Raw genomic sequence first — 69,054 nt, forward strand, 5'->3', positions numbered from 1 at the left:
AGGTCAATATTTAAAAAAAAAAATCAACAAAAATAATTCACTATAAATTACTGTTATAATCTACAATGTAAGAATAGTAATTCACCCCTACCATCTATTATAAATATAGCCATCATAGTTAATCAATGATATAAAATCAATTTCCCTATCAATAATACATCTTTATTTTATGACAAAAGTCAAAGATATGAGTGTATAAATATTCTTTATTACCGTGCAAAATCAAGATTCCATATTTGACTACAAGATAACCATACAAGGGTTCCAAGCTATAGCCACACAAAAAACATAGCTTGACTTAGCCATTGAAAACTTGACAACACACACAATCCCATCTGAGGTCGTACAAAGGCAGCCTTGTAAGACGATTTCAATCTAGGCCATTAAAGTCAGCTATGCAAGTTCATGTCATTCTAGGCCATGTAAAGCCATATACTCTTTTATCTTCGTATTTATTTATTTATTTATTTTAATACAGAACACTCCTTTTCTATACTTGTTGACTTGAGTGCCAGAGAATTCTCCATTTGAACATGGAAAAACTTGTTGACTCACGATAAAGCCTAGAACCCTGGACGTTAGTGAAAGGAAAACCAATTTCTTTTTCGAGTTTTTTTAAAAACTTCATCATCATGATTCTTATGCTTGCATCATTGATGAGTTGAATGAGGTAGAAATGGACAATCATTGAGATGTGTGGTAGTTACTATGTAATGTGGGGGTTAGTGGTGGAGAGAGTATTCGTTGTCAAGGGGTGAAGATGGACCAGGAGAGACTAGTGGCTTTTGTTTGTTTCAACGTGGTTAATTAATGTGGGGTTTTCAAATTCTTATTATTTCTTAGTTTTGTTTTGTTTTGTTTTTTTCTTACTTTCTTAAATATATCGAAAGTTAAGAAAACTCGTTTTATTTAGGTTTTTTTCCCTTTAATGTTGGAGACGTGTGACACAAGTATTGTGTTAACATATTAATGTCGAAGCTGTTAAACATGGACGGTTTTAACGGTTAACAAAAATATATAATAAAAATGGTGAAAAGATCTAACTAATAATACCCGACACCAGAAAGATGTGATGTGATAAGCAATTTTCTCCCCCGTAATTTTCTGGTTGATATGATCTTTATTTTGTAAATTCGACTCCCATTCCAAACCTGTGGCCATAAGCCTCTGTCGTCCTCTCCCATCTTTTCCTTGAGATGTCCTCAGGGGCCGCCCTCATCATGAATGCACCGCAAAAACGACGGAAGAGGGCGGCTAGTAAAAGCGGGCACCACATGACGTGAAGCGGAACCCCATTTGTCAATGAAGGGAGTGGAAATACGTCATCAAGCATATAGTCTTGCAGAGTAGTTTTCCCCGCATCTAATCCAAAAATCATTTCACACTATAAAAATATAGCACTAGCAGTGGCATTCTATTATTGAAGACCTTTCCTTTCTGTCGCTACCACCAAAACAAACAAGCCCCGCCCTCTTGTCTAAGGTATTCTTGTTTTATACTGGGTAGTTGAAAATGAACCAACTTGTTTTGTATATATTCCCCTTCTTCTACGCTGCTAAATTTATGTTTTAGTTGTGGTGGTCAGACAGGAAGGCAGATAGTTTTTTAATTTGCTGGTAATTAGAAGAAAGTAATTAGTGTTTTCATTTGATTAATTTGTGAGTAAAGCTGATGTGTGCATGTATATAATATACAGGAAACCATAATCATTCATTTGTATGAATTTCCATTTAGTTTATGTGTGTACTTGCCCACAAAGGTGGAAACATGAATCTATGTTTGGTTGGGTGCGGTTTTCGTGATCATTGTCGTGTTCAACATCTTTTTTTCTTGGCTGTGTTTGCGTAGGATTTTTGTAATTTCGTTGAACTGGGATGTGAAATAACTGTTGTTGGGTACATATTAAGCTTTTTTTATTGTTGTTTATTTCAGCTATGGTTGGATCCATGACAGTTTCAGTGAATTCCACACCGCCGGTTGATTTGTATGCAAATGGCACTGTTCATCATGCTGAATTACTTCCTGCATCTGATGATGATCATGGTGGTATCATTGTGGACATGAAGGAGCCTATGGACCCGGATATTTTTCATGCCAGGCTCAGAGCTTCATTATCGTTGTGGGGGCAACAGGTGTTTATTTTAACACAGCTTCCTTCAGAATTTGATTTGCCTTTTAATTTCAATGATGGAAAATTTTTTCCACAATTTGATTATATATATGGTGCATAATCACTATTGAAATGCTCGTATATTTCCTGAAATTAACATCTGGTTGAAAGAATGCAAGTTGAGTAACTAAGGTCTGAGTAAAGCACGGAGCAGAATATGTTCTTGCTAACCACTAACTACTATGAGCTGTTGCTGAAAAATCTTTTTTTTTTTCATTTATCTCTTACTATTATGAATCTTGCGAGTAAACAATTGAAGTCTGTACAGAGTGGTGATCGGTAATATGCAATTCTTCAAGACTTTAAGTGAGAATTCATTGATATGAGGATTGCAGATGGATCTATAAATTGATGAGTAAACACACCCAACTAAAGTCATCTACAAATAATATGATCCTGTGGGTTGAACCACCTTTGATGAGATGCATGGCATCTGATGAATGTAATTGGTCATGTTTTTTTCTCAGCGTAATAATAGTGAACTACCTCTCTGGACGCTTTGTAACATGGCTTGTTTAAAAGATCTTGGAGATTGTCTAACACTTAGTCACAAACTCTTTAGTTATACAGCAGTGATACTCTTTATTTTCATCTTAATCCTTTTTCCCCTGAACATATTGAGTTGGTGGCTAGTTTATCTTTTATTTTATCTTTGCAGGGGAAGAAGGGAATTTGGATCAAGTTGCCAATCGCACTGGTAAATCTTGTAGAAACTGCGGTTAAGGTAAAGACAGCAATAGACATTAATCATCTAACAACCTATAACCATGCTTCCTTAAACTGAATTCATCTTGTGAATTCAGGTTTATGAATGGAACCTTGTCACATGATTATTCACCAAACCATCTCGATTATTGGATCTTTGTGTATTATATGTTATATTTTCCGCAATCAATTGGAGGCAGCTGAGATATAATCATCCCAGCTTCAGAATAGAAAATCGTTTTGATCTTTTTATTGCTGTGGCAACATAGATGCCGATCCCTCTTTTCATAATAGAGCACCAGCCAGGAAGATGGACTTGCCTTATAATCTTTCACAAATTCTCTTATTGTACTTCATATATACTACATATTTTTCTTATATGGCGACATTAAATCCTGTCCCTATGTAGGAACAAGATGAGTGCAAATATGAGCCTGTGAAGTGATAAGATAATTAGGTTTTGATTCTCAGAACCTGGTGCTCAATCAGCCTTTTGGCATGATTCAAGTCCCAACTCTTAAAAACCAATTCTGAACATAAAATCCTAATTTTTGTTTTCATGAAGATAGAATACTAATGGTATATTCATGAAATGTTGATCTCACCTGTTTTCTTCATTAATTTTAAGAGATTTGTTGTATACAGTTATCTCCCTTTGCTCCAAAAACTTTTATGCGAGTAAAAGATGAAAAATGACCTCTCTTTGTACCTCTGTTGTCCTGATAACAGAAAGGATTCCGGTACCACCATGCAGAGCCAAATTACCTCATGCTTGTTTACTGGATTCCTGACACCCCAAGCACTATTCCTGCAAATGCTTCCCATAGAGTATGTGTTGGTGCTATTGTCTTGAATGATAAAAGAGAGGTATTCACTATTTCTGCATCAACTTCTCTTGCTGATTCTGCTTACCCTAATTCTACTTTCATCTTCAGTTTATATTTGCTTTTTTTTTTTTTAATTTTATTTCTTGTTTGTCAAATTATTAGCATCATTCTCCCCCTCCAAAAGTTTAATTATACATCTATGTTACTGTTTTGAATACCCAAAATCCCTTTATAGGTACTTGTGGTCCAGGAAAAGAGTGGCAAACTTCAAGGAACAGGCGTGTGGAAAATCCCTACTGGAGGAGTTGATGAGGTACATGCCTAGAGCTAGGAATTTTTATTGTTTAACATTTAATGGATCTCCTTGATCATTTAAATGAGATTTTCAACATGCAGGGTGAGGAGATCTTTATGGCAGCTGTAAGAGAAGTAAAAGAAGAGACGGCAGTAAGTAATTAACTGTATACCAATATACGTTCCTTCTTTTTAATTTCAAATCACATCTTTCTAAAAGCACATGTTTTTGTTGCTCAGATTGACACGGAATTTCTGGAAATTCTAGCATTCAGGTGTGAAGTTTTTGTTGCTGCTGATGGTTTTTTCCCTGTGACTCAAACTATTGATTATGCTTAATTTTTTAGTTATGGAGAATGGATGGTAGTTTGAACACCAATTATATTCTTACTTTCGACTTTTAGACTTGTTCTTGAAGATGGTCTATAATGGATAAACCAAGATATGGATTCAGGGTGATTTTCTTTGCGTAGAGAAAGCAGCATCTAGAGTTTCTCCTTGTAGATTCCCCATGTAATGGCTAAACCTGTTCCGCGTTAAAAAGAAGCCATTCATTCTTGGGAAAATCAGGTTGTCTGATTTTTTTATTCTCTCATGAAGAGATCACTTGCATCTGTCCAAATTGAATATCATGAATCCCTTTGCCAGATTTCTTTGAAATACATCCAGTCCAAAAACTCAGATTTCCTGACTCTGCATTTAATGCATGGATTGGATACGCACTGCCATGCTCTATACATGATCTGATGACGATGTCTCTCTCTATATTCTTATCTAAACTTAAGCGTGCATAAAGTTTTCTATTTTCTTCCTGTGATTTTTCTGGCTACCTGGTGTATTAAATGAAGTTCATTGACTTCAGTCAGTTTGGTGCCTTGACATTTTCCTCCCATGTTTTGGCTATGACTTGCAGGCAATGGCACAAATCATTCTTTGAGAAGTCAGATTTAGTCTTCCTCTGCATGCTGCGTCCATTATCTTTTGACATCAAGAAGCAAGAATTAGAGATTGAAGCGGCTAAGGTAATCCCAGGCAGTGTAATGTGGCAACACCTGATACATGACAACGTTCTAACCTTCAAAATTCTCGTTTCTAGTATTATTGCTTTCCTTAAACTGGTCTTTAAAGTAAAACAAGGCAAACTCATGCAGTCTATTTTCTTCGCTTTGTCTCTGAGTCAATCTGTTATATTCAAAATAATAAATTTGGAAGAGAGAGAAAGCAGCACTCCATGTGCCCAATACAATCAATATATAGCATGTTTTGGTGTTAAGATCTGCCATTTGTTCCTTATCTTTGGTGTTTAAGTCCTGCCTTATCTTCTAAACAAGAAGATCCTTGAACGGTTTAAGAAATAATAAATTGAGTCAAATGGTTCTGCCTGATTGCTCTTCATCTTAGTTTACTTTAGGGCCATATGACAGACTCGACATTTATCTTCCTGCTAAGAAAATTCAGAACTGGGGCATAATCTTCTGTCACTCTGTATACATACAACATGCAGTTAACTGATGCATGCTCCTTGCGTTCTGTTGTGTTTTAGTTCTTTATCACGTTTTTTGCTTGAAGAAACTGGCTTTAGGAGTGAAGGATGCGATAGCTGATTAAATTTCCTCACGTGGTTGCCATTTTTCTCCCCAGTGGATGCCATTTGAGGAATATGCAGCTCAACCTGTAGCCCAGAACCATGAGCTTTTCACCTATATCATTGATTTATGCTTGGCAAAGGCAGACCGGGATTACATTGGATTTTCTCCACAACCATTAAGATCAACGCTTAATGACCAGATAAGTTACTTATATTCAAACGTCAGAGATTTGAACCAGTCAAGTTCTGCTGATCGCCAATAGAAATCAAGCTTATGCTGTCTATTTGCTGTGTAACCAAATTCATTTATTTACATCTCCACTGTCCTCTTCCATGACTCTAGTAAGTGAAAGTGCATTCCTTCAAGTCACAAATTCATATATAAATAGCGCTTGTGCATGGAAGAAAATATCCTGAAAATGCAGACACTACTATATGGGAAATCTGTAGGAGTTGCTGCCTGAATAGATCCTCTTTATTCAAAGCTAGCCACAAAGAGCAATTCCTGAAGGTAAGCTTGTCATCTAGTGCACTGGGGATGGGTCCATGGCATGCTTCATCGATCATTGCCCTTGGAGTTGCCAAACGTTGTCATGGCGTGAAAGCAGACTGAAATTGTATTTTGCCGTACAGGCTCTTAACACCCATGTGCTCCTGCAATATTTTGCAGTAACTGTATCTGATAGCATTTTACCACTTGCAGCAAGTTGTTCTCCCCTAATGAGTCATAAAAGTGCCATCCTTTAGTATCAATCTTGTTTTCATATATATATATATATATATATATATATGCACATAAAGACATGTTCAATGTGTATGTATATGCTTACATTTGAGACTACATCCCCTCCCTTTGTCTATCCCAGTGGACCACCTCTACGAAACATGACAGGTGGTCTGCCATGCGGCACAAAAACCGGAATACAGAAGAAAAGGGTATGAAAAATCCAAACTACATTAGATTAGATAGCTTATGGTTACATGTCTCAGCAGAGCTGTAGAGCTTTCTTCATTTCTTGTAGAAAACCACCACATTTCTCGCACCCAATAGTTCATCGAACTGGGAAATGCGGTTTATAGTGGCAAAAGATATGTTGCAGACAAGTTTTGCTTTACTTCTAGCACTGTGGCTGTTGGTCTCCAATCTAGATTATGCGGAAACAAGAAAAGTGCACACTATATCCATATCCATGCCAACCTCTCGCTCCGCCACCTCCCCCACCAGTTCCAGATTATCCCTCATATGCGACTCCACCTCCTCCACTTGCTGCCCCCCCCCCCCCCCCCCCCCCCAATGCTTATGGATATCAACCTCAAGAGAACGGTTCCACGTCATGTTCGCCTTTTAAATTCATTTCATTTCAGTCGTAGTTTTGCTCAGATCCATTGCTATTTTGTTCCAGGTTTACGTGTTTTGTTTCAGGTTTCATTATACTGAAACAGTACCGACATATATATAGTCTTGCTCAGATCCATCTGCTACCATTTACATCTATGTTCAGCAGATGGGTTCACGGGCGATTTTCTTCAAGTGCCATTAAATGGAAGTAAGAGCATTGTCCTTTACTTTCTCACATGTTTACTTCTCGAGTGTGTGTATGTGAAGTGGGGGAGAGAGATCAGATGGGTACTGTCTGTTTTTTTTTTAAAAGAAATGTATTAAAATGAAATTTTTATTATTTTTAAAATTTATTTTTATATTAAAAACATTAAAAAAATTAATTTTCAACAAAAATAATTAATTTTTTTTCAAAGACAGTACACAAACAAATGGGTGAAAAGTAGCAGAAACTTAATTTTAATGTTCTTTCATCTGATTGCTACTTCAACATCAGAACCAAGTCCACCTTCACTGGAACACGCACAAGCCAACATGGGATGGAATTCACATCATTGCTGAGAATTTTAGATAGTATTTAATATTGTCGTAATGATTATTTTTTTTTAATGTTTATGGTTATTTTTTCAAAGTATTTTTTTTTTAAATATATCAAAATAATTTTTTTATTTTTAAAATTTATTTTTAATATTAACACATTAAAATAATTTAAAAACACAAAAAAAATTAACAACGCCACACCCACAGAAAAACAGCCCAATGAAATATGACAATGTTAAGATGTCACAATTTTCTAATAAAACCTAAATTGACATGGCAAGAACATGAACCGAAACTTGCACACAAGAATTCTATTTTACTAGGCCAAAATCTTCTGGTCGATGACAATAACAACGTTTTTCCATGGATCTACAGTATCTACCACAAAATACAGATCACAAACCGTATATAAAAAAGCAAGAAAGAAAGAAATAACACAGGCTAAAACAATAAGACATGAAAAAACAAATAAAACATACTCTAAAGTGATAACTTAGCCATTGAAGCCTGACTTATTCCCCACTGTGAGTAGAAAAAAGAACAATTTGAAAGGACTTACACGCTACTACAGCAGCAAAAGCCCTAAGCACAAACTCAATACCATGGCAACAAGCCTTCCACCATCAAGTCTCACACTAGCATTGTCATCAGCTGTTTGGTCTGCTGCATCGCCATCAGGTGAATCAGCTGGTGAGTCTGATGGCGCATCATCGGCGGAGGGCTTCTTATGCTTGCTAGATTTTGGTGCATCTGCCGCCTCCTCCGGGGCAGGTGCTGGAGCTGGGGTCAGTGCTGCTTTAAACAATTCCTTGGGCAACAAGACCTTATCAATGGAGTATATAGCAAGTGGCTGCTCATCGATCAAAGTCCCAACTATTTTTGCAGTGGTACCCCTTGTCTTGAGGGTCACATCCTCGCCATCATTTTGCACTGTGAAATCAAACTTCTTATCCCCATTTGTAGCTAAGGTGTTCATGATTCCATTGTTGGATTTTAACATTGCTAATGACTGATAAACAGGAACACCGAAGAATTGAAGGAGTGACTCTTTGCCAGAAGCTGTTAAATTCTTGAATTTTGGTAAAAAGGCCTTAAATGGATCGTCAAGAGGGCAAAACACTGTTAATCCTCCATCAATAGTGTCCTGAAACCAAACATAGCCACGAGGCCCATGACATTCAAAATTGTTACTAATAACCTTGAAAAAATAAACTAGAAGAAATCAAGTCTATGTTGCAATTACATTTGATGGTTTTCAACTTGAGACAGAGAATAACAATGCAAGCAATTCGATGGAAAGTTGTTTAAACTTTTTAAAGTTTGCTTTAAAATAATTTTTATTTATTTTTGACATTATCATATCAAAACGATTTAAAAAGGCTAAAATAATAATCATTTAAAACAAAAAAAAATCAATTTTTAATAAAAAACAAGAACACTTGAAAAAAAAAGAAGAAGATAAAAGTGGATGCTGAGAAGAAACATTGAAAAAGAGCAAAGAAGAGTCAAAACTCAAAAGTTCACAGTTTGGTCACAGTGTGTCCCCCATCTGCACGTGCGAGTTGTTGAATCTCACTTGTCCTAATTGATTGCTTTTTTGAATTATTGGGGTCATAGCTCACTCTGTAAGGCATTTTCTACATAAAAACTGTTTTTCCGAATCAATCATACAAAGTTTTTCAAAGATAGATAGTGGAAAAAACCCAGATCGTGTTTTTGCAAAAACTTGATTTTTTAAAATTATTTTCTTTTATTTTTAAAATTATACCTTGCCAGCAAGTCCATATCTAACTAGAATATTTAAAATCACAAAGGAATTGGCCCAATCTATCTAGTTTTTCCAAAGAAAACATTTAAACATCAATATCTTTTATTTACACCCAAGATCTAGAGGAAAAGGCAGCGATTAATAATTCATTGAATCCCATTCACCAATTAATTAATCAAATCAATTGCTCCGCCTGATAAAATAGAAATAAAAGAAAGGTCAACATTATAGTAATTCCTTCGAATTTAATTTGAGATTAATGTATATATGGGGATTTTTCCTATTATAATTTCAATTATCCTAAAAACTATAAATCAGTATATCTTTTTTATTCCACCAATTTGAGATTAATGTATATTCATTATTAAGAATATTAAATCATAGTTGAGTAATAATTTCTCTTTAAAAGCAGTTAACTAGATCTCAAGAAAAAAAAAAAGAGGAATTGAAAAGCAATATAGAGTACCTGATATGTCTTTGAAGCATCAGGGTTTGCAATCAAAGTATCAGCAAAAACCTTACACCCATGAGCTGACATTATATCCGTTATATTCATAGCACTTGGCTCTGGTGTGGGCGCCGCCGCCACATCCGATGGCAACAATTTACTGATCTGTATAACTGAAATGTTGTAGGGTATCTCCTCTACAGACTTGACATAAAACACATCAAGGTTCCCTCCATTATCTTTCGGTCCAAAAGCCACTTTCCCTCCCTTAACATCCGTTATGTTAACGAACCCGGTAGACCCAGGAGCTGACCCGGTGGCCTGGAACATGGTGGCTGCCAACGCGGTGCCGTCTCTTATCTGGTGGAGCTTCTTGGTACCGAAGTAATCCAAGAGGACGTGGAGGGAAAGGATGTTTTTGATGGTGGAGATTGATGGCTTTTTTGAAAGGATTTCAGACATAGCGGCGTTGTCGACGGCACAGACTGTGATGGTTGTACGCCGATTTATTTCTCCGGCGAGGTGGGTTAGGGTGAGGTAGTGATTGAAAGTGGAGAGAGATGGGTGCTGGCCTAGTATGGAAGTAATGTTGTGGCCATAAGTGATGGTGGTGGCGGTGGAGAGGAGAAAAAGTAGAGAAAGGAGTACAGTAAGCTGCATTGTGAGAGAGAGAGAGAGAGAGAGAGAGAGAGAGAAGGAGACGGTGAAGTGAGTTGGAGGAGGAGGATGAGGAGGAGAAGTTTGTATAGATCCTGGAGGAGTGCTATATGAATATGGGTTTGGTTTTTGATTAATTTACTTGTCAAGCCACTGTATGTTATCTTTTGTCGTAGAGCGAGATATAAAGATTTCGCTGCGAGAGAGGCTGGTGTCTTTCAGCCTGGGTATTATTGTAGTCGGTTTTTTATTTTAAAATATATTAAAATAATAATTTTTATTTATTTTAAAATTATTTTTTATATTAGTAATTTTAAAATACTAAAAAAAATTAGTTCAAAATAAAAAATAAAAAAAATTATTTTAAAAAAAAACACTTATAAAATATAAAAACAAATAAATTTTTAAAACATATAAATTTTAGTACGAGCTTAATTAGTAACATTTTATATATTATAGGTTGATTTTGTTAATTAATATATCATATTATTTTGTTAATTTTTATGTGTAGATAAAAAAAAATAAGTTTTATATAAAAGTCAAATCATTTTTTAGTTTTGACGTATAAAAAACAAAGTTTTATTTAGGTAGTTAAATCTTATTCTAATTTTGATCAGATTATATAAAAAGAAAAAAAAAAGTTTAATATAGATAATCAGTAGCTCCTATAAGTTACCATTATAATTGGTAACATCTTAGAAATTACAGCGGTGATTAATAGTATCATATAAATTACAACTTAATTTTATTAATTAAATGTTATATCATTTTCCAGTTTTGACGTTGATGATTAGAAAATAAAAGCTTTATATGAGTAGTCAAATCATCTTTTAGTTTTGATGGATAAAAACAAGATTTATATGAATAGTCCAATTTTATTCTAGTTTTGATGTGGATTATAAAATAAAATAAAATTAATATAGATAATTGGAAGCATCATATAAGTTATAGTTATAACTAATAGCATTTTATAAGTTATAATATAGTTTTGAAACCCAGCCCGGTTAGGCAGGTTAACCCGGGATCCGGCAGATCCGGGGCTAGAACCTGGTTAGGTTGAAGAAAAAATAGGAGAAGGAAAAACCTGGTGTGGTGTGACCTGGCAAGATCAGGTCAAAAACCCGGTTGCGACTCGTTGATCTTTATTTTTTTTTTTACTAAAATGATGTTATTTTGATTTAAAAAAAAAATTAATCCGGATGATCCAGTTAAAATCTGGTAACCTGATCAAAATTTAAAATTCAAATTTTGAATCAGATCCGATCTAAAAATTATGAGTTATAACTTGGTTTCTTCCACTAATATACCATATTATTTTTTAGTATGAGAGAGAGAGTTTAACATGGGTAATTAGTAGCTTCCTAAAAGTTACAACTGTAATTATCAGCATCCTATAATTTACAGGGTGGTCTCATTAACTAATATGTCTAATGACGTGGATGATTAAAAAAACAAGGCTTTATATGAGTAGCTAAATAATCTTTTAATTTTGACGGATCAAAAAAAGAGCTTTATTTGGGTAGTCAAATCTTATTATATAGTTTAAATATGGATGATAAAAAAAGAAAGCTTAGTATGGGCAGCCAAATTTTAATTTAGAAAAGGATTAAAAAAATCAAAAAAGAATAAAAAATTAAGAAAATCATGGAAATTTATTATGCTTTCCAAAGAATATAATTATTATTAATAAGAAATCAGGATCACTCGTAAAAAAAAATCCTAGTTTCAAAAACAAATTACCTTTAAAAAACATAATTGTAAAATCCCCATTGATCATATTCTTGGACTTATGTCTAGTATATACACACAAAAAAAAAGAGAAGGTTTTCTTCATTTTAAACCCCTTGTAAATGCAAAAGGAATTGAATTGATGCATACATCCCATAGCTCTAGCTTCCTCTTCATCCTCTTAACACCCCCATAAACTTTTCATTCTCTATCAATCACCAAACTCTACAATACAATAAACACAAGATCTAGTTGTAAACTTATATGGAAGTTTAAGAATATGATTCATAGGTTTTTTATAATTCTTTTTTTAGCAACTTTTTTTTTTAGAAAAAAGTTTTTTTTACATGGGTGATTTTGATTGTTTGTTGGTTATAATTACATTTTTTTAAATAGCACAATAAATTTTGATTCCATGATTTTCTATTTTTTTTATCTCTTTTGATTATTTCAATATTCTTTCTAAATTAAGGTTTGACTACACATGTTAAGCCTTCCTTTTCTATGATCATCCGCATTAAAACTAGAAGATAATGTGGCATATTAGCTAATAGATTTAAGTTGTAACTTATAAGATGTTACTAATTATATCTTGGGCACCATAAAATTTATTTTTAAAACTAAACATAAAAGCTAAATAATAATAGAAACATCCTTTATTTTATTTGATTTGATAGAAAAAAGAAAGATAATTCAAAATAATGAGAATCGAGAAGGGAGGTTTGTTTATACAGACAAGTCATGTTTCAGTTTAGGTGTATTTAGATATAGAGAATATCTATATATGTTTTTTTTTAGAAAATCAACTAAAATAGAAAATCAAATATTATGCTAAAATAAGTTTTTTTTTTTCATAGTATCAAATATTATGCTAAAATAAGTTTTTTTTTCATAGATGGATCTTTATAATTTATGTGGTTTTTCATGTAAATACACATTCCATCTTTTTGAATGTTTTTTAAAATATTAATGAGATAACCATTGAACCATTTTTTTTGTTTGTTCACTAAAAATATTATCACAAATAAATATTTTGGTGCTTTAATTGATATTGGTAGCACATATTGAATTGGACAACAAAATAATACAAATGTTATGAATAGTATCAATCCTCTGTAATAAAATAAAGTCATAAAAATTAATATAAAAAAATTAAACAAGTAATTGTATATATGAAACACTTAAAAAATATTTAGAGGATAAATTTAATTTTAAACATACTTTTTATTTCTAAGGGTTGATTAGCTTTTGCAAAATATCAAAAGAACACATTATTTCATTACTCTATAGATATTTGAAATTAAAGATAAAAAAGAACAAAAAAAGGAAAAAAATACCTTTAACATCTTGTAGTTTGATCCATTTTACACTTACCCATTATATTTTAAAAAATTACAGTTTACATCATAGGCTAACAAAAAAGTTTAAATCTGACAAAATAACTAAAGTATCCTCATATATATTATATTGGAAATTGACCTTAATGATAAATCATTTCTTTTTTATCATCGACTGACAATATTCTCTTTTTGAAAAGTAAATTTCTTTATCCTCCTAAACCCAAATCAAACAAAAAAAATGTTTTTTATAATTGGGTTATCGCATGATTTCATGGTTTAGTGTAGTTGTCTCTTCTTGTACAGCGCTATTCAAATCTCGCATGAGTTTCATTCTAAAACCAGCAACAAACATGTTTTGAAGAAAAAAATTAATCAAGACTTTGAAAATAATTGGTTGTTTATTTTGTTGTTATTAATATAATTTATTCATTTGTTTATAGGTTGTTTTTTTTTTTACTCAAAGTAACTAAAAACACAAAAATTTATAAATACAACACATCAATATCGAAGCTCAAAAAACCCTAAAAAACAATTACTCTTATTTAATCAACAATAATAAATATCACAAACATAATTTTGCTAGTGGAAAGCTTTTAGTTTTATTTATTTGAACACCTAAAAAAACCTCTAATTTGAATGTCACGGGGTAAAGTTCCCTAAACCATAATTTTTCATCTCTATTAAAATGTGTTTAATTAAGCACTAAACCCTTATTTTAAATATGTTTACCCATGATTGAATCTAATTATTAAATTTTTTTGGTAGCTCTAAAAAAACCCTAAACTTTACCTCATAATTGACTATTCACATAACCTTACTTTTGTAATATTTGCTTAAACATGTGTTTGATTAATGTAATAAAACTTTTATTAAATATGATTAATCATTATTTAAACTAATAGTAATGTTTTTTTTTTGGAAGAACATTACTAATGGTTAGGCATTGGAGATAAATCAGTTGTTAAATATTATAATAGGTGGCGTTTTTGGTATTTTAAAGGAAATTAAAAAGTGGTTAGCTTTTTTTTTTTAAGTAAGCAACAATCAAATTTGTGGTATTTTTGTTATTTTAACGCAATATGGGTTTTTTAGTCATTAAATAGAAAATAATAGTAATTCTATAAATAATTAGACATTCTTTTAACTCTTTTTGGGCGTGCTAAAATGTAAAATATTACACACACTTCAAAGTTCAGGATGTAAATTATAATTTTTCAAAATATAGCAAGTAAGTGTAAAATGGAACAAATTACAAGATGTTAGGGGTAATTTTCCCAAAAGAAAAATAGAAAACAAAAGATTATTTCTTACAACTAAAGATTTCATTAGGTATTTTATGAATATCTACAATTTGGTATTTCGATCTATTTAGATTATGTCTTTACAACACAATGGACCAAAAATTTCAATTGTTGCACGAAAACCGAGAAAAGAGAGGAGAAAAGAGGGGAATAAAGAAATGGTCGTCGAAGCAACGTTGAGACTTCAATGATGACATGTACTGATTTAGGAGGAAGAACTCAACAAGAAGATTTTGGTGACATTAAGAAAAGCCACCATCGAAGCTTAAAGGAGACCGCACGCACCACCCTAACATTATTCGTAAAATTTATAGGTTAACATGGGTCAATGCGATATGTCATCATCTTTTCATTTCACTCCCTAAATTTTTCATGACTTAATCCTTGGACAGTCCATTGTTTCATGTATAATCATGATAAGTTTAGGCAGAAGTTAAAACAACGATGGTGCGAATTTTGTTTTAGCTAGATCGTCATTTGAATGGGGTAACTAATTTGTCTTTTGGCCTTCTAGATCGAACGAGTCATACAAACTTTTTTTTTACATTTATTAATGCATATAGTGGTCAATTGCTGTTATTTGACACATGGGTCAAGTTTTCAATTTATGTTTTACATTTTTCCATCGTATGCAGAAAAAATTAACTGAAACCTATATTTTTACGTAATAATTGATTTTTTATTCGAGCCGCAGCAAAGTGCTAGCACGAGACCTAGTCATATAAAATACTAAAGGGGATGGTGTTTTCACTGTGAACACACCATTGTTTACCTTCTCATGTTTTACTATAGATCCACTATTCAATTTTATTTTTAATTTGGTCTTTAAACTTTGTTTTTGTGCAATTCCATCCTTTTATGAGCCAAAATCAAGGGAAATTGAATCAAATTTGTTGATTAAGGATAGAATTAAAAGAAATAGAACTAAAGTAGAAAATGTGCCATAAATGGATGATGATTTCAAAGTTCACACTAAAAAATTAATTTAGTCCTCACACTTAGAGAGAGATCGCTGAATTCTAGCGATAAATAAATAATAATATCATTGGCACCAATTTCAACCACTAAAATGATCAATCTTTGTGTTAAATGGTCTCACTTGATAATGAGAGCTCATATTATATGCTTTTTTTTTTTGTTTTTACATTGCAAGTTTCTAAAAAAAATAGATTTGAGCTCAATAAAAGTTTTTGTTTCGAGTTGAATTTAGGTTTTTGGATAACTTTTTAGGTTTTTTAAAGCCATATATATATATATATATATATCATGGTTCTGGTGTGTTTTATAAATCTTTTAGGACAAAATAAGTTGAAAATTGAGTTTTTAGGTAAAACAATCTTTAGCTATGATTTTCCAGTCACCATAGTTGTGTAATCTAGGCAAAATCAAATACCGTGTTATTTACCTTAGCATGCATCACATAGTGCAATTTAATTTTTTCCAAAAGCATTAGGGCAGATGACATGTTGCAACAAAAAAAGACCCAAATGCACGAGCTCTAACAAAATGGGCTAGGCAAGCTGGCCTAACGTTAGGCCTAACAATGCCTGATCTTTTTTTATTTTTTAAATTAATTACTTTTTTTTATTTTTTCAAAATTATTTTTATTTATATTTAAATTAATATCTCCTCTCTTTTATTTATTTATATAGCCTCTTTCAAATGACTATTATTTTTTTAGTTATCATGTATATATTAAATTTTTAAAGAGATTATTCTAATTGATTTATAATATTTTTTTATATTTTATATAAATAAAAAATATTTTATTTGGATAATATTTCTACTATGTGTAACCTTACATAATATTTTTTTTCTCCCTTTTATTTTATTCAATTAATTTCACGTGTATTTGTTTATACTATCATTTAATTGAATGAAAATTTGATTTTGATAAACAAAGTCATTTAACACAACCGGGTGAAATGCCCGTGTTATAATGTCAAATATCTTAATCTATACATGTTTTTTAAATTTATATTTTTGTCTTTATTTATTGTTAATGATTGTATATACGTATAAGCTTTTTGATTTATACCTATAATTTTTTATGTAAAAATACGTGTGGAAAAACTTGCATGCATATTTTTTTATAGGAAAAAGAAATACTTGACCCATGATGTAATGCAGGTCAAATAGTTACCATAGACTCATTGTTATAGCAAATTAAAATTGATATGTTATTACTTTTATCCTTATAGATCATTTAAATTGTAATAAGAACATATATAAGGTGAACTCAATAATTGAGTTTTGCTTCCTTCAATGGACTTTTGGTACAATAAACGATGGTGCTATAATTTTTGTTGGGCTATTATCATGTTTGGTCGTGTTTTGGTTTCCTTAAACCTGCCAACTGAACTCAAAACCATGGTTTATGGCCATGAAGAAATCTCCAAATTCTGAAACTTTTCACTGACCACAATATAGAGGCCATGGAAAATAACAGTCCCTCTAATAGTTAGGGTTGGTGACTTTAAGTAATTTTTTTTGTACAAGATCCAAAAGGTAAGTCAATGATTAACAGAAGATGATAGATCAGCTAAAGAGACACCCTAAAGTCAAAACCAATTAATGCTTAGCATGAAATTAAATCATTAGAATAAAAGGCCTCTCCGATGATGGCCAAAACATGTTCTAGGATCTAGAGTCTTATGTTATAGTAGAATAACTCTTCTATGACATCATGTTTATGTTTTACTCGACTCTCTATGATCATTATTGTTGAATTGTTGAACGTGTTTAGAAGTATTTTTATGGTATAAAAAAAATATTTGGTTAGTATTTCAAGCTTTTCAAGATAAAAAAAGGATAGATAATTAGATGAAGGATACAAAACATAACAAGAGATAAAAACAAAAACATGTTTGGTATTGATATATAAGACAAACTGATTATCTCTGCATCATGTTTGATTAATAGGGAATATGACAAAATAAAATATAAAAAATATTTATTTTACTTGGATATTTTAAAAAATAGTTGAACATTATTTTTATTTTACTTCACATTTTCTAATGGTTTTCAACCATATCCGACTATTTAGTTTACCAATAAATTGAAAACCCTCGAGCAATATGTTGAATCATGTCATGAAAAATTGAATTATAAACATAATAAAGAAAGTGTGACTTAACATACCTTTAAAGACCTTTCTTCATATGTCATAGATGAATGATTTGCTAGCTTAGCTTACCAAAATTTAAGGGAAAATGGTTCAATTAGTAATTAATACAAAAATTAAGAAGGAAAGATAGAAAAAAATCAATGCTAAATAAATATGTAGCTATATTGGTCAATTAAAATCATCTAGTAGAATATCTTCTGTTGTATCATGAACAATCACAATTACACCTATTTTAATTAAGAATAAAAAAAATCATAAGCAAACCTCAAGCAAAAGGACAAGTTACTAAATTTATCAACTTTACAAATAAAATCTAATCATTGTCTCCTTTCCACTAAAGAAAATCTAATCTTTCAAGATTTATTTTTTATAAAAAAAACCCTCACATAAACTTATTAAAAGTCACAAAAATTTAAAACCCCCAAATAAGTTTATCTCCTAATCTCTCATAAGCCCCTGCACCTCTCTACCCTAATTAATTGTTGGCCACCAGCCACCATGTTAGATTTTATCACCCTTCATACTAAAAATTATCCTCTCATTGTCTCCTCATTTATTTTTGTTGTGCAAAACCCTAACAAGAATGCACAATATTTTATATGTTTTAGTCTATAACTTGTTAATTGACTTGCTTTTTTAATACAAAAAAGATTGTCCATGCATTATCAATGCGTTTTCTAGCTTCAAAAATTATTTTAACCGTTAACTAAAAACTTGATACTTTCATTTAATAAATCAAAACATGAATTATATGCATTGGTAAATGTAAAAACAATATTTTATGCTAATTAAAGAATAAGTTGGGAAGTTGAGAGATATATGCAGATTAAAAAATTTGATCTTGTGGAGTGAGAAACCCTTTAGTTTTTTTTATTTAATTATATGGAAATTAATTATTTTTTGTAAGAAGAGTAATAATTTAAATCTCATTGAAACAAATTGATTTGCAAATATAATTCCTCCTTTCTTGATTTTTTTATGCCAAGGAACATAATTCTTTTGTTCTATGTTCTTTCTTTAATAAAAAGGGAAAATTACATCGAGTCTTCTATAGTTTGATCGATTTTTTTTTTATTTTTCCTTCGTATTTTGATAAATTACACTTTACATCCTCAACTTTAATAACTCTATAATACTTTACATCCTCCAACTTTGATATAAAAAAAATCAACAAAAAATATTGGAATTAGGTTTGTCATTATTTTCAATTTAATGACTAAAAAGCCCCTAATGCTAAAAATAATAAAATTGCCATTGTATGTCCGTTGTCAATTGTTTTTGAAACAATAGTCATTAAACAATGGCTTTATATTTACAAAAATATCATTATGTTCATGTTTATAACAAATTCAATTCCCCTTCCAGCTCTCTTACTACCTATGTCAGCTCTCTCACCACCTTTACCAATACTACCACCACTGGAATATTTGTCACCATTGCTAAAGCCCCTGCCAAAACTATTTGAATTGTCAGCACATCTAAAACCCTTGACAAAACCACCACTTGAACTTCCAGGCTTGGTATCAACGAATCCTCTAAGTTATGTTGCACCATCACTTTAGTATGTCCTTGAATTGTGATCATTTTACTTGCAGATATTGTACCTAAGTGTACATACCCTTTTCCTCATATTCCAGGTTGATCCTTTTTTTTTTATCGTTTGTCTATTATTTCTTATCCTACCAACACTTCTTTTCAGGTTAGGAAACAAAACAATGACATATTTTCTTAAGGATATAGATCTGGTTTTGGTAATGGGTGCACAACCTTAGTGTATGTCTTTTTAAAAGTCTTAATTGTGTAATATACACCACATATGTCTTCAATATCAAGTGTCTTATGATACATATAAAGAACTATATGTCTGCAAGGAATGCATGTCTTTATTCACTCACCATATTAACACTCCATTTGATCCAAATCAACATAAAATATTGATTGTCCTTAAAAAACTTAATATTCATTTGGACCGGCTAGAATCACCCTAAGATGTCTAGACTTCTCATCATACATATCCAGTAACTTCCTAACATAAAATGTTGTATATATTTTCTAACTTGCAACTTAAGCATATCTCACATGAAACCTAGATATAAGCTTCAACCTATGCTTTTTCTAGAAAAATAATAATTGACATACTCTTATATTTTCCAACCCAACTATTTAATGACTTAACCAAATTATTTGTTACATTTTCCACCTCAACCTGATTATCAAACAAATATATATCCCATGTTTTAGCATTGATATTATTCAACGAACCTAGAGTTGCTATATCTATATCTCCGATATCCTTCAAATAAGACTTGAATTGAAGATTTATAAAAGCTTTCGCTACACCTTAAAATCCAATTTTCATCTTCAAACCATGAAAACCTTTGTTTTCTAGATTAACATAGATATGTCTTGCACGTGTTTTAAGTATCATCCTAAGACATTTCATTTATTGACTCTAACATACAAGAAACCAATTTATAAATTACATAAAAGAAGAAGAAAATACAATTTGGATAATAAATTTAAATATTGTTGATAGTATAATTTTTTCCTATCAGAAATAATGCAAAAAAGTCTCTGATGTACTACATTTTTTATGGATTCATATAATGCATATACAAACCATTGTCATGTCTTGTCGTTTTCGACTTTCATAATAACATATGCAATGGGAAAAGGTCTATTATTGGCATCCAACCTAATTATGGATAACAAGACACCTCTATATGGACCTTTAAAATGACATTCATTTATGCCGATGAAAAATCTACATCCATTCACTAACCCTGCCTTCATAGCTTTTAAACACACATACACTTTTTGAAACTTAATTGGTGAATGACCATATGAATTATCTGATCGTGGGTTATATTACTTTAATAACTATATATATCTAGGAAATATTTGAAATGACTCCTTATAAATTTCTTCCACAAACTTTTTCACCTTTGTCATAGTTCTTCAAAATGATATCGGGTATAGTTTGATCCTAAACTTGTCATCCAAAATTATCATTAAATATGTTTGGATCAACACTTATCATTGATGCTAGCTTTTTTGATATCAAAGTTGAACTTACAACTTTAATTGTTGCAAGTCTAATAAAACTATGCTTATCTTTCAAAGTTTTATCATGAAAGTCTTACCATCAAGAACAAGAGAAGCATAAATCCTTCACTTATAACTAATAATAGTATATGTAACTTTAACATTATTTTTTCTTATTAATGTATCTCTTTATATGATATCCATGCTTCACTTTATATTCTCTCAAAACATTTCTAAAACAATTGACATTCCTAAAATTTTAGCATTCCTTGAACTTTATTGATCCATTAACTTTCGCTTTAAATATCTTGCATTTAAAATAAGATGCGGGATTAACTTTCTGCTCCTTTTTCTTATTCATAACCTTTTCACTCTTATTTTTATCTTTCTCAGAACTACTATATGATTTTGAACTACCTTCAACATCAAAATAACCTCGTCACTGTTTATCTTCCACTCATTCTCTAATTCTGAACCACCATCCAAACTTTCACCAAAACATAAATAGTCTTCTAAGCTATCAATCTATTCATCTTTTGTTCCATTAACAAATTCAAATATTTCCTCATCATAAGGAATATAATCATCATCTTCCTCATATTCTGTATATTCATTATCAGCCTCATCATGCATGCTTTAAGTGCCAACATTAACCCTTTCATTACCTAAATTGCTATTATTTACATTCCTATTAATATTATCAATATCTACATTGTTGCCAATAATAACATCATCACCATCAAGATTCAAATCATCAACATCAAAATCAAGTATGACTTATTACTGATATCAACATCCTTGAAGTATTTTACTCCAGTTTGCTTATTGCCATTGAGCTTAATTATGAAACACCTTGGCATCCTAATTGTTGGAGGACCAACAACATGATCAATATCAATATAGATATGAATCTAGTCTTTGCCTTCATGCAAACTCAACATCTTTAACAAATGTTATCTAATGGTCAAATATCAATTAATCACATTTTAAGTCAATATCTTGAAATTAGGGTCTGATGAATAATGACTTGCTAGCCTAAATCTTAGGTTTTTTTTTTTTTAATGATTTCTAAGATCACATGATAAATTATTTTAAACAATGACTAAAACGTGTTTGGTTTTATCAATATTGTCATTGTCTAAGAAAAAAAGGTAGCTTGGCTTGACTGGTAGTAAGCCATATTATTTCTCTTGTTAGTTCTAAGTGTGGCTTCTATTGGCTTTGGGGTAGTTTATTTAATGTTATTTTTCATAGGAGCTTGTTCCCATTTTGGTTTAGGGTATCTGTTGCCCCCCTAGCTGTATATATTTTGTGTTTGCTACTTTTATGGCATTGTTATTTTTTATCTTACTAAATATTCTTACATTTGATAAAAAAAAAAAGTTAAATTGATTGGGGTTTATTCAAGATTCAATGTATACTAGTCAAATCCCTAGACATGTTTGGTTTAGATGTTAAATTGTGAGAATAACACATAATTTAAACAAAATTAACAATATTTAAAATAATTTGGGTGGGAGCTGATCCAATGTGATTTGACCTACTAACAGGTCCAAATAAAACCCAATTTGATTTTAAGAAATTTTTTTTCATGATGATGTCTTTTTAACCCTTTCTTTTTATATATTGAGATGATGTCGTTTTGAATTGACTCGGGTCAATTAGGTTTAACCTACTAAATCAGTGAATTAGATCATGGATTTAGTTGAGTTTAATAACTTTTTTAAGAATCTATTTTTTATTTAATTATACAACAATCCTAATTGATATGCATAGGAAAGTCATCAAATACAATTTTAGAAAAACATTATTATGAAGGGGCTTTACTAAAAGAATGTTTACTAATGTTATATATATATAAAATACTATATTCTTATTTGAAAACAATTCAAAATAAAATGCTATATAATCAAATAATATCTAAAAAGACTCTTGATTAATAATTTATCCTAAGAAACGAGAAAATATGTTACTCCCTTTTAAATATACAAGTTTCGTTTTACAAAAAAAAAAAATCAATTGTGGTATTAAAATTAATGATGTGCCAGATAAATATGAACTCATCTCTCATTTACTACCTTTTCTAAATAAAATTATTTGTATCAAATATTTTTTTTAAAATTATCTATTTTTTTAATCAATTCTCTATTAGACAAACACGAATCAAAACACAATCCCTACATTTTCTAATCAACTAATGTACTAAAATATCATTTTATTCTTCAAATTTTATTTATAATTATTAATTAACACACTAAGTTAAGAATCCTATGAAAATATCAATGGACTAAAGGTAACCTATTAAGAAATCCTAATCCAAATTTATGAATAAAATTTAATGCAAAGATAAAATTAGTAATTAAATATATATTTTTTTCAATATATAAAAATATTCTTATAATTTTTGGGAGGACTAGTGAGAGAGGAAATTAAATAAAATAATTTTTAAATAAGAAATATATTTTTATTATTTTTAATATGACTAAATATGATTTCTTTCGTGCTCGTTGTATTTTTAAGAGTTTTTATTATGAATTCTTTGATTTTAGAATTTGAAGGTTGCATGTGAATTTTTAAGTAAGAGTATCTATTTTGTATATTTTTTTACAAGATTGATAAAAAAAAAGCTGCTCTATTTAAAGATTAATATTTTTTTCTTTCCAAAAATACCTTTTTTACATGAAATATACCCATTTTATCCATATATCTTTTCTTTATTCTATTTTTGTTGAACCCATTAATGGTTGAAAGAAATAAAATAAAATAAATTGAAAAGGAACATGAAATTAAAAAAATATTAAATTAGAAATAAACTTGAAAATATAGAAAGTAAATATATAATTCCTAAGACTATGAGGATTACCTAAATGATTTTGTTAAACTACAAAGACTAAGTTATAATTTACTCTTAAATCAAGAGGGTACCTTCATTAGTCAATGAAAAATGGACAATTTGCCCTGTTGGCAGTGTGTCGGCGCAGCAAGAAAAAAGGCAACAAAAAATGTTTTAACCTTGGGGCATTCTCGTAGTTTAATTGAATTAAGAGGGCGAAATCAAGGAGAAGCTTCAAAAGTTGAAACAGCTTGTGTTTAGTTAGCACCGTGGGGGCCTTTCCTTTTGTTCCATTCGTGCCTTTGTGGGCGCGACATCCAAAAAGTGCCAGGCTGGAAGTTACAAATAAGAGGATGCCACCTGGATTCCTCCTCCACCGACAATCTCACCTGGTACTGTTTAACGGCCAGGATTCTTTTCTTTGCTAGTCTTCTCATAGCTGTAACGCTTCCTTCCCTCTCGCTTCGACGTTTTTCTTTCCTCCTAAATTTAGAACTTGAAAATATTAGAAAACCTTTTTGATTTTGAGGGGAAATACGTAGAAAATACATTTACATTTCATTAAAGATTTATAATTAATTTATGATGTTTAAAGTATGTTAAATTTATAAATGTAGACGAGAAAATTCTAAAATGATAGCTATAATTTTATGGATTCAAAATATACTTAACTTCATATAATATCCTAAACTATGTTATAACATTTAATTTGACAAATATTTATCTGAGTTTTTATATGTTTAATGAAATTATAATGAACTTCAAATTTAAACAATATTCTTAATTTGTTTCTTAATTTAAACAAAGCAAATCCCAATATTTTTTAATTTTCTTTTACATTTTTTCCCCATCCCTTTGTCTCTATTTCATGAACTTTTTGTTTTTAAATTATAATTTTTAAATTTAGCCCGGTGGTCAACTCATCTCAAGACTCGAATCATAAGTTTTTATGAGATCATTAAGTTTTGATTGGATTATTGGGTCATCCTGGATCGATTTTTATTGAAACAACTATTAGAAAAGTAACATTTTAAAGCATAAATGAATTTGAAATATTTTTCTTTGTTAATTTGTTATTCTTTTCATAAAATTTTTATCTTTATATTAATCTTTTTCAAACCTTAAAAGCATCCATACAATGATATTTAAATTTGACTCTATAATTTATTTTATAAATAATTCTAGAAAATTATAAAATATTATAATTCATATGACAAAAAAATAAATCTTATGCATGTTTGATATTTTGTATCATGAGGAACATATGGTTCTTCATGTGTATACCAACATGAGTATTTCTCCATGAATATATTTTGTAGAAGATGTATCGTTACACAATCTAGATCGAATTTTTTTTTTTATTTTTACACCTTTTGTATGAACATCTAATACCTCATTCACTAATATTTCTTGGATTAGATAGTATGTAATTAATAAAACCTTGAACCCCATTATAATAATCCATCCCTCGTAACCCCTGGGGTGAATCTTTATACATCCATGAACGATTATCCATTACTTATATCAAACCTATATAAACTAATGATGGCAACACGTATTAATTAACTATATTAACTAAATAATTTGTAAAAATATTGATTAAACTCAAACTTATTTAATCTATTTTAATAGTACTCTTAATTTATTATCAATTATCTATATAAATTTAAATTTTTATATATTTACCAAAAACTTCAATTCGGTAATAAAATTGACAAAATATAAAACGGACCTGTTAAATAAGTCATTATTTATTTTATCACAAAAAACTTAAGTAAAAAATTTGACATAAGTTTCATCAATTTACAAACAAATATAATTTTATAAAATCTAAAACAATTCCTAACATGTACAAATCATCATAAATCCATACACAAATTTGTATGAGAAAAAACTATAAAATAAGTAAATATCCAAGCAAAATACATACACTACAAAAAATATGAAAAAAAATCAACATTTTAATATTGAGTTCAAATAAAAAAGATTAGATTTGCTTACTTAAAGTGGAGAATCCTCAATAAAATTTGAATCATAACACAGATGCTGACAAATTAAGTATTGTAATGGTCATATTTGTTATAGAAGGTTGAATTGTGTTAAAATTAGGGAGGTGGGGTGGGTAGGGGGTAGGAGGTAGTTGTTTGTTGCAAAAAAAAAAAAAAACACAAGGAAGATGTAGAAATAAAGGAGGGGGAGAATATGGTCGATTGTCAAGTTATAAATTAAATATCATTGATGACATTACTCACAGAATTATTCCATTAGTAACTCTGTTGGTAAAAATGTCATGTCACCATAAAATTTTTCTTTTTGAATCCCATTGTAATACCCTCTATCATTCTGTCAATATATACCGAATAAAATTTTCTGTCAATGTTTATCGATGGATTCATAGATGGAAAGTTCTGTCGGTAAAGATCATCATAATATACTGATGGAATTTTTTTGTTGGTGTTTCTATTTGTATTTGTTAATTTTTTTGTAGTGAAAAAAAGATTTTGAAATTTAGTTATATAAACACTAATATCTTTAGCATGTTTAGTTATTTAAGTTCACCATTGCTTCACTTTTTTAACACTAATTACTAACCACTAATATATATTAGTTTATCAAAGAAGGAAGAAACATCCTATCTGTATATCATTGTCACTACATGTATAAAAGCAATCAAAACTCTTCAAATGTCTAATAATAAGATATATAAAACAGTAATAAAATTATTTCAAAATTCATTGAATTTAAATGCCTTTATCCCTGCAGTTTTTAACTATCTACATCTATATTCTAGTTTATGTTAAGAATATCCTTGTCATAAATAATATTTTTTTCTTTTATAACATGGTTGATTGCTCATTTTAGCATGTAATTCTCTATTCAATACTTGATTTGTCTTATTGAGGTGCAATTTACCTCTCATGAGCTATTCTTCTCTCAGTCTCGTGCTATGCCTGTGACATTATGCATTTGTCTAGTATATCTAAATATTGGGTAGTTTGCACATCAATTGCTATTGGTTCTTATCTTTCCTTCACCTATGACAATATTGTTGTTTATCTTGATTCTACTTTGTATCTTCAAGTAATTGAAGCTCATTAGTATCTTACTCTTACATAGCTAGATATTTCTTTTGCAATTAATAATATTTGTTTGTTCATGCATGCTCTATTCGAGGATCATTGACTTGCGATTAAATGTATCTTACATTGTACTCATGGTACATCTTATTTTAGTTGATCTTGTACTGCCTTTTCTAATCTCATATTACATGACTTTAATGATTTTAATTGAGCTGGTAATGTTGATGATCGAAAGTCTACGAGTGTTTATGCTAGTTATCTTAGTTGTAAAGTTATCTCTTGAAAGTCTAGTAAGTTGAGAGAATTGCTCAATCTTCTTTTGAGGCTGAATATAAAGCTATTGCTAAAGCTATTACTGAGTTACGATGACTCTCCTTTTTATTGTCCAAACTTAGTTATCTATCATTTTATCCTCCTATCATATGGTGTGATAATCTTATAGCAATTTATCTTATTATTAATTTGATTTTTCATTAAACGTATGTGGTTGTTAAAAAATTACAGTTTTAATTTATTGCCACTAATGATAAGATAATAGATGTTCTTATTAGCTCATTGAACTTTATATATTTTGTTTTTTTTCCAATCCAAGTTGGTTGTTTGCTCCTATTCATAATCAACTTGTAGAGACATATCAGAACTCAATATTGATGAGAGGTACAGGAGGATCCCTAACAATATAATTTATTTTTTCAAATTCTAGTTTGAGATATGCTTTTTGTATTCTATATTTTTCTACCAAATTCTCAGTTTAATACAAAAACCCATGACAAGGGAATAATATTTCTGCCAAATCCTCCTCCTCCTCTTATGTTTTCCATTGCCTTAATCTTATACACACACAAATGATTTTATATTATATGGTATCAAACATACTTTAAATTAATTTTATCACGTAAAACGTCAGAGTTCACTAAATGCATATAATATGAAATAGCTAGCTACACCTTTAGCCATTATATACATTGGAAGCTTCTTAACTCATCATTTGCAATTTTAACAAGGACGTGTTCCGTGTGAACTTAATTGAGATATCTATAAAGGTTGATTATATACTTGGTATCCAGCTCATTCCTAACTAGGCATCAGATTCAGCAACCGGGTCAATCTCTGCTTACCTAATATATATATATATATATATATATATATATATATATATATATATGCATTTACGTCACTAAAGAAAAAGGTAGCCTGTATCCAGTAATTTCCCCACTTCATCAGCTGCGAATTATTATCTATGACTATATATGACCAGCACGTTAAGAGCTGTGCATCAACATTTTGAAGTTAGATGTTTGTTTAGTATTTATTTAAATGCTGTTGCTGCCTAACCTTTGCGGCACATATAATCTTTGTAGGTTGTTCATGAAGTCGATCGCTGTGGCAGTTCTTATACTGTAACAAAAGTGTTTAAAACTAGCAGTATTCAATTTCAAAGAACCTTTAGGAAATCTATGAAGTTTTATTTTCATAGAAATATAGTGGAGACGCCGAGTCTGCACATGAAGCTGGGAGGGAACTCGCAATCTTCTTGTACTGCCTCTTTACAATAAAAGCATTGATGTATATATATTTCCAGTTTTCTCCACTTCTCCATCTGTTCAGCACATTCCAGGCTTGCAGTTGAGTATTACATCAAGGACTGGTCACAAGAGAGGCAGCAAGACTTCACTGAAGCCTGCATTTAAGAGATATGTGAATGACAAACTGACGGATGATGCATATGATTAAAAAAAAATTACTTTCTAGAAGTCGGTTTATTTATGCTTGAAACCAAAATTTATAATGTCAAAAACCATCTCCACCCAAAAGTTTAAGTTTTTAGATAAGATTCTAAGATATAATTTATATTATTCTCTAACATACCCTCTCAAGTGAAAGCTCTTTAAGCTCACATTACCTTTTGCTTAATTTTTATTAAATAAATGGGGATGACGAGATTCGAACTCGTGATCATTTGATCATCAAGGCTTTAATATCATGTCAAAGAATCATTTTAACCCAATAACTTAAGCTATTAGGTGAGGTTTTAAGATATGATTTATATTATTTTTTAACATATAATACCTTTATTAGTAAAGTTATTAGATGTAACTAGAGTAATTGGTTCACCTAGTTGAATGTCATACCAAAAATTTCAATGTAAAAAAATATATTCATGCATTGCTAATGTATTTTTTATTTATAAATAATAAATTTAATGTATATAAAGCAATATTTTTTAAAATATTAGAATGTTGACATCTTCGATCAACCTGAGTTAACCCGGGCTAATCTATCAAACTAATGATTCAAGTCATGGACCCGATTGAGTTTAATAACATCTATTTTTTTAAATAATTTTTATTTAATTATATAAAAATAAAAATATATGCTATTAGGAAATCGACCAAATAAGACTTAAAAAAATAATGAGTTGTAAAAAAAACTTGCTAATATTATAAAAAGACTGTTATTCTCTTACTAGAAAACAAAGTAAAGATTGAATGATATTTAATAAAATAACATCTAAATTCTATTTTTAATTAATTAAAGAATTTAATAAATTAATATATTATTAATAATTTAAATTACTTACTTTTTTTAAAAAAAATCTAAATTTAAATTAATGTAAAAAAAACCAAACAAGCTTGTATATGGATTTTTTTATTTTTTTTTTATTTTTGCTTTAAGAGTGGACAATGCATCATTCATTCCTACTCTTTTTTCAATTAAACAGGTGATAAGTCACATGAGATGGAAGACAAGCAATCATCTATTGTTCTCATAATCTATAAAATCAACCAATCATCTATTGTTCTCATAATCTATAAAATCAAGGGGGAGGGGTTTTTTGGTCTAAAATTCTTTTTTCAAGTCATGTTACCCAAAAACACCTTAAAAACATCATAGAAAACCAATATAAACCACCCAACAACTCCAAAACATCTTAAAATCCCTAAAAAAACAGATCCCAAAAATCAAAACCAAACCCCATATGTCATTCCCATCATTTTTAGAGAAAAAAATCATCGTCATACTCCTCTCGTCGAACAGAACCCTTTACCACTAAGCTTGACTATTTTGATTGCCAAAATTATAACAACCTACAACTTTCTCTTCTTTACCATTTTTCAATTACTTTCTCTCCTCTTTCAAATCTAGGAACTTAAAAAATAAACAAAAGAAACTTTCAGATCAAAATAAAAATTATCACGAATTTAAAGAGAGTCATGTATTTTCTCCATGTTTTACTTTTTAATCCTTTATCTTTTAATTTTGTATTTCCCCTCATAATTTCAAGTCTAATTCTATACAATTAGGTTGTAAAAGGATTCAATTGCAAGAGAGAAGAAAGTTTAAAAATAAAAAATACTTCATTTTCTTCACAGCTCATATGAATAGTGAAGCAACTAGAGTATACCTATATCTTTTAGTATATAGTATAATATGTCATCAATTAAAAGATTATAGATAGAAGTGAAACTAAAAAAATGAATTATATTATTAAACATTAACATAATTCAAACACACAAGCAAGCCATTATTTTCTTATAGTATTTCCTACGATTCTAACTTTGAATGTTAATATAAGAAACTAATAAATGTGAGCCTTTAAGTTTGAAATTAAATAAAATAGCTTTCAAGCTCCCATATGTATCATAATAGACACAAAAACAACAATAACATGAACTGATACAAAAAATTATTTAATTGTTCAATAAATTAGCATGTTTGGTAGGATCATATTTAATATTGTTCCATTACTCAGTAATTATGTCACAAAAAAAATTACAAGTAAGATTATTGTTGTAGCATTTGATGATTAATCGGTACATGCAATATATATAGGCCATCCTCTTAGCCATAAAAAACCTGGAAATCCTCCATCACCATAGATCTTTGTGGAATGACCTAAGTTAAATGAGTATCAAGATGACATTTCATCATCTAATCTTCTAAAAGAACAAAGAAATGCATTTGAACAAAATCCTAGTGTCCCCATGCAGTCTCTCACCTCCCCACCTCTCTCAATATCATTACCTATACAAGCACTTAGCATTAACATGACTATGCCTTCAACACAATTCTATACTTACCTTTTTTATGAGTTAAATGGTATGGTTAGGTAGTCACAACAAGCTACACCAACTTCTAGTTAGATAATAATGGCTCCTCTTGAGGAAGAATCCTATTATTATCCATTAAACTTGTATAAAATTATGCCTTTTAATTTAGGACTTTAAAAATAAGTGCATTATAGCTATGATGTACTAAGAGTGTATTGTACTCATTCTAGAAAAGGATGCTTTAGAACATTAGAGGTTTATAGGAACCAAATATCTAAATACCCTTACCTTTATAGATGATGTTGTTCATTTTAAAAGATGTTAGAAAAATGGATCGTAAAGAATCCATTAAGAGGGAAATATTAGGTTGGCTACTCAAATGAGATTGTAATGGCCCATTCAATGATCAACTTAAATATTAATAAAAGTTTGAAGAAGATTAACAATAATTAATTTTGATTTTATAACTCAATGAGAGAATATCATTCAAGATAATTGTATTAAGAAAGCCTAAAGTAGCTAGTAAGCTTGGTAGAAAAGAAATAAAACTATTAGAGTGGTTGATGAGGTTAAATAATACTCTTTTGAAAAAAAGACGAGAATTTCTAACAAACTGATGAATGAAGGAGGCAAATCAAGCTTTTTAGCAATCACACACTTCCCTTTGTTGAATATATCAAGAGGAAGAAATACTATAATAGGTTGACTTGTGAAGACATGATACCAATAGTTTTGTTGTCTTTAAGAATCATATTTAGAAGGAAATTGATTTTGATCGTATTCTTTTTTTTTTAAAAAAGATAAAGATAGATAATGACTTTTTCCCTAAAAGGATAATAGTTTGTAACTACTGTAATTAGAAGGACTACTTAGTAAATGAGAATTACATAAAGTAAGGCCTAATCGATCATATGATAGAGGATAAAGTTAGTCACAGATGTTACTAAGGTATATCGACCATGGGAAGAAAAGAAATTAGCATTTGAAGTTTATGAAATAATATATAGAGTTAGAATAATACAAAGAGAGAATGTTTTTGTATTATTCTGTTTTGATCAATTTAACTTACATATTGCATATTAGCTTGTATTTATATACATCAGTGCATTATAAAAGAGTAAATGAAGCAGATAAATGTGGAGCTAATTTGGTTTACAATTATACATAATCATAACATATATTTTTCAAGAGTTATAGCATCAGATTTGTGAAGATTGGCTGCAGATCATAAGGGAGTTTGATTTGAAATTTCCTTAACATAAGTTTCCTTATTTGAAACTTCCTGAAAAGGATTTTCCTTGTTATAAACCATAACACCCCCTTGTAAATTGATGGGAGGGAAAGAACCATCAATTTGGACCGAAGAAATGTAACTTATGCTGCCAAATACCCCTTTCTAAAAACATTAGCAATTTGGTTTTGAGTGATAATATGATGAACAAGAATATCCTGATTAACAACTTTCTCATGGATGAAGTGATATTTCACCTCCATGTGTGCATGAAAAAATGGATTGGATGCAAGGACAATAACCCTAATGTTATCACACTATAACATAAGAGGTGAGGATAAAGAGACACCAAGATCATGAAATAACATCCTGAGCCAATATAATTCAGCTGTAACAAGAGCCGTAGAGCAATATCCTGCCTTTGTGCTAGATTTAGAGATAACATATTATTTCTTTGCGCTCCAAGAGATAAGATTTTGGCCAACAAAGATGCCTTTACCACTGATAGATCGGTTGTCATCTGAATTACTAGCTTAGACAGAGTCATAGAAGGCATTGAAGATAGTCGTGGATTATATGTAGTGAAGACCATAATTAACTAAACCTTTCAGGTTGTGGAGGACACGTTTGGCAATAGTTCAATGAGGCTCTCTGGGATTGTGCATAAACTAACATAATTGATTGATGACATAACTAATATCTGGGTGAGCGATAGTACATTATTGGAGTGCACCAATAACATGTCTATATTTAGTCGGGTCAAATAATAAGGCACCATCATAGGCAGATAGTTTTGTACCTGAAATAGTGGTCGATGCTAGAGGTTTAACACCAACCATATAAGTTTTCTCAAGTAGATTAGAAATATATTTGGATTGCCTCAGGCGTAAGCCATCTTGATCACGAACTGCCTGAATGCCTAGAAAATAAAAAAGATTGCCTAGATGACGAATATGGAAGTAAGAATACAAGATATAATGTCATCAATTCTTGAATGGCTGGAACATATGACAATAATATCATCTACATATACAAGAACAAACAACTTGGTGTCAGTTTTGTGCAGAGTGAAGAGGCTGTAATTAACTGTAGATGTTGCAAAACCAATATCAATGAGATACTATGAGTCTTCTAAACCAAGCCCGTGGGGCTTCTCTAAGGCCATGTAAGGATTTATATAACCTGTAAAGAAAATCAGGTTTAGAGGTATCAATGAATCCTTGTGGTTTCTCCATATATACTTCTTCATCTAAGAAGCCATGCAAAAATGCATTAGATACATCCAACTATGTAATGGGCCAATTAAAGGTGACTACCAATGAGAGGACCAAACAAATTATGGATGCCTTGATAACTGGTGTAGTTCTATTTATTTCGAACTGTATGATGGTGAGAAGAGGAAGGACATAATGACCACATTCCATTGGCAAGCAATGCATTGAATTAAGTGCTCATAGCAGCTCTCAAATTTGGATTTGTAACAACTTTATTGTATGATGACCATTCATGTTCATAAAAAACATAAGAGAATATTTTTAAGGGATGATGAGTGGAGCATGGGAATTTATAATCTGGAAAGTGTTTGAGTTTGGAATGACCAGTTTTAAACCTTGTAAGTATAGTAGATGAAGATAAAGGAGATGGATTGTGGGATGGTTGTTGGGGCTGAATGTCTTGTTGGATATGCAAGGAGGAATATGTAGATATGATTGTATCATTAACAAGTATGTCTGTGAAAATGGAGGGTCGATGTGTGGGAGGTATAAGAGGATCATTAGATAAATAAGTGAGGGTGTCATTATTAACATAGTTTTGAAACCCGGACTGGCTCGACGGGTTGACCCGGGACCCGGCCGACCCGGACTTGGGACCGATCCGGGTCTAAGTAAAAACCCGCCTGAGAATTGGCCCGGTGATACCCGTCCGACCCGGGTAAACCTAGCTGAGACCCGACTTTTATATATATAAGTGACACGACGTCGTTGTTACTATTGGTAGATGGAGAAGGACCTTGCTGCTGCTGCTGTTCTTGTTGGATATGGGACTGCATCATATTCATAGGATTTGAAGAAGAGAGCTTCAACAGTTTATTCAGATCAAAACCTCCTCCTCCCCCTATTATTCCCCCATCTCCTTGTTGTTGCTGCTTTGGATTACCAGGTGAAGCCATTGTTAAGCAACAACAAGAAGTGATTTAATAATATAATATACAGTGATTGGAAACAATCAATCAGATTAATAAAGAAAGAAAGGAAGAAAGAAAGATAAAGAAAAAGCTTACAGAGTGGAGGAATTCTTGGATCCGTTCAAGTTTAAATCTTTTTTCAAATCAAATCGGAAAGTTTATCCACCTCTCTTCTCTCTCTGTTCTGTCGTCTCAAACTAGGGTCCCCCTTTTCCTTCCTCAACCTTGACTTTCTCTTTCTAGGACTCGCTATTTTTGCTTTCGACTAATTCTATTCGGGTACCAGTCTTCCACGCCACCTGTGGTTTCTGGGCATGGTCGTTCTGCTTGGGACATGTCTGCTACGTCTCCAGCGTTCTCAGGCCCTCGCCCTGAAGCAAGGCAAAAATTAAGCATCAAACTCAAAAGAGGATAAAACCCTGTTGTTTAGGGGACATATCAAAAAGATGGGAAGAAAAAGCATAGTCTTTTTTTTTTGGTTGACCCGTGTCAACCCATTTGACCCGTGACCCGATCACCTGACCGGGTAGATCACCAGGTCATCACCGGGTCGGGTTTCAAAATTATGATTATTAATATTTGATGTAGGAGGAGAAACAAAAGTAGTGTTTGTCTCTACATTAATGAAGTTAGTTATCAAGTTATGAGACAATATTGTATAAGCCAAAGTGGGGAAGTTACCAGATGGTAGAGCCATACCTGAATAGAGAGAGTCTTGATATTTTTCCCTTGCTGGAAATGATATTTCATCAAAGAGGACATTCTTAGAAATGCAAACTTTATTGGTTTCCAAGTCTAGACAACGATAACCTTTCTGATTATTTGAATAGCCTAAGAAAATACAATGTATACTACGATATACAAGTTTATAAGGTTGATATAGCCTTAATAAGGGATAACATGAATAACCAAAGATCCCGAGTTTAGAGCAACTAAGAGCTTAACCATTTAAAACTTCAAAAGGACTGTGATTTTGGAATACTTTTGTAGGTAACATATTAATAAGATAGACTATTATTTAAAAGGCAATCACCCAAAACTGTTGTTTAAGTTGAGATTGTGCTAACAATGTCAAACTTAGTTCTTGAATGTGGCAATGTTTTCTTTCAGCTATACCATTTTGTTTAGAGGTATAAGGACAAGTTAACATGAGGTATATCCTAGACTTGGATAAAAAAAATCAGTGAATTGCTTAGAAAAATACTCTCCTCCGTTATCTTTTTGAAGTTGTTTAATTGAACAAGAGAATAAACTTTCAACATACAATTTGAATTTAAGAAATGTAGTAAACATTTTTTATTTATTATGCAAGGGATAAATCCAGGAAAATCAAGAAAAAACATCTATAAACAAAATGTAATAGCAACAACCACTAACAAATCTTATGGATAATGTCCAAACATTTGAATGTATGAAGCCAATGGATTTGTAGAATGCCAAGTGGAATCTAGAAAAGGCAGTTGCTTTCTTTTTCCAAGAGGACAAGCTAAACAAAAGGCTGGTTTATTTGTTGTAGGTGATAGGGAAATACTATTAGATTATAAAAAAGATTGAAATACTATTTGAAAGATGTCCCAAATGATATTGCCATTTCTCAATAGAAGTTTTCTCTTTAATCATGGTTATTAGTCCATAAGGTTTATGAGGAAGACTTGAAACGCCAACAATAACATAAAGACCATTATCAACCTGTTCGTGGAGTAGAGTTTGAGTTATCTTGTTCTCCTTCATAATAAAGTTAGATCCAGTAAATATAAAATAACAGTTGTTGTTAACTTAAAATTTATTAATAAACAGGAGATTGGTAGAGGCATATGGATGGTGGAGTATGTTGGATAAACAAAATTTAGTGGTGTCTATCTATAAAAAAGCGGATCCAATACTTTTAATGAACAAACCTGTACCATTTTCTACAGTAACACTTTCTCCTCCATTAAAATGCAGTTTTTAAGATAGATTTTGATCATCTAATGTTATGTGAATATTGACTCCACTATCTGCATACCACACTTGATGTTCGTATTGAGCATTTGATTCAGCTACAATTGTTGCAAGTTCAAAAGAAGGACAATGCCCTTCATATAGGAAATCAAGCCTAAAATAACAGTCAATAACAATATATCTTGTTTTGTCATAGATTTGGCATGTGGGTCGTGATCTAATAGAGTTTTGGCATATAATTGTTTGTTCGGAAGAATGACTTTACTGAGAGTTGCTTGGACAAGTAGTGGGAGCTGATGATTTCTTATATTGATATGAGAATTCCTTGTTGCAACAAATGCAAAAGGAGTGTTAAACGTGACAATCATACATTGAGTATCCAAAAATGCTTTATAGCTGAGTAATTCAGAATTGAAATAATCAAAGGTGAAGCCTAAGTCTTTGAAAGCAAAATTAAAAGATGTTATCAAGGAGTTGAACTCCTAATTAAGGCTTCAAATAATGAATGAAATTAAGTCCCGATCATCAATTGGCTTCCCTATTGCAGCAAGTTGATTTGTAACAAACTTAATAGCCTCTAAATACATGGAACATGATCGCGAGCCTTGTATTATAGTATGTAATTATCATTTCAGGTGTGCAATATGAGATTGTGACTAACTAGAAAATCTAATCTTAAGAGTAGTTCAAACTTATTTAGATGTGTTTAAACCATACACCGACCCAACAATATTTTGACTAATAAATGATAATATGATGCCCATTAAAGCTTGATCTTTCTTATACCATGTTGTATAAGAAGGATTGAGTGAATTATCAACATTGGTTTTCTCAAAAACAGGATCAAAACCTTTCAAGAACCCAAGAAGATCATTGATGTTTAAAAATGACAGAAATTGAAACTACCAACTTAAATAATTTGACCTATCAAGCTTAAAGGATAATAGTGGCGAGGTATGTAAAATATTGAGAGGGTTATTGATATCATGTGAATGTAACAAAAAAAACATAATGTGGAAGCAGAATAAAAAAGAGAGTAGCGAGAGTTAGAATGACTCTGATACCAAGTTAGAATAATACAATAAGAAAAATGTTTTGTATTATTTTGTTATGATCAACTTAACTTAAACATTATACATTAGCTTGTATTTATATACATCGGTGCATTATAAAAGAGTAAAAGAAAGAGATAAGTGTGGAGCTAATTTGATTTACAGTTATACATAATCATAACATATATTCTTCAGCAATTATAGTACTAGATTTGTCGAGATTGACTGCAAATCATTAGGGAGTTTGATTTGAAATTTCCTAAATATAAGTTTCCTTATCTAAAACCTCCTAAATAAGATTTTTCTTATCAAGTACCTTAACATATACTTATCGTCCTTATCATACCATTCTTTCTAAAAGATAATACTTAGAGGGTAAAGTTGAATATGTCAAAACTTTTAAAAAAAGCTAAGACCTTTAAGCCTAAAAGACTTCCTAATACATATTTACTTGAACATTTACCATACTAAAATACCTAAAACTGGTGATGAATGTGATAATTTGGTTACAAATCATAACATCTCCCAGACCTATAAAGAAGGTGAAAGAAAGTTTAATTATCCAGAACTTAGTTTAGAAGAATACAATGAATAAACACATTAGTAAGAAGGGATGATGCATACCCATACACTTTACCAAGAAAATAGGTTTTGGATACAGAAAAGACCAGTCATATGATCTATGACCAACAATATCAAACACCATTTAGGTTATTAAAATAAGAAACATAAGATTGTCTTTTATTAGAGCTAGATAGAATTGAGTCTAATCTTACACTAACTAGTAGTGTTATGTAACTATCGATTCCTACTAAGAAAAGGTTAACATGGTAGTAAAAAAAAAACCTTGGTTAAAAGAGTGGATAAGGTTCTTACCTAAACATTGTCTTTATCTACTCAAAAGGTTGTTTTAATACTAAGTAGTTTAGGAAATAGATTTGTGAATAAATTTCTAAGAAAGTAATTAAGGCTATCACTGAAATAGTAAAAACATTTATGAAAAGAAACCAACCATATACTAAAAAAACCAAGGTTACAGGCAATGCAAAGAATAAGCTAGAAGTTGACCAAAAACACCAACAAAACAAAGTTGTACAAAAAACTAGGCTAACATTTGAAAAAATTCAATAAAAGAAATGCACATTCTAACATTGGCCTACAAGACTAATCACCACATAACAAAAGAAGATGAAAACTTCAAGTATTCATAAAAAATAAAAATGGGCTATTAATATTAGAAACAAGCTAAGAAAACCACCCTAATTCAAAAACAACCATGACCTATTATTGTGAAATGAAAATCTAAAGTCCTAAGGACAACATCACTATCCAATAGATAATATAAAGCCTAAATTAGCTATAATAAGTATCTTCATCAACAAGAAAGATTAGCTCAAAAAAGAAAATGACATGATATTTGATATTAATGACTTCTTGAATAAAGATACAATGGAGAAGGAATTGACATCCTCATTAACAATAGTCAACATCATAAAAAGGAGAAGTTAGAGAATCTATAATCCAGATATAATAATTGGATACATATAATGCATTAAAAAATGTAGGCATTGGAGATTTCTTTTGATCCATAATTTTTTCAATTCAAACTTATTCAACCAAAATTAATACCTTTAATTATTATCAATCCCACACAAAAATAAATTTCCAACTTAACTATAAAATTGACACAAAATAATTGGTACCCATTAAAGTACTCATCATTTCTCAATTATAACACACTTAAATTATAAAATCACACTTAATTTTATCAAATGACAAATTAAATTCATTTCCTCCAAAATCCCAAATAAACCATAAAATACAAATCATACATTAATACAACAAAATTATCATTATAAAACAACCAAAACACTTAAATATACAAGAAAATTAAAAAAAAAACTAAAAACAAATTTCAATAACTTAACTTTAAACATAAATGGGTTAAAACATGAATGGGTGGGTTTGCACACTTGGTGTTGGTGAAGTGAACCTTAGCAAGAAATGGAACTAGGGGAGTGAGGTTAGGTTGACGCCGGCAGGTTGAGTGATTGGATTTTAAAGGAGGGTTGTAAAAAATTTAAAGAAATAGGGTTAGAGTTTGAATTGAAATCAAAGAAAAAGAATAAGATGTAGGAGGAAGAGGAGAAGAGATGGGGGAGAAGATAGGCATTTCAGGTTTTAAATCCTTTTAAAATCACTGAAAATGTTTTTGTTAGCAATTTCGTCGGCAAGTTGAGATGTTTGCAATGCCGATGAAATTTTTATTTATTTTTTTAATTTTTTCGTTGTTTCCATCGAAAAATACTGATGAAAAGTAAATTTTCATCAGTAAACATCAACAAAATATTTTCCATCAGTGTTCCGTTGTTTTTCCTTAATTTTCTGATAGTGATTGTCCACAAGGATTTTCCCTAGAGCTTGATATCACACGAAAGCCACATTCGTACACTTCACATCTCAACCAAAGAGAAAATCACCTAAATAAGGAATCCTAAACTAATGATGATGCCCAAAGTATTTAAAAAGAATCCTTGTTTCCTGTCTCAAATTTAATTATTCTAAAATAAGAATTCATAATTGAAAGAAAAGGTGAGCTTAATTAAAAGGGGTAAACTTTCCCTCTCTATTCATTCAATATCCAAACCTAAATTGTTTAATTCTCTATGCCCTAGCTCCATGGACTGTCCAATCACCATTGCAACTCACACAATGTAAGTTTGTGGAGGAGACTATTTTCCAAGTCACTACCTAACTATTCAGTCTATAAATTCTTTTATCCTTACCACCTTGTATGCATCTATGCAATGTCAAGTTTCCAAATAGAGGGGACCAATTTCCAAGTCACCATTTGCCAAAGTTGACTGCCACTATGTTTCATTGACCACTTGTCAACATGATAGATTCCAGCTTTTCCGGTGTCATTTAATTTCCACCGTGATATTTGTTAATATTGCTTAAAGCACTGTAATTGATCTCAATCTAAGAAATACTATGATAGTTATATAAATTTAAATCTTTGAACAACTATCATAGTTTAGTAGCTTGCTCCTGAAACATATAAAAATTTCTTAGACCCTTGTAAGATGCCAACATTCTCCCTCTTCTTCCTAGTCATGATCTTACATGCCACTGTAGTATTCTCTAGACATCCTCCGGTGAGAATATCAGAAGCAACGAGAAGGGTTAGAGTTTGTATTGAAATCAAAGAAGAAGAAGAAGTAGGGGAGAAGATATGACTTTCAAGTTTTAAATCCTTTTAATATGTTTTTGTTAGCAATTTCATCGATAAGTTGAGACCTCAGCAATGCCGATGGAATTTTTTATTTTAAAAAAAAATTGTCACAATGTCCATTGGAAATTACTCGAAAATTACCGATGAAAATTTTCCATTGTAATTTTCATTAGTAAACATCATCAGAATATTTTCCATCAGTGTTCTGTTGTTTTTCCTTAATTTTCTGATAGTGATTATCCACAAGGATTGATGCATTGCTGCCAAAATAAGTTTTATTAATCAAAGTTGATTTCAACAATTCATATCCAATTTCTATATTATTTTGATCTCCAAACACCTTAGAATCATGCGAAGGACATTCAAAACCAATTTTAAACATCAAAACCATGTTTTAATCTACACCAAAATCTCAAACAAATCAAATCCAACAATCCAATTATTGTCATGGGACTGTCATCAACAAAATTTTCTTTTCTATTCTATTTTTTATGATGAAACTATCATCAACAAAATTCCATTATGAAGAGGAACACATATACTCCAAGATTCCAATTACATGGTTGAAATGCTGCTTATCAAAGCTTTATCTTTCCTTATTTGTCTTTCCTCTCCTACATCAAATGATGAATTTTAAGAAAAATGAAGTCTAAGGATTATTTCACACAAATCTTGAATGCGAAGTACCAAAACAAATAAATATCTTGAAAAAATCACTTAATTTTTTTTAAAAAAAAAACAAATTTGTTTAACACCAAAATGTAAAACAATATGGTTTTGCTACTAATAAATATTATAGAACAATATTAGAAGAACAAAGACCATTTGTGTGCAAAATAGCAAAGAAAAAACAAAACACTATTTTCCTAAAGAAATGGGGTTAGAGTTTGAATTGAAGAAGAGGAGGAGGAGGAAGGTGGGAAGAAAGGACTGTCAGGTTAAAAATCCTTTTAAAATCACTTAAAATGTATTTGTTGGCAATTTCACCGGCAAGTCGAGATGTGAACAATGCCGATGAAATTATTTTTTTTAAATTTTGTCGTTGTTTCCATCATAATTTTCATCAGTAAAAATTAACATAATATTTTCCATCAGCGTTCCATTGTTTTCCCCTAATTTTCTAGTTATGATTGTCCACAAGGACTGATACGTCGCTACTATAACAACTTTCATTGATTAATGTTGATTTCATCCATTCATATCCAATTTCAATATTATTTTGATCTTCAAACACCTTATAATAATACTAAGGACATTCAAAAACCATTTTGAACATCAAAAATGTTTTAATATACTATAAGATCTCAAAACCAAATCAAATCCAACAATCCAATTATTATTATGGGACTTGTCTTTTCTTTTCTTTTTCTTTTTTTTTTATGGTGAAACTATCATCAACAAAATCCATTACGAAGAGGAACACGGGTACTCCAAGATTTCTAATTGTATAGTTGAAATGTTGTTCATCAAAGCTTTATCTCTCCTTATTTCTCTATCTTCTCCTACATCAATTGATGAATTTTAAGAAAAATGAAGTCTAGGGATTATTTCATACAAATCTTGAATGCGAAGGACCAGAACGAATATATATTTTGAAAAAATCACTTAATTGTTTTCTAAAAAAACAAAGTTGTTTAACACCAAAATGTAAAACAATATGTTTTTGCAACTGATAAATATTATAGAACAATATTTCAAGAACAATGACCATTTGTGTGAAAATAGCAAAGAAATTAAAAACAAAACACTATTTTCTTAAAAAAAAATAGGGTTAGAGTTTGAATTGAAGAAGAAGGGGTGGAGAAGAGAGAACTGTCGGGTATAAAATCTTTTTAAAATCACTTAAAATGTTTTTGTTGGCAATTTAATCGGCAAGTCGAGATGTCATCAATGCCAATGAAATATTTTTATTTTTTAAATTTTCATCAGTAAACATCAACAGAATATTCTCCTTTAGTGCTCCGTTGTTTTTCCCTAATTTTCTACTTGTGATTGTCCATAATGATTGATATGTTGCTGCCACAACAACTTTCAATAATCAATGTTGATTTCATCCATTCATATCCAACTTCAATATTATTTTGATCTTTAAACACCTTATAGAATCATGCTAAGGAGATTCAAAAATAATTTTGAACATCAAAACCATGTTTTAATATACTCTAAAATCTCAATTTCATTGATCAATGTGGTTTTGCTACTAATAAATAATATAGAACAATATTTCAAGAACAATGCCCATTTGTATGAAAATAACAAAAGAACAACAAAACACTATTTTCTTATATACTTTCTTTTTTGTTAATTATACATATAACTAAAGGGTGTGAGGAAACAGGTTTCCCCACACTCTAATGCACTGTGGATTACAACAGTAATCCACAATGCATTCCTCTTTTTCTTTTTCACTTTTTCTTCTTTTTTGTTTTTTGCATTTTTTCATCTTTTTCCAACTTTCTCCTTTTTTAATTTGTTTTGTCGTTTTTTTTCTTTTTTTTCCAAAATTACTTTCTTTTTTTTTCAACTTTCCTCTATTTTCTTCTTTTTTTTGCATTTATATTTTTTTTCCAAAATTATTTTATCTTATTTTATTTTTTAAATATTGAGCTGGTTAAAAATTTCACTTTGTAATTTTTTTTCTTTAAAATACTATGGATTGCTGCGGTGTTTTTCCACATAGTTTTTCTATTTTATTTTTGTATTTTTCAAAATTATATTTGTTGATTTTTTTTAATATTGAGCTGATTGAGAATTTAGTTTTATAATTTTTTTCTTTAAAACATTGTTGATTGTTATAGTGTTCTTCCGCATGGTTTTCTGTTTTTATGATTTTCTCTGAAATTATCTTTTTTTATTTATTTTTTAATATTGAGCTCGTTAAAAATTACAGTTACAATATGTGAGGAACGCATTGTAACTTTCCTCGCAGATTACTGTGGATTGCTACAGTATTTTTTCCTACGTGGTTTTTTTTTCTGTTTTGTTATTTTTTTCCTAAAATTATCTTTGTCAATTTTATTTTTTAAATATTAAGCTGGTTAAGAATTGCAATTACAAGTAAATACAAGTTTTTCCTCACAAAACACTATGGATTGATACAGTTTTCCTCATATGGTTTTTTTCCAGTTTTTTTTTGTGTTTTCTTTTTTTTTGTAATATTTTTTTCCAAAATTATCTTCGTCAATTTTTTTTTTAATATTGAGTTGGTTAGAATTTAACTTTATAATATAGCTTAATTATGTGAGGAAAGCACTGTAGCTTTTCTCACAAAACATTGTGGATTGCTACAATGTCCCTCCACATAGTTTTTTTTTCTTATAATTTTTTTCAAATTATCTTTGTCAATTTTTTTTTTTAATATTAAGTTGTTTGAGAATTACAATTACAAATCATTACAAATAAGGCTAAATCATGTGGGGAAGCATTGTAGCTTTCATCACAAAACACTGTGAATTGCTACAGTGTTTCCAACATGATTTTTTTTCTTTTTTTGGTGTTTTTTTGTTATTTTTTTTTAAATTATCTCTGTTGATTTTTTTAATATTAAACTGATTAAGAATTTTTTTTTAATTTTTTTTTCTTTAAAACACTGTGAATTGTTGTAGTGTTTTTCCATATAATTTTTTTATGATTTTTTTCAAAAATTATCTTTGTCGATTTTTTTTAATATTGAGTTGGTTAAGAATTATAATTACAATAAAGCTAAACCATATAAGAAAAGCGTTGTAGTTTTTCTCACAAAACACCGTGGATTGCTACAGTATTTCTCTAAATGGTTTTTTATTTTATTTTATTGGGGAAAACACTGTAATTTTCCTTACGAAATATTGTCAATTGCTACAACGTTTTTCCTTCCAAAATTATCTTTGTTATTTTTTTTTTTAATATTAAGTTGGTAGAGAATTTAGCTTTGTAATTTTTTTTGCTTTTTATTAACAAAAAAGCTAAATCATGTGGCGAAAGCACTGTATCTTTCCTTACAAAACACTGTAGATTGCTACAAATCATTTTGTTTATTTTCTAAGTTTTATATCACCAACACAACTTTTGTTTCCGTCATGAAATATTTACTCCATCATATCTTTAGTTTCTATTACTTATCTAGTGCTGGTTCATAATTATAATATTATCAAGTATATTTATGTTTTAAACCCGTGATAGCACTCAGCATCTCATCTAGTAATAATTAAAAGATTGCATGATATCATGTAACGTGCTTCCATACGAGATTTGGATGGTTCCTGACACAAAGATTAAATAAGAATTTTAAAAAAATTAAGAGTAGCGAGTTGAGAGATTTTTTTAATTCATTGACTAATTTAGGGTTGATAAAAAGTTCAGGAGGTTTCTACATTAATCTCTTCCCCCACCACGATATTTCCTCTCATGATGATACCCAAAGTATCTAAAAAGAATCCTTTTGTTTCCTGTCTCAAATTTAATTATTCTAAATTAAGAATTTAGAATTGAAAAAAAGGGTGGGCTTAATTAAAAGGGCTAAACTTTTCCTCTTTATTCATTCATTATCCAAACCTAAACTGTTTTAATTCTTTATGCCCTAGCTCCATGGACTGTCCAAATATCACCATTGCAACTCACACAACGTAAGTTGGTGGAGGAGACCATTTTCCAAGCCACCATCTAACTATTCGGTCCCTAAATTCTTGTATCCTCGCCGCCTCGTACGCATCAATGCAATGTCAGGTTTCCAAATAGAGAGGGTGGTTAGGGTGGTTTGTCCATGCCACTACGTTTCATCGACCACTTGTCAACATGATGGATTCCAGCTTTTCCGGTGTACTCATTTAATTTCCACCGTGATATTTGTTAATCTTGCTGTTAATCTCTGTCCAAGAAATACTTTGATGGTTATATAAATTTAAATCGTTGAACAACTATGATAGTGTAGTAGCAAGCTCCTGAAACACGCATCAAATTCCTAGACCCTTGTAAGATGCCGGCGTTCTTCTCCCTCTTCCTCCTAGTCATGATCTTACATGCCACTATAGCATTCTCTAGACATCCTCCGGTGAGAATATCAGAAGCAACCAAATGGTGAGTACTCGGTAACAATAAGTGAGATTTATGCCATGGATTCACAAGATATATTCTGTGAGCAACTCGTTTTGTGTTAATCAAACAGGAGCTCAACGAGAAGGCAGCTGGGAAAAAACACATGCAGAACTGGCAACCCTATTGATGATTGTTGGAGATGCGACCCAGATTGGGAAACTAACAGGAAAGTGCTAGCTGATTGCGCATTTGGGTTCGGATGCAATGCTGTGGGAGGACAAGATGGCAACCTCTACGTAGTAACAGATTCCGACAACGATGACCCCGTAAACCCAATTCCAGGCACACTCCGCTATGGTGTCATCCAAGAAGAACCTCTGTGGATCATCTTTGACAAGGACATGGTCATCAACTTGAAGGAACAACTTTTCATGAATTCACACAAGACTATAGATGGTCGGGGGCAAAACATCCAGATAGCGGATGGTCCTTGCGTAACCATTCGAAGCGTCAGCAACATTATAATACATAACATCGATCTACATACATGGCTGTGTGCCGGGCGGAAACGTCGTGGTAAGAGACTCCACAAATCATCACGGTCTGAGAGGCAAGTCTGATGGGGATGGGATATCGATATTTGCGGCCAGGGATGTATGGATTGATCATTGTACTCTAGCTAACTGCCGTGATGGACTTATAGATGCTGTATTTGGCTCAACATCTATAACAATCTCAAACAACTACATGTTCAATCATAACGAAGTTATGCTTATGGGTCACAGTGATGATTTCCTCGATGACAAGAACATGCAAGTCACAATTGCCTTCAATTTCTTTGGTGAAAATCTGGTTCAAAGAATGCCTAGGTAACTAATTTTATCATTCTATAACAAAACTGCACATGCAAATGTAAATGCTAATCATGCTTCCTTTGCTTCTCTGCATTCCTAGAATTATCAGGGAATCGCTAACTAAATGCATCTACAACGTGTTACAGGTGCAGGCATGGTTATTTTCACATTTTGAATAACATATATACTGGTTGGGAGAAGTACGCGATCGGTGGAAGTGCCAGTCCAACAATCAACAGCCAAGGGAATGTTTTTATGGCATTAGACAACAATGACACAAAGGAGGCAAGTTTTTCCATCTTACAAGTAACTAAATAATCACTTCCATTCATGCAAGATCTTATGAGCAACAAAAGGAATAGGGTTTTATCAAATTTAACAAAATGAAGGTCATCTTTAGCGACAGATAATTAATCACTTGACAGTTGCCTCATTTCCCACTTATGGAATGGAGCAGTTCATTCTTCACAGATGGATAAGTGAATGAAGTCAAGTTTTAAGAGATAAAAAAAGGCTAGTTTCAAATCATTGACACCCTTCAACTGTCCCAGCTAAATAGCAACTTACCAGGACGTGCTCAAACTTTAACCAGCAGAGGATCAGAACAGACCTTGAATTCATGATTCAGTGGAAACTACCCTTTTTGTTCCTAAAAATTGACTTCACTTTCAGGTGACTCGGCATGAAAGCTTGACTGGATATGAGGAGTGGAAGAGCTGGAACTGGAGATCAGATGGAGACGTGCTGCTCAACGGTGCATTCTTCACGCCTTCTGGCCAGAAAAATCCTGCAAGCTACATAAAAGCATCAAGCATGGTAGCAAGACCAGCTTCATATTTAACAAACAATTCTCCGCAGGCCGGAGCTCTTAAATGTCAAATGGGTTACCAATGTTGAAGGCAGGCCACCCAACTTTATGCTTCCGTCTTTTTCATTATTTAGTAGCCGAGGCTCAATAAAATTTGCATCACTTTGGATTCTACCACTACAGTAGAATTAGCTGAAACTTAGGAATGCAGTATATTGGTCTCAAAGAGGCACTTAATTGGGATGCAATCATAAATCAGTCAGGATTTTACTTAAGTGAAGCTTTGACAATCCCTATGGCAGAGAAATCAAGGGATAAAACACCACTGTTCTTGACAATTTAGTAACAGAATCAAGGGATGAGAATCTGTGCTCATCTTCATAACAAAAGGGAACCGGCCAATTCTTCCAGTTTTCAACTGTAAAATCTCATCACTCAGTTAATTTGAAACACGTAACAGTCTGCAAGTATTTGCCTCAATCCTGCCTGCAAGAAATGAAGCCATATGAACACAGGAAATAAAAGGGGAGGATGGAACAGGAGCGGCATGATAAGAAAGCTTATTTATGTTCTTAGATGAAAAAAAAAATCAATTGGGAAAGAGATATTGCTCTCCCATGACTGCTTTAAGCCTAAAAGACTTCCTAATAATACAGAGTTACTTCAACATTTACCGTAATAAAATCACGTGATGAATGTGATGATTTGATTACAAACCATCACATCTCCTGGACGAAGAAGGTGAAAGAAAGTTCAATTATCCAGAACTTAGTTTAGAAGAACACAATGAATAAACACATTAGTAAGGATAGATAGATATACTCACAACCCGTACAAACTTGACTGTTCTAATAAGAATATTATGATTTTTCAGTTATTAACTCATTAGTTTGTTCAACCAAACTTTCATTTTCTGTCTTCAACGGTTTTAGTTCCTTAATTTTAAGCAGAACAATTTTCTTTAAATGTTTTTTAAATTTCTTCTGTAAACCAACATACAAGTCATATATTTCATCATTTACCTCATCCCCTTCTTCTTCACAATCTTCTTTAGCCATGAGATGTTTGTTTCTATCTTCTCTAAAAATATCTTTTTCTTTATCAGAATCATCATCACCATCACCACTCCAAGTTTCTGCCATCATGACTTTATTTCCTATTTTCTTGGAGAATTTCCTTAATTTTAATGTTCTCTTTTTTAGCACTTAGACATTTAAAAGTATAATTTTCTGGTTTATTGTATTTAAAATATTATGGAGTCTTTGTTGAGATTCTTTTCAAGCATTTTCTTATTAAATCCTTTTTTATCTTGAGAAATTTTTGAAATTGTTTCATGATTAAATCTATGTCTTCATCTTCACTGTTACTTTCACTTTCAAAGTTAGATTTATGACTACTTTTGAGTGCTATTTCTTTCTTTTTCTTGGTTTTTTCTTCATCATTACCTTGAAGTATCATTTTATAGGTGGTTAATAACCCATGTAGTTCATCAAGTTTCATCTTATATAGGTCCTTAACTTAACAAAAGTAGTCACTTTTGACTCCCATGTTTTTGGTAGACACTTGAATCCTTTTCTTACTAGTTCAACATTAGAAAAAGTTTTTCTTAATTATTTCAATGAATTTATGAATTTATGATGTATGGGAATCATGTCATCATATCAGTAATTTTTTCATGTTCTTCCATTTTAAATATTTCAAATTGATGCATGAGTCTATCTATATTTGATTCTTTTACTTGTAGAGTTCCTTCATGTTCTATTTCTAATCCATCTAATATTTATTTTGCAGTTTCACATGTATCTTCATCTTCACTGTTACTTTCACTTTCAAAGTTAGATTTATGACTACTTTTGAGTGCTATTTCTTTCTTTTTCTTGGTTTTTTCTTCATCATTACCTTGAAGTATCATTTTATAGGTGGTTAATAACCCATGTAGTTCATCAAGTTTCATCTTATATAGGTCCTTAACTTAACAAAAGTAGTCACTTTTGACTCCCATGTTTTTGGTAGACACTTGAATCCTTTTCTTACTAGTTCAACATTAGAAAAAGTTTTTCTTAATTATTTCAATGAATTTATGAATTTATGATGTATGGGAATCATGTCATCATATCAGTAATTTTTTCATGTTCTTCCATTTTAAATATTTCAAATTGATGCATGAGTCTATCTATATTTGATTCTTTTACTTGTAGAGTTCCTTCATGTTCTATTTCTAATCCATCTAATATTTATTTTGCAGTTTCACATGTATTAATCTTGTTATACTCATTTACACTTAAAGCATTATAGAACAAGCTTATAACTTTAGCATTCAATTGTACACGTTTTCAGATCTTTATCATCTCAATCATCTTCAAATGTAACTATAATTATATGGCAGCTGGTTTATCTCTTTACCAATGTTACATTGATTTCTTTTCATTTCTTGAGTTGATTCGATGTAAATTGAATAGCATGATCTTCTCCATATAATATGGAATTGATTCCATTTTTTCTTTTCTTTTTAAGGTTGTTTTATGTACTATGAACTTCAGCTTTTAAGTTGTTTAATTTCTTCGAATTTCTCCTTTCGTTCGAGTTAGTTTCTAGAAAGATTGGTTTCTTTATGGCTTGACATATGCTGCACTTATTTTTCTTATGGGTGTGGGCTAGTAGTATGAACTTTTATTGCTAATATGGACTAGACCGGTAAAATCTCTTCCATGACCTTTTGCATAAAGTTTCAACAAAAGTTGTACATATCATAATTCACTTTCTCCTACACAACTTATAGAATTATTAGTCATCATCTTATGATTTGTAATCATCAAAATCACGGCCCTTCAGACACATTGAAACTCTAATTATAACACTACCAGTACCATTAAAAAGGTCTCAAAAACATGAATTCAATAACCAAAAATAGAATTGAATAGAAAACAATATCACAGGCCACAATCTACTCTTTTTTCTTTTCTTTTCTTTTTTGCAGGTTTAAAGGAAAAAACCATATTTGTTGAACTCATCTCTCTAAGATAAACCCATATACACTAAGATTAACTATTTTGATGATTAGAATATTGTCGGTTGAACCTTTCTCTGTCCTTTTTCTTTTTTGATAATTCTTTCTCTGTTCTCAACATCTAGTAACTGAAACATGATAAAAATAAAGTTTGGAACTAAAACATAAAATTCTTAAATGATAGGAACTAAATATGCATAAAACTTTAAGAATCAAATTTGATTTTTCCTCGTCTTTTAAACAGTGAAAATAAAAAACAATTCTAATTTTGAGTTAATTTTGATCCTTGTTCATTTGATTTTTTTAACTATAATCTAAAATTTTATTTCATAATATTAGTCTTTAATTTCAATTTAATATCAAAATATTCTTAAATACTTTGTATATGTGAGAGTATATAAAGTGAAACAAATCATAATATATAAAACTATAGCAATATAACATACGAGAATGAAGTTGCAAAAAAATTAAGCTTGAAGACCCAATTAAAAAAAAGTTCCAGGGATATTATAAAAAAAATAAAAAAAATTACGTAAATAGATTAATGTGAGATGATAAAAGAGTAAAATATTAAGCTCGAAGACCCAATTAAAAAAAGGTTCCAGGGATATTATAAAAAAAATAAAAAAATTATGTAAATAGATTAATGTGAGATGATAAAAGAGTAAAATATTGATATTGTAGTTTATAGTGTTAAACTATAATATCAATATTTTGAAAGAGGGGGATGGAATTTTTTAAGATTGTTTTGACTCTTTCCTATTATTCTCGTAAGAGTTTTCATATCTCTGACTTTATGATAATTTGATATTGCATTTTAACCGTGTTTTTAATTTTTTTATTATTTTAATATGTTAAATGTCTTTTTATCGCTTTAATATATTATATTAAAAATATACATATATATATATATATAGTAAAAATATTATTGTATTTGCAAATTAGTATTCATATTAGATTTACGAGTCTCATTCATCTGATTTGATAAGTATTATTGCCCCGAGTTGGCTGGGTTCTGGGTCAATCTACCGGCCAGATTTTAAAATTATAATAGCATCATTTTATATGGTTTTAGATTACAATACCTTACTATTTATTATTATCTCTCGTCCATTCCAAATCCAATTGTTCAATTGATATTTTTATTATTATTATAACTACAATTTACTTTAATATAAACATGCATCAGGGTTCAATTGATCCACCAACAGACCCCTCGTCCTCCCCTGCTTTGACTCACCCCCATATATTTATTATTAAATGGATAGAAAAAAAATAGATGGAATGGAAATCTTAAAATATATAACAAAATAACAACAATAATAACAATAATTCTGTGAAAACAGAAAATTAGTGGAGTACTCATTTAAATTGCCAAAGCCAGGGCAGCCCCACCCACCAACCCACTCAAAATGACCCCAACCTCATACAAGGACCTTGAACCCGACTCGTCATTCACCGACGGAACCTTTGCAGTTTCTGGTGACATACTCTCTGTAGACGGGCTCGGAGGGCTACTACTGGAAGGGAAAACCATAGGGGCCTCCGCTGGCGTCGCAGAACTTGATGGAATGCTTGCCGATGCCTCCGGAGTCGCTGCAGTAACCGGACCCTCTGTCGACATTGGCGGAGCCCCAAGTGGTGCCAATGTAGGAGCAGTCACCGGAGTGGAAACCGCTGGTGATGAAGCCAGAGGAGAGCCAGATGGGGCAGCGGCATTTGGAGAGGGCGTTGGAGGGGAGACGGTAGGACTTGGTGGGGAAGTGGATGAAGATGGAGATGTAGCCGGAGATTTTGAAGGGGAGACGGGAATAGTTGGGAGGGAAGTGGATGGGGATGGGGATGTGGCCGGAGATTTTGAAGGGGAGACGGGAATAGTTGGTAGGGAAGTGGATGGGGATGGGGATGTAGCTGGAGATTTTGAAGGGGAGACGGGAAGAGTTGGTGGGGAAGTGGATGGAGATGTAGCCGGGGATTTTGAAGGGGACGATGGGGGTGAAGTTGTGGACGGAGAAGGAGAAGAACTAGAGGGTGATGTTGGAATTGATGAGGATGTGGGCGATGGCGCAGGCGCATTGTCCCCATTTACTGTAAAATTAGAGTTTGAAATACAGAAAGCAAAAAGAAGAAGAAGAAGAACACCGTGCATATGCTGCAACATCTTGATTGAACCCTGGTTCTTGGAAGTGGCAAAAAAGTTGTGTTTCTGAAAAACTGGGGACAGTGTTGATGAATGTTAGTCAGTCGCTGCTGTTCTTCTTCTTCTTCTTTTTGATTATTTGAAGGGAGTGGAGATGGCAAGAGTCTCGAGGGAGGTATATAAAACGGTATGTGACTAAACTGAACGTTGTGCTTTTTTGGCTCCTATTGAGGAAAATGGGACCGTTGGATTCGATTATATGACAGGATTCAATGGTAAGCAGTGAAGTAGCCGTTACTGAGGGGGGCGGCTTCTTGTCTTGTTGACAGGACATGACATAAGACTTGTCTCTCCACAAAAAAATTATAGTTTTTAAAATATATAAAACTCATATTCACTCTTATTTTCATGCTCAGCGTGTTTCGAAAAATATTCTATCTTCACTTTACGTCAACATAATATTTTTTTATTGTCAAAATAAAAATTATAATGGTTTTTTTTATTTTTTCAAGGTATAAAAGTTAATATGCAATATAAAACAAGATTATTTTTTTTATATGAAAAAATTTTATTTTTAAAAAATATATTTTATAAGTCTAAACAAACGAGTAAATTTCCGATTATTTCATGCTTTTATAAGAAATACACAACTTAATTTGAACTCAAAACCTATTGTATGGATCTTAAAGCATTTGTTATCATATCATGCCTTTGAAAACAAGACAAAACAAGATTGCAATAGCGTATTAATATATATTATAAATATAGAAAATCATATATTTAGAAATTAAAAATTGAAGATGATAAATATAGAGGAAATCAAATATAATTTGAATAAAAAAATAGAATAAGAAAAGAAAAGGGCATGGTGAGTCACAGCACAACATTGTCATCTTGTAAAGGTAAAGGTGGCTATAATCCGGTCAAAGTGGCATGATTTCGTAAATATATATATATATATATATACACACACACACAATTTCGAATTAATTTTTAATATATACACCATAATGAAATTGTATAAGTTTGCAATGAGAAATTTTATTTAATGATGGTATTGTCTGGTTTCTTAGTCAAATTTTGTCTCGTCAAGATTTTCTCTCTTCATTCTATTCGTTTTCTACATCATATTAACATTTTTTTTCCTATTTATATGCATTTTTTATTTATCAAATCCATTAATGTAGATTGATTTATATGAACGTGAGAAGTAGTGTTTGTATTATATCTTCTTAAAAGGATATATATATATATATATATATATATATATATATATATATATCATATCATATCATATCTCGTTTTTTTGCCCCCAAATGAAAATACAACATTTTCATACCTTTTAGCTTTAATATATTTTATTTTTAGCTTTGAGGGAGCAGATAAAAGAAACAAATGGAGTTCGAGCAAAAAAGAAAGAATAGAAAGCAAGAAATGACAAGTGAGAAAACAACAAGAAGAAGGAGGTGAAATGAAAATAAAACATAATAAAATGAATGGCCAAGGGAGCATGAGAAATCCTTTTTTTCCAAGCCAATACTTTTTTATCCCCAAAGCTCGACCGATCTACCCTTCAACTTTAGCCAGTCCTCCTCTCTCATCAATTGCTCTAGCTAGTACTTGCTCAGCCACACCAACCCTTTTTCCACACCGGCAAACCATGACCAATAACAACCACACCAGCATCACGTCATAGCCACCATTAACTAAATTGATCATGACAGCTCCCAACCATTGAGCCGAACCTAGTTGCGACCCCCCAGCAACTCCAATCAATAACCCTAACCTCTCACCTCAAATCCACACTAGTCACGACTCTCACCTCATGTTTAGTATTGCGTCCTAAATGTGGGTTATGTAATTTTTTATTTTTTAATTGTTTTGATATAATGATATAAAATATATTTTAAAAATATATAAATTATTTTAATATATTTCTAAACGAAAAACAATTTTGAAAAACAATAATTATTACGCTCTCAAACACCCCTTTAGTTATAGGTCACCAATAGAAAGTCCCAACTACCACCACAACTCACACCAACCAATGAACCCTCTCTCTCCAACTTGACCAACAAACCCAACCTAAACAAATCCAAACATAGTTGTCATCAATTCAAGTCACGATAAAACACCATCTTTATGACCATCAGAACAGACAACAACCCTAGTAAGTAGTAACACTAGTGATCAACCACACAGCTACTGTCACTTACACTCTCATTAACCACAACAACATGTTAGCAACCGTATATAAATAGCGGCAACATCAAAGAAGTAGGAGGAGAGAAATTTCAAACAAATAGATCTCAATCTCTCTCGTTGGATGGTAATGAGAAACATTGTCTTATCAACTAGTAAAAGATTCAATCAATATTGATTTCTAGTTTGACAAGTTCTAAAAAGCCTTGGTGAGTGATCCTACACACCAATGACTGCAATGGTGTGTGAGCCTATATGTTACCAATGTTCTAACTTTGTTCTACTGGCTTATTTCCATCCTCTTAGTTGTTTTTGTTGTAAGAAAATACAATAAAGAACATAAACAAAATAAAACTTAAGACATGTATAGATACTATCCTTAATGATATTTTCTTAACAAAAGGTTATCCTCCAGGATTCAACATGTTCCTCCTCTAAAATGAGAGTCATAAAAACAACTAGACCAAGAGCAAAAAAAAATATCAATAAGTTTTGCAAACACAAGAAAATACAATGGTTTTCAGCACACTTTGATTATAGAGTGCATTGTATATATAGGCTGCTAGAATGTAACAGTTAGGCATGAAACAATTAGAAAATTAAAGAGTTGTTACAACAGTTTAAAAAAATAAAAGAGTTGTTAAGGAATTAAAGAGTTGTAACTATTAAAAAGGTTTTAAAATAAAATAGTTATTAAGATTTTATGACTTTTAGAAAATTCATTCCAAATGTTTAAAAATTATGATTTTAGTTTAAGGGTCTACTATCCTTTCCTTATTGGTTACTATTTCATATCAAAGTTCACTATATAAACACTAAATTAAGGTTTTATTTTTACAATGTGGGATAAAAAGTCATATATATACTCTATGTTTACAAGAAGTAAGTTGTGTTTTTTCAATGTGGGATAAAAACCTTTTGAAATAGTTTTCATTATTTACAATAGTTTTTATGTTATTATTTTAGATTATTTTATTACTCATATATTTGAAGTGTTGGCTCACGCTATTAAGTAACACCTTGGGAGGCCGATGCCACTAAAGAATAACTAAGAGTGCTTTTATACATTAACACAATAAGAAAAAGAAATTGGTACAATGTCACAGTACATAAAATATTTAGAAAAATAATACAGTTTAGAGAATTGTAGATAATATTTGTGACTTGCAAGTCGCATGTGTCACTAGCAACTCTCTAAAATTGTAAAATAACCCAGCATAAATTACAATAAATAGAGAGAAGAGATAAAAATAAAAGGGAAAAAATAGACCTTAGAAGCATGCCAAAACTCCAATGATAACACTACTAGTACTGTAAAAAAGATCTTCATAAGATGAATCTAATGACAATAAAAAAGATCATCAGCGGTGATCGGAGTCGACCACACAAGTCGTCTAAAGGTGGTGGATCAATCAGTTCCTTTAAGGTGGCTCGTGTGTCTACTCTATCACCATTGATGATCTTTCTTAGTGTTATTGGATTTATCTCGTCAAGATTTTTTTTTATGATACCAATAGTGTTATCATCAAAGTTTTGATATGCCTTCAAGATCTTTTTTCTCTCTCTCATCTCTTACAAATTACAATGAGAATAAAAGAGAGAGAGAGAGAGAGAGAGAGAGAGAGAGAGAGAGAAAGATCTTGGAGACAACCAAAACATCAATGATGACATCATCAATACTGTTGAAAAGATCTCAAAGATATGAATCCAAAGACACCAAGAAATATCATCAACGATAATTAGGGTGGGCCACATAAGCCACCCAAAGGCAAGTGAGTGACTTGTCATATTTAGACGGCTTGTGTAATCTACCCTGGTCACCGTTGGTAACCTTACTTGATGACATTAAATTTGTCTCATCAAGATTTTTTTGACAATATCAGTGGTATCATCGTTAGAGTTGAAATGTGACTTTAAGGTCTCTTTATTTTTATTTCTATTTTTTCTCTCCCATCTCTTTATCGTAATTTGTTCTGGGCCATTTTATAATTTGAGAGTCGCTAGTGACATATACAACTCATGAGTTGTAGATGTCATTTGTGATCCTTTAAATTATGTTATTTCTATAAATATTTTTTTAACTGTGTTATTTTTACCAATTTCTTTTTAATGTACTAAATTCCTAAAGAACTTGGATAATTAAGGCAAAATAAGATTGGTGTTCAATACCTTACAATGAGGTTTGGTGGATGGAATTTACAAATTGATGTGAATGGTCAATTCAAGATATAACTGTTGGTTTTAATGAAATAAGTTGTTATGTAATGTGTTGTTATTTTTTCTTGCAATTCAAACTTTTTGTAAAACCCACTTTTTCAAAAAAAATAATAATTCATGTTTAACATATTTTATATGGTTAATTTTAATTAAATTTATTCAAAAATTGAATTTAGCAACAACATTGATTTGATTTGAATTTCAAAAACTATACCATATCTTATTTACACTTGCTTGTAATGTTATGCTCATTTTCTTCTTATATGCTTTTACTTGCTATTTTGTCGACATGCATTTTCGTTCAATAGATGTTTATTTATACTAAAAATTAACATATGAAAACACAACAGTTTTCATTATTATTGTTCAAAGTGCGCAAAAAATCTATATTTGGTCCCTGAAGTCTTCATTTATATATTTATTTGGTTCTTATTATTTTAATTTTTTATATTTTAGTCCTAACTTTATTTTTATAACATTTATGTTTCTAGATGCGATAAAAAAGAGAAAATCATTAAAAAAAATAAAAAAGAAAGTGTTCGATCGTCCCACAGAAAGCTCATTTTAGTGTCTATGGGTTAATCTTAGTAACAGGAGTCAAAATTTACTGTGGAGATGAGGCATATGGGTTAGTCGAAGCAACAGAGCCGTGCTGGGGTAGAGGGTCCTTGAAAATCCCCAGGTTTTGATGGAGCATCATCATCTTGTCGCGTTGGAGCATGATGGGCTGCCCATAGACTGCAGCATATCAGATCATGCTCCAACGCGACATGGCATAATCCACAATGGGCTTGAGCCGATTCTTGGATAGGCAAAACATGCTCCAAATGTTGTGTCTCGACATGACGGCAAATCTTACTTCATCCTGACACTTCAAAAGAAAATTCAGAGAAGAAGAAGAAGAAGAAGAAGGAATAGAATTATGCACAGATCCAAATACAAGTTCCCAATGATTTCTCACCTTGTTAGCACTTCTTTTCTCAGGAGAAAGGATTCCTCGAAGGATAGTTTTCGATCTCTTAGACAAGACAAAACGCAGTAATGTAAGTTTCTACCAGTATGTTCCTTGAAATTCATGATGTCAAATGAGTATGTATACACAATAAAAGCAAGGCAGCCTCAATGCCTTCTCTCTCTCTCTGTTTTTTTTTTTAAAAAAAAGTTCTTAAGGCAAAAACCATATATCCAGACATGTGGCCCTCTGTATCAAAATAATGTATAGGATCATGATCACATCTTTCCTCTTGGGGCTACGAGATAAGAACAGGTTGATGATGATGACGATGATGATGTGTGCATCCATATCTTATTAGTAATGAAAAATGATGTGACCGTCTCACTCGGAGGTTTCTTCTTATCCTATAGATTATCATTAATATTATTAAAATATTTTAGATTGTTTTAACTTGTTAATATTAAAAATAAATTTTAATATATATATATATATATATTATTTTAATATATTTAAAAAAATTTTAAAAAATAAAACAATCTTTATCTACATAAAATTTGATGTTCCTGCCACAACCAAGAATACCAAGAAATTAGAAATTTTAAAAGGTGTAATTCAACTAGTAAGGTTTTATATTTATTTTCTAGAAGTCATCAATTCAATTCAAGTCTCACAAATTGCAGGATCACTGAAGATTTACATAATTGTTAACTTTAAGGCCCGTGAGATTAATCAAAATACACGCAAACTAACCCGAATATCCACATTAAAAAAAAAAAAAAAACCCTTTCCCTCGACCGTTACTAATCAGGAGAAATCTGAAAACAAATTACAAAAAAAAAAAAAAAAAAAAAAAAAAAAAAAAACTCCCGGTGATTGCTATACTGAATTGAGTGGAAAGTTACTCCCATCAAAATAGTGTAATTAGGTATAGTGATATTGCTGTGCAATAAATAATACATCATCAACAATATAATTATCTGGGCCTACACCCAAATTTACCAGGCCCACCATTCACAGCTGTTCGATGTAGCCCATCAGAACCATACACGTATACATGATTACGACAACTGATTCATCGTCTTTCACCCTCAATCACCTTATCATCATCATCTTGAACAATCAATTGGGCAGGAAGCAACCTCAAAGTCCATGATTGTTAGGCCCATCATGAAATCAACCACTATCTGAGCCTACCCAAGCTATCTCCAGCCCCACCACCACCCATCTGATTATAAAACCCAGCACCAGAGCCGTACACGTACCCACTTAACCCCTCCGCTCCAGGCCCACTCCCATTAGAAGGAGCGTCCCTGTCACGCGCCACGGTATTCTTCTCCCCTTCCATCTCTCTAAACCTCTGCAAATAAACCTTGAGCGGCTCCACGTATTCCTCAAAGCCCAAGGTCGTCATGGCCCACAAGAGATCATCGCCGTTGATCGTCTTTCTCTTCTCTCTCTGGCACTTGTCAGAGGCCTCTCCTGTGATGAAGCTGATGAACTCGGACACGCATTCTTGTACTGTCTCTTTGGCTTCTTTGGAGATCTTAGCGTTTGCTGGTAGTGCCTTCTTCATGATCCTACTGACGTTGGCCACCGGCAAGAAACGGTCCATCTCTCTTGGGGATAACAGCTCGTTGGTGTTTGTGGGGTTTTGTCCTCCAGAGTCGTTGTCTGAGTCCGCCATGATCAACTCTAGATCATTAGCTAATAATCACTACTTCGCTAGCTAGGGATAAAGGGTACGTACTCTTATGTTTTTTATTTTAACCAAGTATTTAAGCTGGTGGAGAGAGTGGCTTTGACCCTAGAGTAGCTAGGTACAGAAGTGAAATAGAATTGACGGTGGAGGAGGGATTGGAGATTGGGTGCATGGGGAAGTTTGGATGGATAAACACCACTCAATGATCAAGAACAGAGAGTATTGAACAGATCTTTTTTTTCCTCAAGTGTATAAATCGAAAAAATAACAGGAAATTGAGTGTTTGGTGAAGAGAAATCATGCAATATTATTATTACTATTAAAGAACTCAGTTCCAAATTAAGAGCTAGAAAGCAGAGAAGATGAAAGAAGCAGAGAGGAAGAAAAAAAACTTGGATGCTTTCCTTATTTGAGGAATTTTTGGGAGTGAACGAGTTGGGTCCGTTGGATGGAATTCAGGGGTTAAATAAGGTCTATCGTGCGTGACACGTGGGTGGCTCTAGACCGCTTTTTCTCGATAAGTGCTGTGTTAGTGCTGATGGAATTCAAGCCACACCATTGGTTGGGAGGAAAAAGTTTTCCACCGTTGATTTCGTATCTCGCACGTGGTTGTCTCTGACGTGGATTCTCTTTCAAACTGTCTCCATAGCAATTTATTAAAACAAATTATTCATAAAATTACTTTTGGTTAGTATTCTAATATATTAAAAAAATAAAGATATATTCGATTTGATTTGAGTTCAGCTCTGTTTTTTTTATCCCATCCATAAAAGAAAAAGGTATTTTAGTGTAATAATTACAATATTATTTTATTTTTTATTAGTTTAAAAAAATTAACTTGGAATCTTAAGTGTTTTTATTAACGTATATAACAAGTCGAATAAACTTCTCAATACTTTTGTTTTATTTTTATTGGCATGTATAGCTCTCGATTTATTTAATTAAAAATATACATGACTTTTTTACTTATAATTAGAATTTTTTGGTAAAAAATACATTGGAAAAACCGTATTTTGTTTTCCAAGAGAATTTATCCAACACGTGCTTGATATATAGTTGGTGCATACATAATCATTTATATTAGTTATTCAAGAAAATATTTAATAAAATAATATTTTGAAGGAGTTGCTTTTGTTCAAGAACTTGCAAATGATTTTCTTATAAATAATAGTAATATAATAATTCAAAAAGGTGATGCACGTTACATGCCTTCTCCTGCATGAAACTTGAGACTTGATCGAGTGACCTGCCGTACAGGCAACTAAAAAAGATAGGATAGTTAAAATATGTGTCATATTTTTAATTTTAAATAAATACTCAAATTAACAGTTATTTTTTAAAGTAGTTTTTTATTTAAAAATATATTAAAATAATTTTATTTTTATTTTTAAAAAATTATTTTAAATATTAGTGTATTAAAATGAGATATATATATATATATATATATATATATATATATATATAAACTTAGTTTAAAATTAGTGAATAAATGTGGACAATGACGTGAGTCACCGACCCATTTGGATTGTGACTCTTCATTTAGTGCATCCCTTTCAATGGAGTATAGCCCTATCTTACAGGATAGCAAAACTAATTTAATTAGTCCTCGTATTTCTAGAAACTTTATATTTAATCCCTGACTTTTGCCTTTGCAAATAATAAAATAGGAAAAGAGAAGAAGATAAGATGCAAGATTTTGATATAGAAAGAAAACAATTTTTTAGGAAAAAAAAAACTATTAAATTGAGAGTGGTCAATGCTTGTGAAGGGATTGATTAATAATCTTTTATACTACATGATTGGATTAATTAGTTTTGTAAGCTGTAGGGGCTATTCAGTCATTTAAACACATCTCTCTTCCTAATTTTAAACACTATTATTTTTTATATTGTCTTACATTATTTTTTCCATAGTTTTAAAACCCGACCCGGGACTCGGCCGACCCGGGGCTGGAACCGGGCCAGGTTGAAGAACAAAGAAGGAAAGAAAAAACCCGGTGCGACCCGGTTGACATGGCAAGACCTGGTCAAAAACCCGGTTGCAATCCATTGACTTTTGTTTTTTTTTTTTTTTTACTAAAACAACGTTGTTTTGAATTTAAAAAAAAATTGACCCGGTGACCCAGTCAAAACCAAAACCCGAACCTTGGACCGGGTCTAAAAACTATGGTTTTTTCAGTCTTTTGCAAAACACAAATAATATGAAAAGGGCATGATATATCATATCACATATAATTGAAAAGAAGTACTTAAAATAATTAAGCTCCATAATAATAAGACTTTTAGTAAGAAGAGATAGTAGTTCTTATTCTTAAGAGTTATTAATCTTGAAAGATATTTTAATTATGCCTCTTTTATATGGTTCAGATAATTAATATAGCTATGATTATCAAGATTTACATAGAATTACTTCAAGATAAAACATTTTAATTTAATAAACATTCAAATTTATTCATTTATTTATGAATGATTACTCAGCAAACATTGATTATTAAAGATATAGTCCATAGTTCAAATCAAAGCACTATTAGAAGGTAAACACATGTGCCCTCCACCACTTAAAACCTGATTTTTTTTCCCCATTCTTTCATTCAATTTTTTTTATTGGCTAAAAAGAAGAAAGACCATGCTCAACTTCCACTGCCGAAGTGGAGCATTAATTTGTATATAGAATGACAAATTTGACATTTTTTTAAATTATCTACTCGGGTTTAAACTTTTAATTTTTAATATTGAACGATTCACACCGTAAAGAGCTCGGGGTATCGAGTTCTTATATCAATTTATAGGTCATCAAGTCAATTATTAATATTTTTTTTATTTACAGAGTGTTCGGGCCAGTTTGCGTGCACCACGATTAATCTCACAGCTCACTGAACATCCTGCAAACCCAATAAGTATGTAAGGCATCGCAAGGGTAACAGGTGTGCACATTGAAGTTCGAACCCAGGTGCAGAGGAAGAAAACAAGCCTCTACCACCGCTAGGCCAAGACCTCAAATGCAATTATTTTTAATAAACAATGTTGTTTCATTTCTTTAAAAAAAAATTGTGTTATTGAATTGATCAAAATTTAATCATTCCATAAAGTTAATTAGGTTTATTTTAGGATGTTATTTTTTTCTTGAAATTTAAATCACAAATTGCATGGATGAATTGACTAAATTTAATAACTTAGATTTAGCAATCACAAATTTAATAAATTTAAATCTTTGCATATGATGTGTGGATGACACACTAATGCAATAACGATAAAAAGTCAAATGTTGACTTAGCTACGTTGACATAAAGAGTGATGAATTTATAGAAAGGTCACTAGATTAGTAGTACAGATAATGAGATTTAGGTAATTATACCGAAAATAAATCACAACAAATCATAAAATTTAATTTCTAATATAATATTAAAAAATAAAATTATAAAAATAGACAGATTTAGAAAAGCAAAAAAAGAAAAGAAAAGAAAACAAGACTGTAAAACTGTCTTGTGCGGGGATGCACAGCATCATCATCCCTTCTAGTTTTCTGTTAATTTGAAGATAAAGAGAGAGGAGAAAGAAATGGTTGAAAAACAACGGGTTGCTGCCATAGTAAACTCAGTAGCAACCTTCCATTTCCTAATTCCTTTTCATTCACACGGTTTAGGTATCTAGCAGAGGTTACAAGGGCAAATGGGCAAATAGGTTTTGATTTACCATTCCATTTAGCAGACTTTGCATGCCACAAACGAAGCACGATCTACGACCATGGATTGGTAACTCCAACAAGTCTCCAGGCCGCAGAAACCAACCATCAAACAGAGAATTCCCCCCTTCCTCGGCATCACCAAACCAAAATCATAAGCTAGCTAACTGTTCCGGTAAGATTTGTGAAATACACGGTGCCTAATAAAGGCATCTGCCTTGGTTTTTAAGTGCCATCCTTGTGTTCCATTTCCTTGTATGATGACCAAACGAACAAATATATGAATGGTAGCAAAACAGATCTGTCAGTTCAGTTCAGTTCAGTTCAATATATGAAACACATCAAAACACTAAATATATTATCAACACACAAGGGCCCCAGAGGTTAAAAAACAAAGGAAGAGAAGCTAATCAGCTAGGCATAAAACAAGTGGATTGAAGATTACACAGTTGAGAAATAATATCCTGTCACAACTGACCTCACATAATTTAGGTGTAATATCAAGTACAAGGGTAAGTTAATTTCAAGGAGGAAAAACTACAATTTAAAGTTAATGTGTACATGGGATGCCCAAGTCATACACCAAAGCATAACTTGTCTCACCTTCTCTGGTTTCTAGTAAATGCTTGTCTTCTTGCCAGCTAATTGAACACTAACAATGAACTACAGCTGGATATCCTAACAGAACAAACAGTGCATTTACGTTCGAGTGGAAATAAAAACATAGAAGACAAGGCTACACTATTTCCAGACAGTCATGTTACATGTTTCAGGCTTCAACCTCTTGACCAGTAGACTGGGTTTCATCTTTCTCAGCATCACCTTCTCCATCTTCCTCATCAGCATCATCCGCTAGTTTGGTGAGCTCATCTTGGATCATAAGCTTTATAGATGATTTTCTTGGTGTGAGATCAGTAGCAAATCGCCGAGCTGCAAATCAGCCAGATTACTTTCAGGTACCACGAATAAAATACAATATACAAACTCAATCTCTCTAAATTAAAAAAAATTAAAATTAAAATTTAAGACAAATGTTGCTATTTCATTTGAAGGTCTGTCCATCTTAAGAAATCTCATAATTAAGGAAAAAACCTTGACTGACATACAGTCAATCAAGATGCAGATCTTTCTTGCATATGGACCATAACAATCACTCTGCTTGTAGAGAATTGAGGTACAATTGTATATTATCCAGTCATTTTGTCGATCAATTTTAGGTTGAAGTAGGCATGGTTGGTCACAACTAGAGAATCAGGAGTATGGTCATCTTGTTTATTTACTTGAAACATAGATGGCCTGTACTTTACAGGCCATGCCAGTTTGTCACATGAATGTTTGTCAAGGCATTTTCCCAGATAAGAACCACACTTTTCTCTAACCAACTATGGTAAAAAATACATACCAAGTAGCTTTAGAATGTCGGTGAAAGTAGCCTGCAAATAACAAATTAAAGATTAGTCAAGTACAAATTATTAGATACTAAAATAAAGAGATGGAGAAAATGACATTATAATTCAATCAGATTCCTTTGAAGAAAATGATAGTCACCAAGTTTGATCGCTAAGAACAAATACAATAGCTAGATTCTTTCTTTTAAACAATTTAGCAATTTTTCAAAGCAACAGAACCTTAATTGATCTAAATGATTTGCAGATTCTTGAAGTGCCAAAGATTTAAAATTACAGGTAAAAAATTGTACAATTTCAAGAGACTGCAAACACATGGAACTTATGTAATTGATGATGCTAAAGTAAAAGCCGAATGGGAAACACAGACATAATATATCATTTTATCATCATAAGAAATGATCAAATAATTCCATTCCAAGGACCTTGGGGGTAATTTAGGAGCTGCTTGCAACACCTTTTTATAAGTGATTATGTAAAAGTAGGGCCATAAAATTATCATGGCAATCTAGGTGGTCAAAATTGTTTTTTTCACTTGGATTGTTTTAGGTCTGAATGACTAGGATAGTAAAACTGATCATGAAAATGTACGAGTGAAAATGCAAGAGTTTACCTACTACATAAAGGCCTAATAATAATAAATGCAAAAATAAACACAAAAGCTCTCAACAAATTTTAACTACATGGTTACCAAAGAAATGCTTAATACTTGGTTAAATCCAAAGTTCATACAGACTACTAATTTTTTGATGAACATAGAATCTGTCCTGAAAAGGTAGAACCGCCAAAGTTCGACGCAAATAAGTGATTAACTCATGCATCATGTTTCATTCAATAAATAATTAACAGCAGCACTTACATGACCCGGGGAGAAAAAAATAGTAAGTATTTTACAAAGTCGAGATTTTACCATAAACAACGTACTCATTAAACCCAAGGAAAAAAATAGAAGATTATATGTATTTCTTAAGTTAAGCATAGGAGCAGAAGATTAGTACCCTTTCCTTTCATATATATCTTAAGCATAGGAGCATGAGTGTTAAAGATAAGGATGACAAAAAGGGTCTTGCCTGAGAAAAAAGGTTGCCATCCATGTGGGATTTTATATGTGGCCATTAAAACAGTGCAGAGTAGGCAAACGGATATGTGCAGGCTTAAAAAGTTGCTCAATCACCATGGAAATGGGCTAAAAAGGAACTCATTAAAACCAGCCTACTCGTTGAGAACAACTCACAAACGATTTTGCTCATGGCTGATTTTTAGCCGAGTTAGCTTTTTTTTTTGGTGTTTGATGCATTAATACATACACTTTCATGATTTGGAACTTGGTTTTAACAACCATGATGGCAATGACATGTATCCAGCATGCTGCATTTATGGCCTCCTTTCTAACAGTTTATTAGCCTATTACCACCAAAGGCAGCAATGATGACAGATCTTACCGTATTGAAATCAACCTCCTTCAGAATTTTGCATATTGCATCTCTAAGCTCATCATCACTTGGCGTCAATTTGTCGTCTTTAACTCTAGCCTTTTCCCTCTCTTTTCCACCTTTTTTACCTTAAAATAAAGAAAAAAAATAATATGTCAACGAAAAGGAAAACAATAGAATTCCGTTTCAATTTCACAATAATACAATAGTCATGATTAAATTCAAAGAAACTTCTATGATGAATTCAAATAGTGCATTATAGCATTTTTAGATGTTATCATCTTCTGACCAAATAAACAATAACAATCCATTTCTGAATGAGAAGAATTGACTAACAAAATCACGGTTCTAAAAAAGGCCATTACATTATGTAATAGCCTTTATTTAATGGATTTTTTACAATCTATTACCCTAGCCATTTCACAAGAACAACAGCATCAAGGCCACTATTTTCTGCCTATTATTTCCATTTTCACATGTTTCCTTTCCTATTATTTTCATTTATTTGATCTTTTCATCTTTCACAACTTTTCTACTTAGCCACACCAAATTCTTAGAAAACTTCATAATTGGACCAAAATTAAATGTAAAATTTTCATTGCTTTTTCTGAAAGTGAATATCTAACTTTAAGTTTGGATGGTGGATGTAATATCACAACTCTTTTACATTACTTACAAAAAATTGTTGATATTTAACTTGCAAATATTTAGTAATTACACCATTTTATGGTATTGATTTATTAGATTACTGCAGATCTAAGTGGCTTTGATATTATTTTTAAATAATTATCAAAAATTTTGGTTAGTATCTTATATTTTACTAATATATTGAGATTTTTACTAACTTGAACGTTGATTTATTTATTTTTTTGGGTTTTCGTTACCCTTGTATCAGACAAGGATCTTGTTATTACTAAACTAATTTTTTAAATTATATGGAGATGAATATTCTCTGCACAACTTTAAGTTGTGATGTATTATTTTACTATGATAATAAGCAAGTGAGAACCATTAGAAGTGTTGTTATTGAGCTTGTTTAGTAAAATCATAAAATTTTTCTAAGAGTTGCTAAAAGATTTGCAACAGTTATAGCTGCACCCATTATTTTATGCCTGCGATATTGCAACCTCAATTTAAAACCATTGACCAAACAGAAAACAAAGTTACCCATTTTCTCCTTGGAGGCAGATTTCTTTGGAGTCAAGGGCTTCTCCTTTGATACTTTTTCAGTTTTCTTCTTACTTGAGGAAACCTTTGGACTTGCATCACTATCCTCATCAGAATGAGGGTGCTTTGATGAGGATTTTTTAGGTGTTCTTTTCACTGGTTGACTGGACTTACCAGACACTGAGATTCTGGTTTTAGTTTTTCCAGAAGATGCTTTTTTTCTAGATGATGCAGCTGACCTCTTTTTGCGTTTTCCAGTGTCTTCTTCGGATTCTTCTTCGGATTCTTTTTTCTCCTCGCTTTCAGAATGTTCAGAGATTTCAGCATCAGATTTATCTAAAGCACCATTTTCATTTTCCTCTTCTACGTTTTCTTGTTCCTGTTCTTCTTCTTCTTCTTCTTCTTCTTCCTCATCTTTCTCTTCTTCTGACTCGTCTTCTGTGTCTGCTGTACTCTTTTTATCTCTTCTCTTTGAATCATCATCAGCTTTTCCTCGACTCTGCAAAACAACCCAAATCCTTTTAAAAGGGGAATAATGCAAACACTCTAGATGCACAAAGGGAGATACTGTTGTAAAACCCTGTGACCTATCAGATTCTTCTAAAGTAGTAGAATTGCACAAACAGCAAACATGTACTGTTATTAATCTAGCTTTCAACAGCTTTTCAGCAGAAGGCTATCACAAGCAGAACATACAAAATTCACATCAGGTTTTTATCCAAAAGGCTAATAATATGCAATGGTATCATAGAATATGCGACATGACACCAAATTTTATGGTGCATCTTTAGTGTACAACATTGAATCAAAAAACATGATTATGATGTTAACAAAAGAAATTATACCTTAGCTGAACGTTTTGATGGTGTGCTCCCAAAGGATGAACTTTTGGCCAGTCTCTTGCGCTTTTTGCTTGTTTTTTCCTAAGGGACAAATCCAAATGAACATCAAAACTCAAATAGATGCCAAAGCAAATGATTTTAATTTGCAACATCTAAACTTCATAGGAATGGAGGATAAAAGTCCACAAACCTTCTCTTTTTCAGCAAATAACTCAGTGGTTGTCGCATGGGGAGCCACCAAAAAGTCTATCAGCTTCATAACAATATCTTCCTGTGTTTACAATTTAAGACCATTGTAGTAGCATATTTAACTGAACTTCACAGAAAAAAGTGTGCCCTGACATTTAGGGATAGGCCTCCTGTGCAAGAGAGAAACTACAGTGGTGTTTGTGCAATCAACACCAATGCATTCCACAAGCAGTAGGATTGTAGGTACACCCATAATGCTAGATTGTTTATGTGCGTGCTCATGTGCACAGAGCAGAAGCAGTGTTGATTAAAAAACCTAGACCTCACTGGGCTAAACCATGATTTTCTAATTAATGACAATTACAAAGTTAATCAGATTACATATTAACAAAAATATACAATTAACAAAGTTAGAAATAACTTGGATAAATTCCTTCCCCTTGTACAGCATCAAGGAAGCAGTTTAAACCTCTGAATTAACTGATTTCCTCACAAATTCTGGATAACTATAACAGGAAAATAATTTTCACAGCTAGAGAGAAGATCAGAAAACATAGTGCAAAACTCAATCCTTGGAACACGAGCTGAAACCTAACACACAAAATTAGTTGATCAACTCACCTTCTTTGCAGTAGCCTTGGTAATTGGTATGTCAAGAAAATCGCAAAATTCCAACAACTTCTCTTTATTGCACTTGTCAAATTTTTCTTTCACTTTACTCTTTTGTTTCTCCTGTAATAATTATAGAAGAAAATAATGATAATTGTTTCAAAAGACTAACTTTGTACATGAAACCAAACAATAAATGACAGATAAAAACTAATTAAAACCTTCTAACATTCTTAATCTAAAATTAGTACTTGTAGAAATAACAAAAACTCATCTTCATCACAAAATGATCTTTCTCACCTCATTTTGATGCCACACAAAACCAGAGAACCGGGATATGTTACTC

General features: G+C 31.4%; 6 protein-coding genes across 7 annotated transcripts in view; 3 read left to right on the plus strand and 3 right to left on the minus strand.

The window, feature by feature from the left end:
* Nucleotides 1-1,156: 1,156 nt before the first annotated feature.
* LOC133670278 (nudix hydrolase 10-like) lies at nt 1,157-6,337 on the plus strand. 2 transcript variants are annotated; one of them, XM_062090810.1, is made up of 9 exons: nt 1,157-1,482; nt 1,933-2,132; nt 2,829-2,894; nt 3,605-3,742; nt 3,938-4,015; nt 4,099-4,149; nt 4,237-4,271; nt 4,910-5,018; nt 5,638-6,337. In XM_062090810.1, the coding sequence occupies exons 2-9, from the start codon at nt 1,935-1,937 to the stop codon at nt 5,845-5,847; spliced, it is 885 nt and encodes a 294-aa protein (XP_061946794.1). In that variant the 5' UTR covers nt 1,157-1,482; nt 1,933-1,934; the 3' UTR covers nt 5,848-6,337. The 2 variants fall into 2 exon arrangements, with proteins under 2 accessions (XP_061946794.1, XP_061946795.1); XM_062090811.1 differs by lacking the exon at nt 1,157-1,482 and adding an exon at nt 1,569-1,616.
* Nucleotides 6,338-7,759: 1,422 nt separating this feature from the next.
* Nucleotides 7,760-10,401, minus strand: LOC133706300 (fasciclin-like arabinogalactan protein 1). Its single transcript, XM_062131812.1, has 2 exons — nt 9,698-10,401; nt 7,760-8,607 (listed from the first exon to the last, which is right to left on the minus strand). Exons 1-2 carry the CDS (start codon nt 10,337-10,339, stop codon nt 8,029-8,031), a joined length of 1,221 nt encoding a protein of 406 aa, XP_061987796.1. The 5' UTR covers nt 10,340-10,401; the 3' UTR covers nt 7,760-8,028.
* Nucleotides 10,402-45,440: 35,039 nt separating this feature from the next.
* On the plus strand, nt 45,441-46,918 carry LOC133706222 (probable pectate lyase 22). Its single transcript, XM_062131743.1, is given in 4 exon segments — nt 45,441-45,541; nt 45,630-46,038; nt 46,040-46,368; nt 46,500-46,918. Coding segments are annotated over 4 exon segments (1,011 nt in total). The 3' UTR covers nt 46,672-46,918.
* Nucleotides 46,919-51,580: 4,662 nt separating this feature from the next.
* On the plus strand, nt 51,581-52,378 carry LOC133706307 (uncharacterized). The gene has a single exon (XM_062131845.1). It carries the CDS (start codon nt 51,581-51,583, stop codon nt 52,376-52,378), a length of 798 nt encoding a protein of 265 aa, XP_061987829.1.
* Nucleotides 52,379-58,595: 6,217 nt separating this feature from the next.
* Nucleotides 58,596-59,824, minus strand: LOC133689091 (nuclear transcription factor Y subunit B-3-like). Its single transcript, XM_062108823.1, has one exon. The coding sequence runs from the start codon at nt 59,364-59,366 to the stop codon at nt 58,863-58,865; it is 504 nt and encodes a 167-aa protein (XP_061964807.1). The 5' UTR covers nt 59,367-59,824; the 3' UTR covers nt 58,596-58,862.
* Nucleotides 59,825-63,511: 3,687 nt separating this feature from the next.
* Nucleotides 63,512-69,054, minus strand: part of LOC133680924 (DEK domain-containing chromatin-associated protein 4) — an 8,817-nt gene continuing 3,274 nt past the window's right edge. Inside the window, exons 5-12 of the mRNA XM_062103970.1 lie at nt 69,009-69,054; nt 68,721-68,831; nt 68,101-68,181; nt 67,914-67,991; nt 67,069-67,567; nt 65,911-66,029; nt 64,465-64,495; nt 63,512-63,992 (exon numbers count right to left, since the gene is read on the minus strand). The exon at nt 69,009-69,054 is cut by the window's right edge and continues 14 nt beyond it. Coding sequence (XP_061959954.1) covers nt 63,832-63,992; nt 64,465-64,495; nt 65,911-66,029; nt 67,069-67,567; nt 67,914-67,991; nt 68,101-68,181; nt 68,721-68,831; nt 69,009-69,054 — 1,126 coding nt within the window. The 3' untranslated portion in view covers nt 63,512-63,831. The remainder of the gene's footprint in view (nt 63,993-64,464; nt 64,496-65,910; nt 66,030-67,068; nt 67,568-67,913; nt 67,992-68,100; nt 68,182-68,720; nt 68,832-69,008) is intronic.

Source organism: Populus nigra, chromosome 1 (assembly GCF_951802175.1).
Source record: "Populus nigra chromosome 1, ddPopNigr1.1, whole genome shotgun sequence".
Lineage (NCBI taxonomy): Eukaryota > Viridiplantae > Streptophyta > Magnoliopsida > Malpighiales > Salicaceae > Populus > Populus nigra.

What these genes read in the sequence shown, in the direction of transcription:
- LOC133670278 (XM_062090810.1), top strand. Translation starts at nt 1,935, where the DNA reads ATGGTTGGATCCATGACAGTTTCAGTGAATTCCACACCGCCGGTTGAT. An exon ending in TCTTGAATGATAAAAGAGAG is followed by an intron (nt 3,743 to 3,937) that starts GTATTCACTATT and finishes ATCCCTTTATAG; the next exon opens with GTACTTGTGGTCCAGGAAAA. An exon ending in CTACTGGAGGAGTTGATGAG is followed by an intron (nt 4,016 to 4,098) that starts GTACATGCCTAG and finishes TTCAACATGCAG; the next exon opens with GGTGAGGAGATCTTTATGGC.
- LOC133706300 (XM_062131812.1), bottom strand. Translation starts at nt 10,339, where the DNA reads ATGCAGCTTACTGTACTCCTTTCTCTACTTTTTCTCCTCTCCACCGCC. An exon ending in ATGCTTCAAAGACATATCAG is followed by an intron (nt 8,608 to 9,697) that starts GTACTCTATATT and finishes GTTTGGTTTCAG; the next exon opens with GACACTATTGATGGAGGATT.
- LOC133706307 (XM_062131845.1), top strand. Translation starts at nt 51,581, where the DNA reads ATGACCCCAACCTCATACAAGGACCTTGAACCCGACTCGTCATTCACC.
- LOC133689091 (XM_062108823.1), bottom strand. Translation starts at nt 59,366, where the DNA reads ATGGCGGACTCAGACAACGACTCTGGAGGACAAAACCCCACAAACACC.